Consider the following 72089-nt stretch of genomic DNA (forward strand, 5'->3'; position numbering starts at 1 on the left):
GAGAGTACCTGTTATATGGTTTATTAACATGATTTTACCTGTGAACATGAGTTGCTTGTTAAATTTATTGAGAAGTTTATATGTTGAATTATTTAAGCGTTCAGTCTTATATATATAAACATGCCAGTTGATATTATAGGTTGCAAGCATCTAGAAAGTATATGATAGCTTTAAAGATGTATATGAGATGAGTTTGTTGTTATAAGAGAAATCAAATGTTTTCAAAGTATGCTATAACGCTTTACAAGGTTGAGTGTGGTTATACTTAGGTTCGTGCTAACGTGTGTTTTCCTATTTGTCTATGTGTTGCTTGCAAAACCCCTTTCAGGTGGGCCCAGCAGTGAGAAGAGATTGAGTTAGATTAGTCTCTTAGTTTGAGATGTCTAAACTCTAGTTATGTTGGTGACGTTGTTTCCAGATTTAGACTCTTGGTTATTATTATGATGAGGATGATGATGTAGACTTTTGGGGTGAATTTTCCCCCCTTATATTTTATAGTATTTATTATGGGAGTTAGATTTTTATGTTATTTTTAGTTTTACCTCTTAGCTTGTGCAATCACCACGAAGTGGTGGTTGTGGCGGTGACATTCTGATATGAACCTAGTCCAAGATTCAAATAATATGGAATATTGTCCCAAGATTACTCTCAATGCAAAGATAGAGATGGATCAAAATATCTTAAACCTCATGAGAAACTCTTTGTCTCGAATCCTCAAAGACTTGGAAGAATCCCATTGCAGCTTCAAGTACCTCGATGATGCAATCTTCAATCAACTAGAGTCGGATCTAGTTTCCTTCGATTCAAGAACGAGTCCACGAACATAAATCTAAGGTTGAAGAAAGTAAGATTGATTCGAGTCCACGAATCAATTTGCTAGTCGAGTCCATGACTAGCCACTAATTGAGTCCACAATTAGCCATAAGGTTTCTTACACAAGTGCAAAGAAAAACTTAAGAATTTTATTGAATGAAAGCCTCCTTAAAACTGATATGGATGTGCCCTATTTATAGGTATAGGGCAGCATTGTAATCCTAAATACAATGAGAAAAAGAGTCCTAAACCTAATCTAGAAAGCAAGTAATTATAGTCCTATTTAGAAAGGGATTTAAGGAATCCTTTTCTAAATACAAAAAGAGTCCTAAACCTAATCTAGAAAGCAAGTAAATATAGTCCTATTTAGAAAGGGATTTAAGGAATCCTTTCTAAATACAAACTAGTGTTTTCTCTTTAATTCCAAAATATTTAAAATAATGATGACCACAAATAATAAAGCTGATTTGGGTCTTCGATCTTGTGATTGGCCCAATTTGTATTCTTAATGGATCTTCATTATGTTGGGCCGCATCATCCTCCCCTTCTTGAAAAATGATTCGACCTCGAATCTTCTAAACATTGTCTTCGATTTGTGACATTACTTGAAACGGGCCACTTATAATACTTTCCTCTATCGAATGGAATTTTTATTGGACTTTCTTGTTTCTTCCACCATTGATGCTTTAAGGATGTAGTTATGGGCCTTGTGATGAGCCCACTATTTACCCTTACTGGATTCCATGTGTACTGGTTCCTATTACATTCCCACTAGTTATCTTTTTAGTTATTATTTTCGCTGCTTAGTTTATGTTAATGTTTGGATTAGAGTTGTGATTAAGAGATAGAAAAGTGGGGTGTTACAAATTGGTATCAGAGCGGTACGAACCGCGGGAAACTTAGAATGTTTGACCCTTAAGATTGAGTATAGAAACTCTAAGTAAAAGTCCTAGGAAGGACAAGTTAAGGAAAGACCTCTAAGTTGAAGTCTTAAGAAAGACAAGATAAGGAGAGAACATTAAGTGGAAATCCTAAGAATGATAAGATTAGGGAAAGGGCCCTAAGTGATGAATTAAGAAGAGAAAGCTTCGAATTCAGTGATTAAGTATGAGAATCGGAGTTAAGAGAAACTCTAAGTATCAGTTAGTAACGCGGTGAGGTCGTGAGTTTCCTTGCGTTTGCTTATATGTTTTTGTGCTTTATCAATGTGTTTAAAGTGCTTTTGCTTATCTTTTGAAAGTAAAGTAGCGAAGTAAAGAGAGAAGTTGAAAGAGAAAAACCAGGAGTTTGAAAGTTAAAGTTTAGAAGAGAAGTTGTTCTTGTTAAGTTGTTGAAGTATACGAGAATAGATGCCTTTGTTGCTTTGTGTGCTTTGCTTGCTGCAAGTTTTGTCTTAAGATTAGAGAAGTTAGAATCAGCTAACGTTTAGTCGTGCTAACAAGAATGATCTGTTCTGGTCATGTTCAAAGGGTTTCGCGATGCCGCCGCGAAGAGTTAGAGAGGAATCTCCTCGCTCCTCAGGACCTGGAGCGTCGTCATCTACAGACTTGACCGAGAGCCTGCGCCAGCTCACCCAGTTGACTCAGACCATAAGAGCTGTCGTACTCAATGGGAATAACGGTGGTGGTGATGTGTCTAGGAAGATCACGGGACGTAATCCACCGTGTTACTTGGGTCAGGAGGATCCAGAAGTTCTCGAGAGTTGGATCCGCACGTTTGACAAGCTGTTTGACGTGGTAGGATGCCCAGAGGATCAACGAGTAGAGGCTGTTGTGTACTATCTACAAGGAGAGGCCGATCACTAGTGGGTCATGGAGGGACCGACTGTTCGGGCAAGAGAAGGGTTTGACTGGGAGATGTTCAAGATGGTATTGAGGGAGAGGTTCTACCCAGAGCATGTCAAAGTTGCTAAGTATGAGGAGTTCTTGCATCTCGAGCAGGGAAGCTCGACTATCCCGGAGTATCATGCCCGCTTTGTGGCACTAGCTCGATTCGCTCCTACCTTGGCACCTGATGAGGCGAGTAGGGCTAGCAGGTTTATCCGGGGGTTGCACTATGATGCTCAGAAGTTTTTTTCAGTAGCGAGATTTGCAACTTTGACTGAAGCCTACGATGCAGCTGCTGGTTACTCTAGGCTTCAACAGTTGCATCGAGATGCCATGCAGGGAATGAAGAAAAAGAATGAGGGTGTGGTTTCACAGTCGAACAAGGGGCACAGGTTCAATCCACGAGCAGGTTTGGCAATCGAGGCGGGGAAATGAGGAACATGACTATGAGACATGGAGTTGGAGCTGGAGGACCACCGAGTTAGAGAGTTTCGGTATGCCCGAGATGTGGCAAGGACCATCCTAGGACCACTTGTGGAGGATTGCCCGTAGTTTGCTTCCAGTGTGGGAAGCCGGGCTATAGAGCCGCTATTTATCGTTGCCCGAGGACGGAGGGATCCCATGGTACGATCCCGAGCCAGCCACCCAGAGGTCTGATCAATCAGGCGCAGAATCAAGCTATGAGACGTGGTTATCCACCGAGAGGAGGTCCGCACAGAAATGGGAATTATGGACGAGGTGGAGCGCATCAAGGACGTACCGAAGGAGCTGGACCAAGGAGGATCATGGTCATGGGACAGACTCAGGCTGGAGGCCGCAATCTCGAGAAAGGTTACACTCTAACTTGGAATGAGTGTGTTGATTCTTGCATGAATGCTTAATTGGATGTGTATGCTTGAGAAAATTTGTTACAAGTTGTTGCAAGTTGTGGGAAGATGTGCTAGTTTAAAATTTTGGGAACTTAGAAGTTAATTGAGAATTATCTTAGAGAAAAGCTTAGACTTGAATGTTATGAATTAACAAACAAGATATTTGAAGAATGGAAATAAGTGTAAGTAGGGATAAAATCGTTAAGGAACGATTAAAGTTTAGTTAAGAGAGTTGTTTACCGAAGTAGAAGTGAAAACGGGGAAAACGAAAGAAAGAAACGACGAGAAAAGATTTGCATAAGAATTTAATTTAATTTTGAATTGGGACAAGCAATTCCCGGGAGGAATTTGAAAGTCAAAGGATTGTTTAAGAATCGAGAATTTTTAAAGTCGAGGATTACATCCAATTTTGAACCGATTTGAAGATTTGACAAAGTCAGAGGACTGATTGCAATTTGGAGCTGACCTGGATACCCGACCCGGTGGTGGGTCTAGGCCACGGGCCGGAACGGGACCCGTTTCGTGTGACGCAACGTGGTCACAGACCACGTAATGGTCCGTGATCAGAGGCCGTGTCAGCCTCGCTGACACCGGGCTTTGGCGCGGACTACTTGGAGGGCCGCTGCCAAGCCCCTTCACCCAACCCTGATCAGTTTTTCTCCCAAACAAAGCATTGGAAATTCATCGTCTTTTTCTTCTCTTCTTCGCCGCTCACTGCCTCAACCCCAACCAAAAACCTATCTCCTTCAAATCTCCACTTTTCTTCAAGGAAATTACAAAAGTATCTTCCCTAAACCACTCTAAGTACAAGAAAAATACTAGTTGGGTACAAGAAAAATATGCAGAAGATTGCATATGAGTATGATGTATAGTGTTGCACGAGATTGCATATAAGTATGATGTATAGTGTTGCACGAGATTGCATTTGAGTAGAGTATCGCATGAGATTACATAATGAGAATGTTGATTTAAGATTGTTCATCGAGCATGATTATTTTTTTTTTATATTTGAAGCATTGTATATCATGTTTATGTGATGAGAATGTGAGAGCATGAGAGTACCTGTTATATGGTTTATTAGCATGATTTTACCTGTGAGCATGAGTTGCTTGTTAAATTAATTGAGAAGTTTATATGTTGAAGTATTTAATGAGGGAGGCTTGGGAGTCCCTGAAAAGTTTAAAGTCTTAGTCACTACTCCCGTGGGTAGTGATTAGGGATTTTAATGATCTGTTGGCTCAGTCAGAGAAGAGGGGGTTACACCCACATCCTGAAAGCTTGTTGAAGGGGTTTAATGAGTCCTTGGTGGCCTGTGGTCTGCTTACTATATCTATGGTAGGCTATCCGTTCACTTGGGAGAGAGGGCGATGGACGAGGGAATGAGCAGAGGAAAGGCTTGACAAGGCTGTAGCGGAGGAGGCTTGGTGTGAACGGTTTAATGTGGTTAGGGTGTTTAATGTCCCTACGTATGCTTCTGACCATTCGGCTCTCTTCATGTATGTGTTTGCACATGTGGAAGGGGGCAGGGGAAGAGGCTCTTTTCATTTCGAGAATGGCGGGCTGCTAGATGAGGATTGTAGGGATGTGGTTGAGGGTGCATGGGGCCAATCTGTAGCAGAGGTTACGCCGTTGTGGGATAAGGTTAAGGGGGTGGGGTGGTGATAGGTTTAATAAGTTTGGAAAGACTATTGAGGGGGGTTAAGAGAGAGTTGGAAGCTTTGAGGGGGTTGAGGGATACAAGTTCAATAGGTAGGCTGAGGCAGTTGGATGTGGAGTTGACTCGATTGATGGATCAAGAAAATGCGTTTTGGAGGCAAAGAGTGAAATAACATTGGCTTCGCAATGCTGATTCTAATACCAAGTATTTTTATAAGTATGCATCAACGAGAAGACGGATGAATTGGATTGTGAAGTTGAAAAATGGTGAAGGCGAGTGGGTGGAGAGGGGAGCGGTTAAACCTATAATTCTTGACTACTACATGAATATTTCTCAGTCCAATATTGCGGAGATGGAGGAGGAATTTGATTTTCTATAACCACGAGTGATTAGGGAGCAAAAAGAGGGTCTTATGAGGCATTTTACAGACGCGGAGATTAAAGAAGCAATTTTCTGAATGGGGTCGAATAAGTCCCTTGGACCTGATAGTATGAACCAAGGTTTTTATCAAAACTTTTGGGATATTGTGGGGGTGGATGTCAGTGGGTTTGTGTTGGACTGTTTGAATCGTAAGTCTTTTCCTGATTGTTTGAATTATACCAATGTGGTGTTGATTCCCAAGAAACAAGCTCATGAGACTGTAGCAGATCTTAGACCCATTGCACTTTGCAATGTGGTTTATAAGATCATGCATAAGGTTTTGGCCAATAGGATGAAGCCACTGTTGGGGAGTATCATCTCTGAGTTCAAAAGTGCTTTTCTCCTTAACAGTTTTATTTATGATAATATTCTTATTGTTGCAGGGGTTGGCTATTACTTGAGAAGAAAGCAAGGGGGTAATGTGGGTTGGGCAGCATTGAAGTTAGACATGGCTAAGGCCTACGATAGGATGGAGTCGGGTTTTTGGAGGCCATGATGATTCTTTTGGTTTTTGAGAGGGGTTGGGTGGATTGGATTATGTTGTGTGTCACCACAGTCAGATATACTATTTTGGTGAATGAGCAGGAGGGTGGAAGGGTTGTCCCAACTAGAGGTCTCAGACAGGGTGATCATCTTTCTCCCTATCTTTTCATTATTTGTGCTGAAGGGTTATCGATTTTATTGCAGCAAGCACTGAATAGGGGGCTTATTCATGGTTGCAGGGTGGCCAAGGGAGCACCTTATGTATCTCACTTTTTCTTTGTAGATGACAGTTTATTGTTCTTTAAGGCTATGAGCAGGAGGTTTTGGAGGTAAAGTCTTGTCTATCTAAATATGAAGCCATATCTGGGCAGGTAATCAATTATCATAAGTTCAATATTTCCTTTAGTCGTAATACTAGAGGGGATATATGACGGCTGGTGGGAGAGGAACTTAATGTGATAGAGGCCCCAAATTTTGGTAAATATTTGGGTCTACCTTCGGTGGTAGGCAGGTACATGCGTATGGTCTTTTCTTATATTGGACAGAAGATAAGGCAGAGGTTTGTTTCATGGAATAAATGATTTCTGTCACAGGCAGGTATAGAGATTATGTTGAAGAGTGTGGCCCAGGTCATGTCTACATTTACTATGAGTGTATATTTGATGCCTAAACTCTTTATCAGGATTTGGAGCGTTCCATGAATATGTATTGGTGGGGTTCAAAGAGGTGAGGGGAGTGGAATCCACTGGCTTACTTGGGACAGAATGTGTAGGCCTAAAAGGGATGGCGGTTTGGGGTTTAAATAGTTGCACCAGTTTAATTTGGCACTTCTTGGGAAGCAGGGTTGGCGGTTACTCACCGGCCCATCATCTTTGGTGGCACGGATTTATCAAGCCATGTACTATCCTAATTCTACTTTCTTGGAAACTAATATTGGCTATAGTCCTAGTTATTGTTGGAGGAGCATTTTTTATGCTCAGGACCTAATAAAGGCTGGGGTACGTAGAAGGGTTGGTAATGGTTCTATTACTAAGGTTTGGGGCCACCCATGGCTTCTAGACGTTAGTAATCCCTGTGTTTTGACTGATATAATGCCACCACTTAGAGATACAGTTATTGCTAATCTTATGACCACAAATGGTCAGAGTTGGGAATTGGATTTGTTTAGTGATAGGGATGTGGATCAGATTAGAAAAATCCCTATTAGTCCGGATTTTGTAGATGAATGGTATTGGTATCGGGCCCCAAGAGGTAACTATTCAGTTAAATTTGGTTATAGGTTACTCATGGAACAAGAGGTGACACCGTCATAGTCATCTTCTTTTTCAAAGTGGAGTTTAATTTGGGGACTCAAGGTCCCTCATAGATGGAAGGTTTTCATTTGGAGAACTATAAAAGGGATCTTGCTTGTGAAGGCTAACCTCATTTTAATGAGGGTAGACATAATGGCCGAATGCACTGTTTGTGGGAATGGAATTGAACATACATTGCATGCTTTGTGTACTTTTATAAATGCAGGTGAAGTGTGGCGGCAAGCTGGCTATCATGTGGCTCCTATGACTCATGATAATGTTGTTGGTTGGTTGGAAAGCTTATTGGAATCTTGTGGGGGTGCAGCAACGCGTAGAGGTGGCAACAATTTTATACACCATTTGGGAGACACGTAACAAGGCGGTGTGGGAGGCACAGGTATGGCGACCGTGTACCATTTTGTGCAAGGCGAGAGCCACGGTTCAGTCATGGTACAATGTTGCTGGTTCGCTGTCTAGTTCTAATGGCGTCCACGCGGCTCTCTCTTACACGGGGTATGTACCCGATGGAAGAATATGTAGGTTTGACGCAAGAATATCACCAGAGCTTATAGTTGTATCTTTTGGGGCCTGTTCTTTTCTGGAAGGTGGAGGTTTTGATGCGGCTACTAATTGACCCTTAGATTGTATTGACGACCCCTTACTAGCTGAGGCAATGGCGTGTAAGGTGACCCTTTCTTGGATTAAGGCCAAAAGATGGTTGGATGTTTGCTTCGAGTATAATTGTCTTAATTTAGTTCTTGCGCTTAATAGAAATGTCTTAGATCGTTCGTATTTTGGCTCAATTGTTTATTCTTGTAAGTTGCTTGGTAATCAGTATTATTCTTGTGTCTTTCGACACGTTTCACGAACGGCAAACCAGCCTGCTCATGTGCTTGCTAAAGCGGTTGGTTCATGCTCTTGTCATATGTATTGGGAGAGATATCCTCCTAACTCTATTCTTGATTTCTACAGTTAATTGAAGCTCTTGGTTCTAAAAAAATATCGCTATTTTGTGCCATGGTCGCTCGGTAGGAACTGAAGTTACCGTTGAGAACCTACACTTTACTACGGGAACATCTAATTTCATGATAAAGAATGATTTATATCCTGGAGATATTGTACTTTGTAGACATACTGATTTCTTCACTTTTGAAACTTTTTTCTGCTATGGCTACAACAATGCCACCTACTTTAACGGTGAGATGAAACTAGAGCCTAATCGTTATGGGGAATACATTACATCTCGCCATTATGAACAAGGTAACATTACACTACAATCCACAAACTATAGATTATACACTTAATTAACTATATATATTAATTCTTTTTTTTTTGTTGTTATATTTTAGACCAAATAATTGTCAAGGCGATGTCCGCTATCCCACCATCATTCTCGGGCATCCCAAATGTCGTCGGAGCAATGTCCACCACCCGCGTTCCGATCGTCACCCCGAAAGTGCCCTTCAACAAGCGCCACACAGAGTAAAACCAAAAGACAACTTACTCTGTTACAGTCCAAGGCGTCGTAGATTCCAACATAGTGTTCATCGACAGTTGCATAGGTTGGCCGGTATTGCTTACGGATGGCAAGATTCTTGAAAAATCGACACTTTACGAGAGAGCAATTAAGGGACTTCTGAAGGATCTCTGGGTCGTCGAAAATTCAGGTTATACATTTACATATTAGGTTCTAGTCCCCTACACTCACTAGAGTCAGACATGGGCACAACATGGCTTCTACAAGAAACTCTCCGGCGTGCAGGCGGTGGATTAATGAGGTGTTTATGCGGCTAAACTACTGAAGGCACGGTGAAGCTGCCTACAGAAAGGGACTGAGGTGAAGTAATTAAAATTGCCACTTGGCAGCCAACTGACATGGCAATATGATGAGAACATGTAAGAGCAACCACATTAGTGTTTTTTTTAGTTAATTTCTTTTTTGGTCATTCTTCCAAAAGACAGAGCATTTGACCGTGCTCACTGCGCACAAGGAACCCCCCTCACTTTGAGAGGTTGCTCCCACACTGCCGCTGGTGAGACTCGATCCCTGGTCATTCTTCCAAAGTTTCACCTCTGAATTTCTTTTTTGGTCATGCATTTATGGGTGTCAGTCCACTTTTTTTTTTTTTTTTTTTTTTTTTTTTTTTTTTTTTTCAAAACATCATCTTTTAGTCCTATTATTATTGTGGCATGACCATTTTTTGTCATCGATCAATATAACAGTTTAAATGCCGTTAAATACAATGACATTTCGATCTTCAATTATTAATTTTTTTCAAAAAATAAATGAATATAAAAATATAATGGGTCAACACACTATGTATTAAAAAGATCACAATGTCATTGTATTTAATGGCATTTCAACGATTTTGTTGATGGAAGACAAAAAATGGTCATACCACAATAATACTAGGATCAAATGGGGATGTTCTGATAGAAAAATTACTAAAATTGAACTCTCACCTATAAATCTATCGCAACAAATGAAATTAACTCTTTCTTTTGGGGTGATTTTTAGAATAAAAAACTTGGGGTAAATTTGTGTGCTAATAGGAGGGAGGGGTTTTTTTTTTTCCTCTTGCAAATACAAGTTCTTTGTAGGCCTCAGAAATGAAGGAAATACACGCAGTTTGCGCATTTCGCTCACTGCCGCGTCTAGCACGGCACACGCCAACTGGCCAGTCAATGAGTGTTCTTTTTTTCTTTGTCATAATTGTTTTTTTTCTCTCTCTCTCTTTTTTCTCTATCTCCTCTTTCCTACCTAACTTGCAAAAAATATGCATAAAAAATCACCGCAATTTGCGCATTTCGCTCACTGCCGCGTCTAGCACGGCACACGCCAACTGGCTGGTCAATGAGTGCTCTTTTTTTCTTTGTCATAATTGTTTTTCTCTCTCTCTCTCTTTTCTCTATCTCATCTTTCCTACTTGACTTGCAAAAAATATGCATAAAAAATCACTACAATTGAGGTTGCTCCAAAACTGAGAAATTGAAAAAATTGCATGGTATTCATTAGTATAGGGGCCTAATTGTAGTTTTTTTTAGTTCAATGGTTCAAGTGAAATTTTGTGTGTACTTTGATGACCTATTTAATCCTTATTCCAATAATAACAATAACATATTAACAAAACAAATAATTAAGGCCCCGAAACTCCTATAAATATCAAACTAAATGCTTGTGGAATGAGACTTTTTCCCCATTCTCTCTCTAGAGTATTGATATGTTCGGGATCCTCTGACCCTCGATCTCTTTTACCCGAGCTATTATATTTCATTTTTATACATATTGCATTCCTGAGAGTATTTACTTCATCAAATGCATCGGATGGGTTCATCATTAATAGGAATATGAAGAATATGTTGATGCATAAGACAATTTAGACCAAGATATTGATAAGTTTTTGCAACAAATTTGAAGCGATTATATTATTTGTTCGATGGCCTTTAAATATGTAGATTTGGAGAGGCAATTCTGCTAGTTAATTTTTTACATTATTAGCCTTAAATTTAATGTTTACTAAATAAATATTTAACTGGATGAATACATTTAGAACAAAATTAATAGTCAATAAACAATTTATAGTCAAATTGAAAGTCGATGTTAAAAATTGATAAATATCAATAATCAATAATTTAAAGATGATTAATTGTCCAATTGAAAATCAAAAATAGAAATTAATAAACGGTCAAAAATCATTTCGAAATTAACTATTTATGCCAAGTACCTTGTGCTCGGTTTCAAAAAAAAAAAAAAAGTACCTTGTGCTTAGTTGACACCTATATCTTTTCTTTGGGAAAGTATATTGAACAGATACTATCTAGCTTGTAATATTGAGTCCATAGTACTCAAGAAAATTAAAGATAAATGGAATAAGAGTCAAATAGGCCATCGAACTGCACCCAATAATACAATTAGGCCATCGAACTTTAAAAAGCTACAATTAGGTCCCTGAACTAACCAATTCTATTCAATTAGTCCAATTTGTAGGTTTTTCAAGTGGTTAGCAGGTCACCAATTTTCAAAATATTTTTTTAAAATTATTATTTAATATTAATAATTAAAATTTAAAAAAAAAAAAAAAACACAAACCAGATCGCCGGAGACGTCTCCATGGCCGGAGATGAAGAAACCTTCTTCGTCTCCGGCTATGGAGACAGTTATCTTCGTCTCCATAGCCGGAGGCGAAGAAGTTATCTTCGTCTCCAGCTATGGAGACGAAGATAACTTCTTCGTCTCTGGCCGGAGACGAAGGAACCTTCTTCGTCTCCGGCCAGAGACGAAGAAGTTAACTCCGTCTCCATGGCCGGAGACGATAACTTCTTTTATTTTTTTTATTTTTTTATTTTTTTATTTTTTTTTAATTTTGAATAATTATTTTAAGTAATAATTTTTTTAAAATATTTTAAATTAGAGGTGACCTGCTAACAACCTGAAAAACCTACAAATTAGACTAATTGAATAGAATTGGTTAGTTCGGGGACCTAATTGTAGCTTTTTAAAGTTCGGTGGCCTAATTGCATTATTGAGTGCAGTTCGATGGCCTATTTGACCCTTATTCCGAGATAAAATATCACTTTTAGTCCCTTGACTATTGTACATGTATCAAATTTGGTCCTTGAATATTAATATTTTCAAATTTGGTGCATGACTATGTAATTTGTATCACATTTGATCCTTGATTATTAATATTTTCAAATAATGTGCATGACTATGTAATTTGTATCACATTTGATCATTGACTATTAATATTTTCAAATTAGATGCATGACTAAGTAATTTGTATCACATTTGATCCTTGACTATTTATATTTTCAAATTAGCTGCATGACTATGTAATTTCTATCACATTTAGTCCTGCCATCCAATTTTCCAGCCAACTATCGTCGGAATTTCAACGAGAAAAATAATATGTTCTAATTAAAAGGGTATTTTCGGCCAATTATTGTCGGAAAATTTATTTTTCTCGTTGAAATTTCAGGAATAGTTCGTCGAAAACTTAGCTGAAAAATTGAATGACATGATAAAATGTGATACAAATTACATAATCATACATCTAATTTGAAAATAATAATAGTTAAGAACCAAAATTGATACATGTAAAGTAGTCAATGAATCAAAGGTGAAATTTTATCAAAATAAAATCATTATAAAGTTACCTAATTGTACCAATTTAGTGAATAGTGACCAATTATATTTTGACGATGAGTTGAATAATTTATTTGACTTTTTTTTTTCATTATTTATTGATGATGTAAATATAAAATGAAGAGTCTCCACCGTACTATGATTCTATGAATATCCTCCTTATTTTCCTTCGCCGCCCTAGACTTCTAGTAATTCCGGAATCCTTAACGTAATACACAAGAAAATCAAATTTGGGATTCCTAGATTACCAGTCGGAGTTCAAACTACAAAGCCGCCGCCATCGAAGGTTTCGGCACCAGCAAGTCAATTCGGATATGGCTTACTCCGACGTAGATGATGGAGATTTCAACATAGATTATGAGGGTTCCGACGAAGACGGCGTCGAGGATTCTTTTACCCGAAAGCTAAGTTACAGTATCTTGAAGGAGGAAGACATTCGCGTACTCCTCGAAGACGACATTAACAAAGTCTCTACTACACTTACTGTAAAACATGCTTCCACTCCAATTCACTGTGAACTCTCAATAATTTCTTAAATCATGCTTGTAGATCATAACTTGACAAATCTTCTCAACAAACACTTAGCAAGTATTTAACATGCACTTGAACTCAAATTACTCAATGTAAACTCATTCATTGTAATTTAACATCTAAGATAGACATACTCTGCACACTTCAACATTTAGGAACTTGGCAATATTCTCAATAAATCATAATAGACACTTAAAGCATGCCTTTTTAGCAAAACTCAACAAATAGTGTTCATGCTTCTCTATTTAGCCATCAAATAATAACCTGCTCATCAAATAGATAATTTAAAACTAATACTTCTCATTTCTACTCACTGTAACATGATTCAACAATTTCTGCAACAATTTCTTTTACAAAATTTAATACAAAGATTCATTTCTTCTCCAAATTCAACGAAATCAAAGTCTAAACGTGCGTCAAGACGGCCCCGAGGTTCCGAGCCACAAGGGCCCGTGACTCCTGGTCTGAAACGACACGTAGCTGAGCCACAAGGGCCCGGCCACTACACAGATTCTACTTAACAGAGCTCTTGGCGGGACTTGACGAGTCCCGCCCCTTGGCCCATCATTTGCACGGCTCAGGGCAAAAGCCATCTTCTAGGGCCGCCCCCTAGAGCCAGCTAACCACAGGGCTGGCCAACGGCCTCCCTAGAGGGCCGTTGGCTAGGCCCGTGATTTATACTGGTGCACACTGTCTGGTATACCAGTGAACTCCTTTCACCTGCAAGAATTTTCTCAGACATTCCAACACTTCCAAAACATCAACAACACATCCAAGACCAAGAATAGATCACTTAATAGCTCAAACACTTCAATAACTAGCATTTCTACCAGAAAATAGACTTCACAGAGTCTAGAAAATAGCTTGGGAGTCCATGGGTTATAACTTTGTTGCCTCTTCTTCTAGTTCTTCTTTCTTGTGTGGATCTCAGCCTCCACTCTACTCAAACACTACTTCCTTCATCTCTTAAACACCTCAACAACCAATACAAACAAAGCTTAAGATAAAAACTCAGAGGTTGAAACAAAGGAGGATGAAGACCTTAAAGGAAGATGAATGGATGAGATTGGCCTAGGAACACTTACTGTGTTTTCTTTGGGTTTCTTGCTGAGCTGCTAGGTAGGGAAGACCAGGAAGGAAAACAAGAGGCAATGGCTGAAAACATTCCATCTTATAGTGGCACTAAACCCTAGGAGAATCATCAATGATTGGTGGAGGGCAAAGTGGTAATTTGGCTGGGCTCTTTAAAATATCATGCATGAGAATGTGGAATCTAGTGGTTCACCAAGCTTCATGGACCAAAGTCTAAAATCATAATTTAAAATAGTTTTGGGGCCGAATGCATTTTTCTAAAAATACTTTCTAGACAACCACCTAGTTTAGGTTCCTCAATTTCTCCCGGTTTACCTCAGATTGACTTTTGGATCAAAAACTTGGTACGCGATGTACCCGAAAATTTAGGATTTTAGATTTAAATTAAGTTCCGGTGTTGAATTGATTTAAAAGTGACTCGAAATTATTTATTCAAACACCAATTTTCTCACAAAATTTTTTATAGAGTGAAAAATGACTATTTTGGAATTTCTTAAAACCAAATTTATAAAATTAAATTTTGAGTTGTCACAATCTACTTGTCAAATTAAGGCAATGTGTCTTTTATATCGCTATTTTGTTCCAGCGAGTCCTGGCTCCTAAGCCAGCTCGCATCAATGAGTATTCTCAACTGAACCGTTGTGGCTTGGGCAGTCTACGAACAGTTCGCGAGCTCACAGGTCTAGTGGCCAGTAAGAAGCCCAATGTGATATTTTTGATGGAGACGAAGATTAGTCGTGCTTAGGTAGAGAGGTCGAGGATACGTCTGGGGCATGAGGGTAGCTTTGGTGTGGATCCAATGGGTTGAGTGGAGGATTGGCGATGTTATGGAGGTATAGTGACATGGTTATGTTGTGGGATATTCTAGGAATCATATTGACCTTGTTATTTCCCTGCCATATCAGCTGGATTAGCGGCTAACGGGGTATGATGGTTATCCAAAGAGGGGCAGGAGGAGGGAGGCTTGGGAGTCCCTGAAAAGCTTAAAGTCTTAGTCACCACTCTCGTGGGTAGCGATTGGGGATTTTAATGATCTGTTGGCTTAGTCAGAGAAGAGGGGGTTACACCCACATCCTGAAAGCTTGTTGCAGGGGTTTAGCGAGTTTTTGGTGGCATGTGGTCTGCTTACTATATCTATGGTAGGCTATCCGTTCACTTGGGAGAGAGGGCGATGGACGAGGGAGTGGGTGGAGGAAACGCTTGACAAGGCTGTGGCAGAGGAGGCTTGGTGTGAACGGTTTAATGTGGCTAGGGTGCTTAATGTCCTTACGTATGCTTTTGAACATTTGGTTCTCTTCTTATGTGTTTGCATGGAAGGGGGCAGGGGAAGGGGCTCTTTTCATTTCGAGAATGGCTGGCTGCTAGATGAGGGTTGTAGGGGTGTGGTTAAGGGTGCATGAGGACAGTCTGCGGGTCTTGGTCTGCAGGAGAGGTTGCGTCGTTGTGGGATAAGGTTAAGGGAGTGGGGTGGTGATAGGTTTAATAAGTTTGGAAAGACTATTGAGGGGGTTAAGGTTCCGTTTGGAAAACAGGAAAATGACTTCTGGAAAATATTTTCCTTTCTGGTGTTTGGTTGCATTCTGGAAAACTGTCTTGGTGTGTTTGGTTCATTTTCTGAAAAATGAATAGAATTGTATAATTAAACATTTTAATTAGTTTATTTAGAATATAACACCATCTATAATAATATATAATGATATAATAACAATTTTAATAATAATAATAATAATAATAATAATAATAACAACAATAATAATAATAATAATAATAATAATAATAATAATAATAATAATAATAATAATAATAATTATTGTAACACCCCACTTTTCTTAATCTAAATTCCCAAATACTTATTTTAACAAGATAAGCTAAGCAAGAAATAAAGAAAGATTTCATTAACTTAAATCAATTAAAAACCAACCCACGGGTGTTACTGCCACAGTCACCACTCGAGGTGACTACACAGACTAAAAAGGGAAATAAACTAAACAAGTCAACTTCATTAAAAACTTAAAGCTTGGGGTACGACCCCGGTGTCCGGCACCAACAAAAGATCCCTCTAAGTCAACAGTCAACAAACAACTAACATCAGACATCAGTATCTAGTCAAAAACACCCAAACAGATACTATCTAAGATCTAACAACTCATCTACACACTACAACTACTCGTGCGCGCTCAACAACTGGGCCCACCTGAAAGGGGTTATAAAAATAGTAGAAAATAAACCCGTTAGCACGAAGCTAAGTATAAAACCACTCAACCCTGTAAAGTACTATAGAATATAGATTTTGAAAATCATTTGGCAAACACACATTATTTCAAGTACTTTCACACTTAAACAACAAAATCAGATCATGCTTATAAACACTTCTATATGCTTGCAACCTAATAACTCATAAAATCAACACAATAGTCATGCTTTCTCCAGTACTCCACTTAACACAAATCTCATGCTTTCACAATAAATAAAGAGATACTAAATAACATAACAACAATCTCATGTTTTCATGCTAAACAACATTCAATAATAAATCATATTTTCAAAGTGATCATGCTTCTCTACTCAACACATTAATAAACATCAGACAACAAGGCAAAGCATTCCTCATTACAGTGAACTTCAAAATACAAACTGTGTAGCAAAAACATCAATAAATCCATCATAACATGCTCATTTCTAATCCAAATTCAATGAAATCAAAGCCAAAATGTGCGTCGAGACGACTCCGAGTTACCGAGCCACAAGAGCCCGTGACGCCTGGCCCGACACGACACGTAGCTGAGCCACAAGGGCCCGACCACTGCACAGAACACTCTCAGAGACCATGGGGCAGGGCTCCTCATAGCCTGCCCCTCTCCATCCGCCACAACGCCGGGCATAGGCAACGGCCCTCTCCTAGGGCCGTGTCCTTGGCTCGGTTGGCCACAGCACTAGCTGGCGGTCCCCTTGATGGGATGCGACTAGGGCCGTCACATTCATCTAGATAGTGTGCACCAGATGATTCTTTTCATCTGCAAAACACATTCAAGCAAGTCCAAAACATCCAAAACATGATCAACACATCATAGACAAATAATAGGTCACTTCCTAGCTCAAACACAACAAAAATCCAACATTTATACTCATTTCTAATAAAAAATCAAGGCTTCACAGAGCCAAAAATGAAGAGGGAGTTCATGGGGTTATACCTTTGTTGCTTCTTCCTCTTGTATGGATCCCCTCTTCCTCTCTACTTAGCTAGCTCCTCCTTCACTTCCTAAACTCCTCAAACAAATCATACAAACAACACATAAGGGAGGAACCTCAGGGATTCAAGGCAAAGAGATTGTTGGTCCCAAAAGAGGTAAGGTGAAAGTCTAGAGGGGGGGGGGGGGTGAATAGACTTTCAAACTTTTTCGCACAGCACAACAATTGCTAAGCCAGAGATAAACCAAAACTCTTAACTAGATTGTTAGAGTATGGTGCACAGCGGAAATAAATAAACATAAAGTGTGTGTGAGATTGTGTGAGCAGTATATCTCGTGTAGAGAGAATATGTAAAGAGCTGTAAGTAAAGAAAGCAGTAAAGAACACAAGACAATTATAGTGGTTCGGCGAGGTGGTGTAATCCTCCTACTCCACTTGCTCTTTTCTCCAAGAGCCAATTCACTATATCCACCACTTCTTGGTTCTAAGATACAATGAATTCCGTGATCTAGTGCTTTGATCACAAAGCCCGCACTAATCACGCCCAGTGACACCACACTGCTGCTTCGGGTTTCACGTCACCGCGCTACTATCCCAGGATTTCACGACTCCGCGTTACTTTCCCCCCGTCTTCCACACTCCGGTAGAAACGTATCCCGTGATCTGGTGCTTTGATCACCAAGCCCACACCAATCACGCCCAGTGCCTCCGACACTGTTGCTTCGGATCTCACAGCTCCGTGTGACAATCCAGGATTTCACAGCTCTGTGCTACTTTCCTCCCTTCTCTTGTTTTGCTCCAAAACAAGTGTTGTCTTGCTTCCAACTTCTGAGACTCTGTAGTTGATCTTCAATGATGCGCAGGTCTCTTTGATGAAGATAAACACTCTGGAATGATTTCTCTTGATAGCTCTGAGTGTTTTCTCTCTTTGAATATATCAAGTAAAGCACTTGATATTTTTGCTCTGATTTGCTCTGTTTAAGAACTCTCAGAATATTTCTCTTTTAAGCTCTCTGAGTTCTTTTTCTCACACTTCTCACTTGAAGATTTTAGCTCTTAGAATTTTAGCTCTTTGCTCGTATATTTTTCTCTGCTCCGTGCTTCTTCAAGTCTTCATATCTTCATCATTTTATAGCTGGTAATGAGAATCTGTCCGTTGGAAAGGGACGCTCTCATTTTTGAAATCTTGTATCTTTTGTCAGAGATCTTATCTTATCTTCTGCAAAAATGTCAGAAAGAGATAAGCTAGCCGTTTGATGGATCTTCATCTCCATGTAAATGAACTCCCAAACTTCATCTGATATTCCTCTGGTTTAACGTTGAGTGAGAATATCTGGGTCTCTGTTTTGGTGTAGAATGGCTTCTCTGATCAGCTCTGAAGTGGTCCTTGTATCTTTGGGATTTAAAAATATTCATTAATTTAATCCCATACTAGTTAAACTAGTATTTTTCCTTGTGAGAATATTTTCACTGTAAGTTCATCTTCATCTTCTTCATTCTCACGTCTGGGTGTGCTTCCCAGTTGGCTTGTAATTGGCCATTGTAATTGGCTCCCAACACTGCTCCTGGTGCTTTCAATTGCTTCCCAATTTGAATTGCTCCTGGTGCTTTCAATTGCTTCCCAATTTGAATTGTTGACTTTGACTTTGAAATTGGCTCCCAGACTTCTCCTGGTATTTGAATTTCATCTCAATTCAATTTGATCTCCATGTCTTCTTTGAATCGGGTCTTCTTTGAATCGGTCCCCAACTTGCTTTGAATCCCATACTACAAACACTGCTCCTTTGAATCCCATACTACAAACACTGCTCCTAGTGCTTTCAATTGCTTCCCAATTTGAATTGCTCCTGGTGCTTTCAATTGCTTCCCAATTTGAATATCTCAATTCAATTTGATCTCCATGTCTTGCCCCTGGTGCTTTCAATTGCTTCCCAATTTGAATATCTCAATTCAATTTGATCTCCATGTCTTCTTTGAATCGGTCCCCAACTTGCTTTGAATCCCATACTACTCCTAGTGCTTTCAATTGCTTTGCTTTCAATTGCTTCCCAATTTGAATATCTCAATTCAATTTGATCTCCATGTCTTGCCCCTGGTGCTTTCAATTGCTTCCCAACCCAATTTGAATATCTCAATTCAATTTGATCTCCATGTCTTGCCCCTGGTGCTTTCAATTGCTTCCCAATTTGAATATCTCAATTCAATTTGATCTCCATGTCTTCTTTGAATCGGTCCCCAACTTGCTTTGAATCCCATACTACTCCTAGTGCTTTCAATTGCTTCCCAATTTGAATTGCTCCTGGTGCTTTCAATTGCTTCCTAATTTGAATATCTCAATTCAATTTGATCTCCATGTCTTGCCCCTGGTGCTTTCAATTGCTTCCCAATTTGAATATCTCAATTCAATTTGATCTCCAATGTCTTCTTTGAATCGGTCCCCAACTTGCTTTGAATCCCATACTACAAACAGCTTTCAATTGCTTCCCAATTTGAATATCTCAATTCAATTTGATCTCCATGCCGTCTTCTTTGAATCGGTCCCCAACTTGCTTTGAATCCCATACTACAAACACTGCTCCGGGTCTTCTTTGAATCGGTCCCCAACTTGCTTTGAATCCCATACTACAAACACTGCTCCTAGTGCTTTCAATTGCTTCCCAATTTGAATTGCTCCTGGTGCTTTGAAATTGGCTCCCAGGCTCCCAGACTTCTCCTGGTATTTGAATCCCTTGGGAGTTCAATTTTATCTCCATGTCCTTGCTTTGAATCCCATACTACAACCTCAATTGGCTCCCTTGGGAGTTCAATTTGATCTCCATGTCTTCTTTGAATCGGTCCCCAACTTGCTTTGAATCCCATACTCGGTCCCCAACTTGCTTTGAATCCCATACTATAACCAAGTGCAATTGCATCTCAATTGCCACCCAAGTGAAATTGCTTCCCAATTTCCACCTTTAAACTAGCGCCCAACTCCATCAGATTAATTTAATTTGACTTCTCAAATTTTACAAGTGATGGTGAGTTTTGAACTTAAGCCATTTCAGATAATATATCAAGCATCATCCACTTCGTCCGTACAGCTTTTGATTAAATCTCCAATCACATTTGATGTACTTCTTTCTTTCCATAGATGCTTGATCTCCAAGTCAATTTCATGCATTCTTCCAATATTAATTTTCTTCAAGAAAATTCTTCTGGGATATCTTCTTTGAGTAGCATTGACGTGATTTCATATCATTCATCTTCTTCTTCAATTTGTCATTTTCTCCAGACAAATTCTTGATTTTCGGCTTGATATCTTATTCTTCTATTTTCATGCATCTTCCTCTGTTTTTCTCTTTTCATAATTAAATAATTTCCCGATCACGGTCTAAGACTCTACTAGACCTATAAATAAAATTTGGGGGATCTACAAATACAAATTTGGCATATCAAAACCATTACACTTTATTCCTAACAGAGATGAAAACCCTAAGAAGGAAGATGAATGGAAGGCTAAGGAAACTTACTGTGTTTTGTTTTCTCCTTCCACAGAGAGCTCAAAGAGAGGCAAAGAAATGGGATCAGGTAAAAAAATGAGGTTATTATTCTATTTATATGGCTCAAAACCCTAGGATAATCTTCAATGATTGGTGGAGGGCAAATGAGTAATTTTCATTGGCTAAAAGATGAGGTAGGAAAGGGTTTTGGATGTCTAGTGGTCCACCATGCTCCATGGACCAAGGGCTAGAATTGCTATTTTAAATACTTTGGGGTTGAAAAGGAATTTTCTCAAAAAGTTTTCTAGATGAACACTTGTTTAAAGCTTCTTAGAATTCTCCCGGCCTCACTTAGATTGGTTTCTCAATTTAAAACTGGGTATGCGAGGTACTCGAAAATTTAGGATTTTGGATTAAAAAGAAATTTTGGTGTTGAATTAATTTAAAATGTGTCCAAAATAATTTATTCAAACACCAATCAATCGCAAAATTTTTAAATAGAGTGAAAATGACTATTTTGAAATTTCTTAAAATTAGATTTATAAAATAAAATTTTGGGTTGTTACACAGGCGGTGGCTTAATGAGGTGTTTATGCGGCTAAACTACTGAAGGCACGATGAAGTTGCCTGCAGAAGGGGACTGAGGTGAAGTAATTAAAAATGCCACATAGCAGCCAACTGGCATGGCAATATGATGAGAACATGTAAGAGCAACCATATTAGTATTTTTTTTAAAAGTTAATTTCTTTTTTGGTCATGCATTAAATAGGTGTCAGTCCACTTTTTTTGTTTTTTTTTTTTTTTTTTTTTGTTTTTTTTTTTTTTGTCAAAACATCCTCTTTTAGTCCTATTATTATTGCGGCATGACCATTTTTTGTCATCTATCAATAAAACAGTTTAAATGTCGTTAAATACAATGACGTTTTGATCTTCAATTATTAATGTTTTTCAAAAAAAATAAACATAAAAATATAATGGGTCAACACACTATGTATTAAAAATATCACAATGTCATTGTATTTAGTGGCATTTCAACGATTTTGTTGATAGAGGACAAAAAATGGTCATGCCACAATAATACTAGGACCAATTGGAGATATTCTGATAGAAAAAGGGCTAAAAGTGGACTCTCACCTATAAATCTAGGACTACAAATGAAATTAACTCTTTTTTGGGGTGATTTTTAGAACAAAAACTTGGGGTAAATTTTTGTGCTAATAGGAGGGAGCCTTTTTTTTTTTTTTTTTTTTTCTCAATTTTTCCTCTTGCAAAGACAAGTTCTTTGTAGGCCCCAGAAATGATGATAATTATGCGTAATTTGCATATTTTGCGGACTGTCGCGTCTAGCACTGCACATGCCAACTGGCGTCAATGAGTGCGTTTTTTTTCTTTGTCATAACCGTTTTTTTTCTTTTTTTCTTTTTCTCTCTTTTTTTTCTGTCTCCTCTTTCCTACTTGACCTGCAAAAAAAAAATGCATAAAAAATTACCACAATTAAAGTTGCTCTAAAACTGAGAAATTGAAAAAATTGCATGGTATTCGTTAGTATATGGACCTAATTGTAATTTTTTTTAGTTTAGTGGTCCAAATGAAATTTTGTGTGTACTTCGATGACCTATTTAATCCTTATTCCAAATAATAACAATAACATATTAACAAAAAAAATAATTAAGGCCCCCAAACTCCTATAAATATCACACTAAATGTTTGTGGAAGGGTATTTTCAGCCAACTATTGTCGAAAAATTTATTTTTCTTGTTGAAATTTCAGGAATAGTTGGCCGAAAACTTGGCTGGAAAATTGGATGACATGATCAAATGTGATACAAATTATATAGTTATGCACCTAATTTGAAAATAATAATAGTTAAGGACCAAAATTGATATATGTATAAAGTCAATGGATCAAAATGAAATTTTATTAAAATAAAATCTTTATAAAGTTATCTAATTGTACCAATTTTTTCCCGTTTAGTGAATAGTGACTAATTAGATTTTGACGATGAGTTGGATACTTTATTTAACTTTTTTCATTATTTATTGATGATGATGTAAATATAAATTGAAGAGTCTCCACCGTACTATGATTCTATGAATATCCTCCTTATTTCCCTTCGCCCTAGAATTCTACTAATTCCGGAATCCTTAACGTAATACACAAGAAAATCAAATTTGGGATTCCTATATTACCAGTCGGAGTTCAAACTACAAAGCCGCCGACATCGGAAGTTTCGGCATCAGCAAGTTAATTGGGATATGGCTTACTCCGACGTAGATGATGGAGATTTCAACCTAGATTATGAGGATTCCGACGTAGATGATGGAGATTTCAACATAGAGTATGAAGGTTCCGACGAAGACGGCGGCGAGGATTCTTCTACCCGAAAGCTAAGTTACAGTATCTTGAAGGAGGAAGACATTCGCGTACTCCTCGAAGACGACATTAACGAAGTCTCTACTACACTTTCGTTGCGTAGAGGGGAAGCTTGCGTTTTGCTACTCGCGAACAGTTGGAGCGTGAGCAAGGTGCCGGAGGAATGGTTCGCGGATGAGGAAAAGGTCCGGAAAGCGGCGGGGTTGTTGCCGGAGAGCCAAACTTCCCCGATCCGATTCGGAGAGCGCGAGAAATTCCGGTGCGAAATTTGCGGCGACGAATATCCTCTCTCCGAAAGCACCGCCGCCTCTTGCGGCTGCGGCCACGTTTTCTGCGTCGCGTGTTTCAAATCGTGGATTCAATCGCTGATCAAGGACGGGCCGGGTTGCCTCTTCAAGCTCCGCTGCCCCTGGGCAGGCTGCAACGCCGCCGTAGTGGCGGAGACGCTCGAATCAGTCGCCGATGAGGAAGACATAGCCAAGTACCGGCGGTATCTCCTCAGGTCTTACGTGGAGCAAAACCGGATGATCAAATGGTGCCCGGGCCCCGGGTGCGATTTCGCGGTGAAGTTCGATACGTGGAACGCCGATTACTACGACGTCGTATGTGAATGCTCGCACACTTTTTGCTGGAACTGCTTGGAGGACAATCACCGGCCGGTGGACTGCGACACCGTGGCCAAGTGGATGATCAAAAACGTCTCCGACGCCGAAAACGCAAATTGGATTCTTTCGCATTCCAAACTCTGTCCCAAGTGTAAACGCCCAATCGAGAAAAACCTTGGATGCATGCACATGACTTGCGCCGCACCTTGCTTGTAAGTATTTGATAAATTAATTGTTAATTGGTAATTGTTTATATGCTGCTAATTGATAGCTGATTATATGCATAGACTTTTTTAAAAAATTTATCAAAAAATTATTTTGAGTAGTTTTTTTTTTTTTTTTTTTTTTTTTTTTTTTTTTTTGTATTTTAAAGCAATAGTCTGAAAACATAATAAGTGTGAATGAAAGTTATACCCTATGTCTGTTTCTTCCGTTAAGTTTTTTTTTTTTTTAATTATGCTATAAAGGTTGTACATTAAAATATTTTGGACAAACATACTCCTACCGTTATAAACTTTCGTTATCTTTTCCACTATAACCCATGCACATGCATCCACCATATATTTTCTTATCTTCTTCATTAATAATATCTAAAAACATAATAAGCTTCAATCCAGGTTATACCCCTGGTTTATGTCCATGTTTCTCGTTAGTTTTTTTGTACCTTTGTGCTATAAAAGTTGTAATACATAATTTTTTGGACAAAAATATCCCTGCCGTTATAACTTCTGTTATCTTTCCACATTATTATTACCATGTACATGCATACACAATATTTTTTCTTACATCTTTCAATGGTAAGTTTGAATTCATTTAGGTTTTAATTAAAATATTACCATAGGTATATTTAGTAAATTATCATTTCTATAATTCTTACCTCAATAATATTAATATAAATTATACAATTATATATTATATATATATATATATACACACACACAAACACACAATTATTTTTAAAAAATTAATATAACTAAGATTTTAATATTTAATTTTAATATTGGGCATATATTTTTTGCGCATCGCGCATATAAAATACTAGTATAATATATACACATTAAATATTTGATTTATATGTTAATTATTACATAAATATAAATATTAAACTTATAAAAATGATTTACATTATTATTATTTAGAATAATTTAAATATCTAAAATCTAAATAAATTTAAAATTGTAATATAATGTATTAATATTGGGCACCTATTTTTTGCGCATCGCACATAAAAAAAATACTAGTACATAAATAAGAGTTATACTACATATACTCACAAATTTTACTTCCTAAATTTCACTCTTCCTGACATGTAGGGACTTTGATAAGTTATTTTTTTATTAATGAAGTGTCTACATCAAAGTTTTGTGTATGTTATTTTTTTGGATTCTAATTTAAGTGTCTACATCAAAATTATTTTGTGTGTGAAAGTACAAACTGAGAGTAAATATTAAGAGTATACATAGTATTTTCTCATAAATAATGAATAATAGTTTATCTATAAATTTTTCTAATTAATATTTATTTATGTAGTTACGAGTTTTGTTGGCTGTGCCTGGGCCAGTGGGGGCGACACGACTGCAACCGGTACAAGAGGGAGAATGAGGATAAGGATGAGGAGACGAGGCGGGAGAAGGCGAAGAAGACGTGGGAGAAGTACATGCATTACTACGAGCGTTGGGATGGGAACGAGAGGTCGAGGAAGAAGGCGGTGGAGGATTTGCGGCGGTCGCGAGGGGAGGTGATTAAAAAGCTAAGCGAGATTCAGAGCGAACCGCTTTCGCAGGTGAAGTGTCTGGTGGAGGCGTGGGAGCAGATAGTGGAGTGCCGGCGCGTGTTGAAGTGGACCTACGCGTACGGCTACTACCTGCCGGAGGAGGCGGCGGGGAAGCAGCTTTTCGAGTACTCGCAAGGCGAGGCGGAGGGCGTGCTGGAGAAGCTCCACCACTGTGCGGAGAAAGAGGTGGAAGATTACCTGTCGGAGGCGAAGCCTTCCGAGGAATTCCATGATTTTCGCCGGAAGCTCTGCAATCTCACTTCGGTTACCAGAGGATTCTTTGAGAAATTGGTTGCGGAGCTGGAGTGTGGAGAACAATCCTCTGGAAAGGGAATGCGCAAACAATGTTGAGCCTTCGACTTCTCCTTCAAATATAGGGTTTGGTTTTAGCGATCGGAAATCTTGAAATACAAAAATGGCTTTGTTCATCTTGTGACATTAGATAATCTCAAGTGCATAGATCTTGTGTTTTCTGTCGTGTTTTGTTATTTAGCAACTTTATTTCGGTGTTATGTAAAAGGGATATTTTAGCTAGATTTGTAGGTGCTTTATGCAACCTGTATCCTGAAAACAACAGACATTATTTATTCATAACCCTGGTATATATTGGTTTTGCATATAAGGATCAGAATATGGTGACTACTGCATAATGATGATGAGTGAGCGAATTGGTGGACAGGTATGCCGTATGTATGGTTGTTTTGCTAACTTCTTTCAAACTTACGGTTTACTTCACTTTCACAGTTTCAATTTCACATAATAATGAATGTTTAGCTTATTGGTTCAGTAAGCAGTATTTAGGAGGAGAGACTAAGGTTTTAATTTCGACAGTGATAATGTGAAAATTATGTTCAAAGTGGACAGATCCTTGTGCGCACCAACCTTTGACTCTGTCTGCTGAGCCATTGAGTCACCGTGCTTTACATCTTCTCAAATGATCTGTCCGGCTTGTAATACCCCCATTTTCACACTTACGAGCCTAACTTAAATCATTTATTTAAGAATATAGATAAAGGGAAAACACTAGATTAAGATAGAGGAACCCATATATCAATCATTATGGGAAGTGCTATCGCCATAGTCACCCACACTAGGATGACTACAAGACTAAACACACTGAAGTCATAACTCATCATTCATCAAAATAAGGGTTTACAAACCCAGATGTCCGAGCACCACAAAAAGATAGGCACTCTAATCTAGCGCTACATCGTAGCAAAACAACCTATCCCAAAATACTTGACATAGGAGGATAGGGTAACATGTCTACATTCTAGGAACTAGAAACAAAAGACATCAAACTATCTAGCTCTTCAAGGCGCGCTCTCAATACCAAACTCCATACTTGAAAGGGGTTATAAGGAAAACATGAAAAATAACATGTTAGCGTATAATGCTAAGTATAAATCACTCAACCATGTAACATAGATATAGATATAGATTTGAAAAATATATAGTTTGTTTGATACTCACATATAACACATAGGATCATAGAGAGGTAAATCAATCAATCAATAGAATATAAGTATAGATAAGCTCAAATGTATTTATATCTACAAATCTAATCAGAGCCAATAATGTTAGGCCCTTAACTGGAACAAAAAAATGTTGGTATAATTGTTTCTTAAACTTAATGGTTCATATTATTTTGATTTTAGTAATTTTGGGTTGTTACACTCTATCCCCCTTAAAAGAAGTTTCGTCCCGAAACTTAGAAGGAACGGACGGATTTTCTCAAAACGGAAGCTTTCGAAAAGATGGTAAGAATTTCAAGGATTGGCTTAGGAGTTCTCTTGGAATACAAAGAAGAAATGGAATCTCTGAGTTCCAAACAAGCACCGAAACAACTAAGGCGTTAAGCTTAATCTAACTACTTGAATTCACTAACTCGAAGCTTCTTTGTTACTTCTCTTATTCTCATCGTTCTTACCACTTCTTCAATCTCAACACTAAGTTCTTCTTTGAGTTCTCACACATCTTATCATCCATACATCTACATTCTTTTACTTGTCCCTTCTTATCTTATTCACTTCTTAGATTCCTCATATTTCATAAAACACACTACTTATTTACAACTTTTCTCCTCACCTTCATACACCTCACAAGTCCAAAGTCATTGTCAATCATCTTAAACTTCATTTCTTTCGGAATTCACAACCCCTAGTTCATCTTTTCCTTAACTTCTTAAAGATAGAAGGAACCATCTTACTTATTAATAACCCATAAGTTTCAATTTTCTATGTTTCTAATTCAACTTTTAGCCTTTGAGTCTAACCCTTAAAGGTCTCTCCACTATCAATCCAACAGCATAACATCCACAGAAGGTTGAAATTCCCAAAATCAACTACGTTACTTAAACAGATATGGCGTTCATTAGGAGTGTACCTGACCTCCACGCCAACAATCTTCACTTGAGCCCTCTTCATCGGCTGATTACTGCGACCACCATTTTGGTCTTGCTTTTCCTTCCTACTTCTCTTGTTCTTGACACTATTGTGGTGCCCCTTTGTTCACCCTTGTCATTCTTGCTTCCAGACTAGTCACTATAAGATCTTTTCTTCAGTTGACGTCTACTCTTGTCGGGTCTTTGACTTAAGGTGTTCCCTTTTTGATTTGTGAAGCACTCATAGGCTCGATGTCCAACTCTTCCACATTTGAAGCACCTTATTGGGTTCCCACTACAGTTGGTTCTTGGGTGATCCTTCCCGCACTTCTTGCAAAGATAATGTCTTCCTCCAGTCTTGTTCCTCCTTGCTACACTTGGGTTTTGGCTTGGGCTATACTTGTTATCCACCGTGTCATGGTTCCTTTGAAAGCTCTTGACTTGATCATAAAGGCTAAGTCTTGACTTCTTCTCTTCTCGCTTCACGTCTTCGTTAGCTTTCCTCTTGCTTTGGCTTTGTGTACTCCCTTGGATCTGATGTGCCTCAATGTCGGGAAGATCCACTCCATGAATGCTCCGGATCCAAACGTTGCTTCTTGGCGCCATTACGGTGCTGAGAAACTACACTTAATCACTAACGATTGCCTCCTTCTAACACTTTACGTACGCACCACAAAAGCACACCAACAAGGATACAAACATAACTCACATACTTATCATATTAACAACTATCACATAACTTTCCAACTTTTAACTATCAAACGTATTAGCAAGGCTAAACAAAGTAACCACTCACTAGAAAACTGGAACTCAACAAATAGGTACACACTTGATTTGAAAGATCGAATTCGTCTTCACAAAAGAAGAAAGTAAGAGGTTTATAAACTTGAAACTCGAAAGTACTATTGCTTACAACCAAAGTCATGACTATCAAAGTTATGATTTTCCAAGGTTCAACAAAGTCTTGTGAAACAAAAGCAGTGGATCGAATTCCAAGAGATGGACACAACAAAGAATAATCTCAATGAAATAACTCAATACTAACGGATTCCAAATAAAGATGCAATAAGGATTTAATCTCAAGCAATAAATCAACACTAGTGAGTTCTAAAAGAAGATATAAAAGGAAGTTGATCTCGAATCAATAGCTCAAAAGCTCAATAGCAAGGAAAGGATACCACAATGGACGATCTCAAGACTATAGCAACAAGATCCGAGAGTATAAAAGAACACATTGTCAATAAAATAGCTCTTCAAGAACAAAACACTTTCAAACATATTCAATAGATATAAGCTCATAGGAATTACTCAACAAATTCGTATTCCAATGGTATAACAACAACGAATAGATCTTGACTCAACAACTCAATGGATTCCAACAATATGAACTTCAAGGAATATAAGCTCAATTCAAATACAATGAGATTCCAAGAATAAGACTTTCAGCAAGATCATACTAGCTTCAAGATTCAATTATACTAGCATTGCAAGTCAACGATAGCTCATAAGAATACTTAGAAAGAATTTATAAGCATTCTAGATACAGATTCAACAATAAATCGTAGAATGTCAAAAATAGACATTAGCAATAATTCAAGGCTCAACTCAAACAAAACAACTTCTCATACTCAACTCTAGACATTAGATAGCTTTGATAGACATTGTAAACAAACTGGAAGTAGTCAGAATGACTCAGGAATCAATAACGAGCTACGAGAAAATTTCAAAAAAGCATAAACTCAAACTCAATGATAAAATTTCAAGGATTATCATGCCATCAACAACAAAGAATTTAGAATGGAGGATTAACACAATGAACACAACGAGATACTCAAGAATTAACTGCTTTTAACTTTCCTTTTCTTAAAGCAAGGCTTACAACAAATAAGGCACATATGCAAGAAACAAGTATAAGCTCTTATACTTTTCATATTAGCAACTTTTACAAAACTTCCACTTTCAAACTTTTCAAAGTCTCAACTTCTAACTTTCACTTCAACTTCTCACTGATAACTTCTCTGCTTTACTTTCAAAAGATAGATAAAAGCACTTTAAACACATTGATAAAGCACATAAACAGGTAAGCAAACGCAAGGGAACTCACAAACTCACCGCGTTCCTAATTGATACTTAGAGTTTCTCTTAACTCTGATTCTCATACTTAGTCACGGAACTTAGAGTCTTTCTTATCTCAATTTTCATAACTTAGGGCTCTTTCCCTAATCTTATCCTTCCTAGCATTTCCTTTAAGCTCATCTTCTTAATCCCACTTAGGGTTTCAACTTAGATGTCATTTCCTAATCGGTCCTTCCTAGGATTTCCACATAGAGTTTCTATACTCAATCCTAAGAGTCAAACTGCCTAAGTCTCCCGCGGTTCGTACCGCTCTGATACCAATTTGTAACACCCTACTTTTTCTAAAACTTAATTACAAATCTAATCCATAATTAATATAAACTAAGCAGCGGATAAACAACTTAATAAGAAAATTAGTGGGAATGTCACCGTCACAACCACCACTCCGTGGTGATTGCACAGGCTAAGGGTGGAACTAGAACAAAAGATAAAATACTAACATCCATAAACTTAACAGAAAGTCAAAAGGGGAAAAGGGACACCCCGATGTCTACATCATCAATCAACATCAAAACAGCATAAGTCTAAAATCCGATAAGTAACATCATAATCAAAACATTAAGAGTTTAGACTTCTATAACTACTAGACTAGTCTAACTCGATCACTTCTCAACGCTGGGCCCACCTGAAAGGAGTTTTACAAGCAACACATAGACAAATAGGAAAACACCCGTTAGCATGAAGCTAAGTATATAACCACACTCAACCTTGTAAAGTACTATAGAATATACTTTGGAAAAACATTTGACCACATACATAATCTACGATCTCATCACACGAGCAATTTAGATACATTACAAATTTTCTATATGCTTACAACCTATAATATCGACAGACATGCTTCAATACAAATGACTTAACATCATGAAGATTTCAACACATAAATATCGCAACGAGCTCATCATAACGAACTCATGCTTACAAGCAATTTCATACTATTAATCAATACGAAAACTATCTTCATGCTTTCAAGTTCTCATCATGCAAACTGGATATATATAAGGCTTCAAAATGCACTAAGCAATCATACTCATAAACAAACCTGGCTAACCATTCTCATTATGCAAACTCATGCAATACTGTACTCATATGCAAACTCGTGCAAGTACTATACTCAAATGCAATATCGTGCAATAACGTATTCGAATGCAATCTCGTGCAATACTGAACTCAAATACAATCACGTGCAATACTACACATATACTCATACACTCGTTTATAAAAGAGAATACATTTCTGTTGAGGTTTCTTAGAGTTGCAATGACTCGCTTTCTTTCTCTTGAGTCTCTTGACTCGATTTCTTTCTTGCTCAAACTTTCTCATACTTCTCATTTCTCTTCTTGTACGAGGCAGGTACTCCGCCGCAGCGAAGCCCTAGCGTATGGTGCAATCTCGTGCATCCGCCACATCCGTAACTACAGAACCTCTAACTCGTGGGGAGGTACGTCTTCATGAATCATGAATGGACCTAACCGGCACTGCAATCTAGCCGGCCACATACTCAACTCGCCCCCAGAACCACTCTCTTGGTTCTATCTTTCTTTCTTGCTTTCTCTGTGGAATCAGGTATCGTACCTTTAGTGTGCACACCCCCTAACCAGGATTCCAAGCCTAGCGGGCGGTCTCCAACCTCGTAACGTGGGAATACGCCGCGTTACATATACTTGGACCGCAATGTCCATTTATTTCTTCCCGAGAGGACGTAGTCCAAACGGATCCTCCAAAACCTCACATATATAGATATGTAATATATCTCTCTCATGCACCAAACCTAAGCATGTGACTTCTCAACAAATTCTCAATGCATCAAATAATGATATACCACATGCTTATGAATTTTGAAAGTAATACTTAGGCTCATGTTGGCCACTTATGCACTTTTTAAAACATGATATACTTGAGATGCAAAATACTCTACAACATGCTTCAAATCCATGTGTATAATTCATAAAATTCTCAAGAATAAAATCTCATGCTCGGCTTGTAACATAAAAAATTCTATATAATTCTATCATCAAAATATACTCCAAATCCCATTGATCAAACAACACATTCTAGTCATGCTTTTCTAATAAATCATATTTTCAAAGTGATCATGTTTCTCTACTCAACACATTAATAAACATCAAACAACAAGGCAAAGCATTCCTCATTACAGTGAACTTCCAAATACAAATTGTGTAGCAAAAACATCAATAAATCCATCATAACATGCTCATTTCTAATCCAAATTCAACGAAATCAAAGTCAAAATGTGTTTCGAGACGACCCCGAGGTGCCGAGCCGCAAGGGCTCGTGACACCTGGCCCGAAACGACACGTAGCTGAGCCACAAGGGCCCAGCCACTATACAGAACACTCTCAGAGACCATGGGACGGGGCTCCTCATAGCCCGCCCCTCTCCATCTGCCACAACGCCAGGCCTAGGCAACGACCCTCTCCTAGGGCCGTGCGCTTGGCCCGGTTGGCCACGGCACTAGCCGGCGGCCCCCTTGATGGGCCACGGCTAGGGCCGTCACACTCATTTGGTGCACACTGTGTGGGCACCAGATGATTCTTTTCATCTACAAAACACATTCAAGCAAGTCCAAAACATCCAAAACATGGTCAACACATCATAGACAAATAATAAGTCCCTTCCTAGCTCAAACACAACAAAAATCCAACATTTCTACTCATTTCTAATAAAAAATCAAGGCTTTCACAGAGCCAAAAATGAAGAGGGAGTCCATGGGGTTATACCTTTGTTGCTTCTTCCTCTTGTATGGATCTCCTCTTCCTCTCTACTTAGCTAGCTCTTCCTTCACTTCCTAAACTCCACAAACAAACCATACAAACAACACATAAGGGAGGAACCTCAGGGATTCAAGGCAAAGAGATGAAAACCATAAGAAGGAAGATGAATGGAAGGCTAAGGAAACTTACTGTGTTTTGTTTTCTCCTTCCACAGAGAGCTCAAAGAGAGGCAAAGAAATGGGATCAGGTAAGAAAATGAGGTTATTATTCTATTTATATGGATCAAAACCCTAGGATAATCTTCAATGATTGGTGGAGGTCAAAGGAGTAATTTTCATTTGCTAAAAGATGAGGCAGGAAAGGGTTTTGGATGTCTAGTGGTCCACCATGCTCCATGGACCAGGGGCTAGAATTGCTATTTTAAATACTTTGGGGTTGAAAAGAAATTTTATCAAAAAGTTTTCTAGATGAACACTTGTTTAAAGCTTCTTAGAATTCTCACGGCCTCACTCAAATTGGTTTCTCAATTTAAAACTGGGTATGCGAGGTACCCGAAAATTTAGGATTTTAGATTAAAAGAAATTTTGGTGTTGAATTAATTTAAAATGTGTCCAAAATAATTTATTCAAACACCAAAATCGCAAAAATTTTTAAATAGAGTGAAAATGGCTATTTTGGAATTTCTTAAAATTGGATTTATAAAAGAGTTAATTAGCAAAATGGTTCCTCGACTATTGTGAAATTACCAATTTGGTCCTCAACTATTTTTTTTACCCAATAAAGTCCTTGACTTTGTAAATGTTAACCATTATGGTCCTCCGTTAGGTTTGGGGTCTAAAGTCTGTTAAAGTCAAGGGTAATAAAGGAATTTCACCAGATCATTACCCAAGAACATTATCGTTCAACACCACGCCAAATGGCATCAGCAGCTCACCAAACTGCCTAGCATCTATCCCTTTCTCGATGTTTTTCTGGAAATCGATACCGATGTGGCGCAAGAGCTCTATGGAATTGTTGGCGAAGACATCCTCGTTGGGGTTTAACTCCCGGAAGTTGAACTGCCCAATGCTGTGGGTGTGGGTCCCCCCGACGCTGGGCAGGTTCTCTTCCTCGTCGGAGAAGGTGAGCCCTAGCTAGATGAGCTTCAGCATGTCTACGTTGTCCTTGAACGTCTGGTAATGGTAGTTGCAGCTGTTATTGAAGTTGCCCACCGGGCGAATAACCACGCCGAGGAACTTCGTGTCCATGGCGATGTACAAATACTCATCAACCACTTCCCAGATCAGGGCAAACTCCTGCTCCAGATTATATTCCCACACTTCCCAAATCTCAACTGAATCCGAATCCTTCTCAGCTACGATCGCCATCTATCAATCCACTCTAAAACTCCTAAAAACCAAAAACCACTTTTGCTGCACCACCATACGAAATCCCAAATCCCAGATCTATTCTATATGCTTCAATTCAAACCAAATCTCATATCTGCATCGTACAACAATAAACAGAGAATCAGCCATCGAACGGGTGTTGAACGATAATGTGCATCCGGTGCGGTGTTGAACGATAAGAAGGCATAATCGACCGGAAAATGGGGATCACCGGAAGGCCGGTGGTGGTTGTGGACGCGGCAGAGAAGGAGGGGAATGGTGGAGGCACGGTGGAGCTTGTGGCGGTGGATCACCGGTGGTGATTGTAGAGGAGAATATGAACAGACTGTGAATGAGGCGGTTGAGGAGGAAGGTTTTAGGCCATGAGCGGATGAAATTCCTTTATTACCCTTGACTTTAACAGACTTTAGACCCCAAACCTAACGGAGGACCATATTGGTTAACATTTACAAAGTTGAGGACTTTATTGGGTAAAAAAAATAGTCGAGGACCAAATTGGTAATTTCGCAATAGTCAAAGGACCATTTTGGTAATTAACTCTTTATAAAATAAAATTTTGGGTTGTTACACAGGCGGTGGCTTAATGAGGTGTTTATGCGGCTAAACTACTGAAGGCACGATGAAGTTGCCTGCAGAAGGGGACTGAGGTGAAGTAATTAAAAATGCCACATAGCAGCCAACTGGCATGGCAATATGATGAGAACATGTAAGAACAACCACATTAGTATTTTTTTTAAAAGTTAATTTTTTTTTTGGTCATGCATTAAATAGGTGTCAGTCCACTTTTTTTTTTTTTTTTTTTTTGTCAAAACATCCTCTTTTAGTCCTATTATTATTGCGGCATGACCATTTTTGATCATCTATCAATAAAACAGTTTAAATGTCATTAAATACAATGACGTTTTGATCTTCAATTATTAATGTTTTTCAAAAAAAATAAACATAAAAATATAATGGGTCAACACACTATGTATTAAAAATATCACAATGCCATTGTATTTAGTGGCATTTCAATGATTTTGTTGATGGAGGACCAAAAATGGTCATGCCACAATAATATTAGGACCAATTGGGAATATTCTGATAGAAAAAAAGACTAAAAGTGGACTCTCACCTATAAATGTAGGACTACAAATGAAATTAACTCTTTTTGGGGGTGATTTTAGAACAAAAACTTGGGGTAAATTTTTGTGCTAATAGGAGGGAGCGTTTTTTTTTTTTTTTTTTTTTTTTTTCCTCAATTTTTCCTCTTGCAAAGACAGGTTCTTTGTAGGCCCCAGAAATGATGGAAATCACGCGCAATTTGCATATTTTGCGCACTGTCTCGTCTAGCACTGCACATGCCAACTGGCGTCAATGAGTGCGTTTTTTTTTCTTTGTCATAACTGTTTTTTTTTTTTCTTTTTTTCTTTTTCTCTCTTTTTTCTCTGTCTCCTCTTTCTTACTTGACCTACAAAAAAAAAAAATGCATAAAAAATTACCACAATTGTAGTTGCTCTAAAACTGAGAAATTTAAAAAATTGTATGGTATTCGTTAGTATATGGACCTAATTATAATTTTTTTTTTTTTAGTTTAGTGGTCCAAGTGAAATTTTGTGTGTATTTTGATGACCTATTTAATCCTTATTCCGAATAATAACAATAACATATTAACAAAAAAATAATTAAGGCCCCCAAACTCCTATAAATATCACACTAAATATTTGTGGAAGGAGACTTTTTTCCCATTCTCTCTCTAGAGTACTGATATGCTCAAGATCCTCCGACCATCGGTCTCTTTTACTCGAGCTATTATATTTCATTTTTATACATCTTGCATTCCCGAGGGTATTTACTTCATCAAATGCATCGGATGGGTTCATCATTAGTAGGAATATGCAGAACATGTTGATGCATAAGATAATTTAGACCAAGATATTGATAAGTTTTTGTAACAAATTTGAAGCGATTATATTATTTGTTCGATGGCCTTTGAATATGTAGATTTGGAGAGGCAATTCTACTAGCTAATTTTTTGCATTATTAGCCTTAAATTTAATGTTTACTAAATAAATATTTAACTGGATGAACAAATTCGGAACAAAATTAATAGTCAATGAACAATTTATAGTCAAATTGAAAATCGATGTTGAAAATTGATAAATATCAGTATTCAATAATTAAAAGATGATTAATTGTCCAATTGAAAATCAAAAATAGAAATTAATAAAAATCAACTATCAAAAATCATTTTGAAATTAACTATTTATGTCAAGCACTTGTGCTCATTTGACATCTATGTCCCTCTTTTTGGAAAGTATATTGAATAGGTCTATCGTGTAATATTGAGTCCATAGTACTCAAGAAAATAAAAGTTAAAATATCACTTTTAGTCCCTTGACTATTGTACATGTATCAAATTTAGTCCTTGACTATTAATATTTCCAGAGAGAAAATTACACTTTTGGTCCTATGACTATAGTGGAGGTGGTAATTTCAGTTCGTGACTTTTAAAAGTAACAGATTTAGTCCTTTTAGTAAGCTTTTTTTTACACATTGAGTCCTTCCGGCTAAATTACCGGTAGAAATCCGCCGGAATGTCAATTGGATTTGTTTATTAATTTTTTGGGAGGGGTAAAATCATCCGTTCAAGTCATAGAAAAGGGGGGAAAACGGATTCCCATTTCCCACCTTAATCAACCTCCACGCAACCCTAATTTTGTGTGCAAGTAGCGGGAAGACAGCAGAGAAGCGCGAAGACAGTGTGGAAGAAGGAAGAAAGCGGGAACAAAGAGAACTCTTCACTTCGCCTACTGCAATGCGTAAATCATTGGCGACTGGAACGGGTTCTGCCCCAAATACGCTCCAACGAAGTAAGTTTGAATAATTTGTAACTGTTTAAATTGTATGAATTTTATAGTGAATGAGTTTGTGTTGTTTGTGTGGAGTGTTTTTTGTGGAGTTGAATGGAAGTTAAGCATTTCTAGGGTTTGCCGTGTGGGTTATATATGCATAAAGCATAAAGGAGTTTGTACTTGTGTCTTGTGTCTTGTAATGTGGGGACCATTTTCTGTAGTGGTATGTTGTTTATTATTGTTAGTATGAATTCTGATGAGTATGGGAAATTGTTGTAGTGGTCTGTGGGGACCAATACTACTGCTGTAGTTACTGATTCTTGTCATGTGCATATATAAGGTTTAGGAAACATTGTTGTTATTCTGTGGGGACCATTATGTTTAAAATTTTTGTGGTCAGGAATCATTTTCATATGACTATTGTTTTTCTGTCTTGTGGGTACCACTCTGTTGACTGTTGGCTTTACAGGAGATGGTGTTGGCCCATTTGAAGTTGTCCTTTTCCATAATGGGATAGTAAATAGGGTTGGTGAAGTTAAATACTTGGGTGGTAATGTAGAACTGTATGTAAGAATGGAAGCTAGTGAAGTGTGTCTAGATGTGTTGAAGGATAAGATAAAACAGTTAGGGTATAGTGAGGTTGGTGCCCTGATTTATTGTTATTGGAATGATAGTTTGAAGTTGCTACAATCAGACAATGATCTTATACCTATATTGAATGAGGTCAACCCAAGTAAAATGTTGGAGTTTTGGGTTGAAACAATGGATGACCAGGACTTGATTGAAGCTGATATGGAAGTACTGGAGCCAGAAAGTGATTGGGAAGATGAGATTGAGGTACAGAGATTGGGGGTAGATGAGCAGGTTGATGTAGGGACTGGGGATGATGGCCAAGTTGTTGATTTCAGTGTAGAGGATGATAAAGTAGATGAGCAGGTTGATGTAGCTCAAACAAAGAAAAAGGTTAAGAATTTGGATGACATCTTCTTTTCTGATGAGGAGTCAGTAGTGGATTCTGATAGTGATGGTGATGGGGAAAGCAAATGGCCCATATTTAGAGCTGCAACAGACATGAAAGACCCCCATTTCACTTTAGGCATGACATTTGCTTCAAAACAACAGTTTAGGGAAGCAGTTCAAAATTATGCTTTCAATAATGGCAAAGAAATTAGAACTCTAAAAAATGACAAGGAAAGGGTCATTGTTAAGTGTACACAGGAGGGTTGCCCTTGGAGAATAGGGTTGAGGAAAGTAATAGGGTCATTTGCATGGAGGATTTTGAACATGGTAGATGAACATGAAGGTTGTTCTTGGGTTTGGGAGAACTCAATGGTGAAATCAAGTGTTGTTGCTAAGAGGTGGGCAACTCAATTAAAAGATCACCGAGATTGGATGATGAGAAAGTTCAAAGATAAGGTTTGCACAGAGGAGGGATTTTATGTGAGTGATTCACAAGCATATAGGGCTATTTGGAAGGCAAAGAAGATAAGAGTAGGTGATGAGGAAGCCAACTTCAAAAAGATTTGGAGTTATAGAGAAGAAGTCTTGACAACAAATCCCGGGTCATCATGTCTTGTTAAGTTGAGTGACTTAAAAGATGGAAGTGGGCAGGAAAGATTTCTGAGAATGTATGTTTGTTGGAAAAGCAGCAAGGAAGGCTTCAGGATGTGTAGAAGACTGATTGGGGTAGATGGTTGTCACCTTAAATCTGAAACTGGAGGGATGCTTCTGACTGCTGTGAGTATAGATGCAAACGACTGTATATTTCCATTAGCTTATGCTATTGTGGAAGGAGAGAAAAAGGAATCTTGGATATGGTTTCTAGGGCAGCAGCAGGATCATGATCAACATGGCCAAGGGGAACATAGTGGATTAGGGCAGCATGAGGTTGATGCCCAGCTTGGACAAGGGGAACAAAGTGGATCAGGAGAACCTCAGATGAACCAATAGCCAGCCAAATCCAAGAAGGGAACCAAAGTGAAGCAATCAAACAGGAAAAAGCCATACTATACAAGGAGCAAGACTATGTTGAAGTCCAAGTTCTTTGGCAACCATGATGACCCAATTGACATTGAGTGAATGCATGTGAAGTTAGTTTGTATGTATGTTTTGATGAAGTTAGTTTGTATGTATGTTTTGGTAACTGATTTGGCTGCTAAATGATTACAAACTGTTGAAAGCAGCTTGTTTTGGTCATAATGTATGATAACTATGAGATTATGGTATGCAGTGTTTTGGTCATAATGTTATGCTCTAACTGTTAAATCATGGGCTTTTACAGTGTTGCTAAAAGAGTCACACATTGCTGAATTGTAAACCAAAACAAACCATCATCCTTACATTAACAAAATAAACCATCATCCTTACATTAAGTAACCAAACCATAAATCTTACATTAACACAACATACCATACATCTTACATTACCATGATCCTTACATCACCAACCATTACACAATTCAAAAATTACCAAAACACATTACAAATACTGAACACTTCTTTGGATCAGTTCACTAGCAAAACTTACAACCAATAATTAGTGCAACTATTACAACAAGAACTTCTACAAACTTGTTCATCCACTTAGAACTACCACCCACTTTGCCATCATCTTTATTACCTTTAAGCTTCATATTTAATTTCTGTATCTCTTCATCTTGTCGGTTGATGCGTCTTAGCAATCCCGGAATTATTCTCTTTGAACGATAGCACATTGGAGGATCATACCAATCAATAAATCCACATCCCACATTACCCTGGATTAATTCAAAGAACATTTATTCAATTTCATTCATACATCCGGTACAAAAATTACAAAAACTTGTAAAAACAAAAACTTACAATAGCACCGGAGCATTGTCAAAATCTACGACTGGGATTTTCATTTGTCCATGAAGTTCGAATTTTTAATTGTTCACCACATCTACAATGGATAATTGGAAACCTTTCCCCAAATTCATAGTACTCAGTAGCAGAATTAGAAGAACAAGAAGAATATGAATTAGCCATACCCAGGACGACCTGATGGAGAATGGAGCGTGCGAGTGGTGCGACTGATTGCTTCTCTTCCACTTCGTCTCTTGCTTCCTTCGCTTCTCCCAGAACTCAAAACCCTTCTGCGTGTAGTTTAATTAAGGTGGGAAGTGGGAAGTCGTTTTTCCCCCTTTTCTATGGCCTGAACGGACGATTTTACCCCTCCCAAAAAATTAATAACCAAATCCAATTGACATTCCGGCGGATTTCTACCGGCAATTTAGCCGGAAGGACTCAATGTGTAAAAAAAAGCTTACTAAAAGGACTAAATCTGTTACTTTTAAAAGTCACGAACTGAAATTACCACCTCCACTATAGTCATAGGACCAAAAGTGTAATTTTCTCTATTTCCAGATTAAGTTTATGAATATGTAATTTGTATCCCATTTAATCCTTGACTATTAATATTTTCAAATTAGGTGCATGACTATGTAATTTGTATCACATTCAATTTTTGACTATTAATATTTTCAAATAAGGTGCATGACTATGTAATTTGTATCACATTTGATCCTTGACTATTAATATTTTCAAATTAGGTGCATGACTATGTAATTTGTATCACATTTAGTCTTGCTATCTAGTTTTTCAACCAACTATTACCGGAATTTCAACGAGAAAAATAATATGTTCTAATTAAAAGGGTATTTTCAGTCAACTATTGTCGAAAAATTTATTTTTCTTGTTGAAATAGACTTTGGTCAAATAATTAGCCCGACTAAATACATAGCATTCAAAGTTGAGCATCAAAGATTATAAATCATGAACTTTAAAACTCATTTGATTTTTTGCATTTAAAAAAAATAAATTTAGGTTAAGTTTTTTTTTTTTTTTTCCGTTTAATTAAATCTTCTTTTGATTATTTAGAAAAAACCTTAATATTTTAGTTATACTTTTGCATTATTGGAATGATTTAGGTCATTATGATAATTAATATTTTTTTTGTATGTATTTTTATAATGGTACAATTGTACATTCTTTTACAAATATTATACTATTATTTTTTTATCGGACAAAATTGTTCTTACAATAATGTGAGACATGCGCGACCTAACTACAAAGTTATTATAGATCATAAATGCCATTACACATGGACTCTAAAACGGTACGACCATGTTCCAAAGAATTGACAATGTTGACATCCCACTGGCTGTGGCCAATTGAACAAGTTTACATATTAGAAATTCAGAATATTATCAATGCATGAAAACTTGTAAAGAAATTTGTAAGTTAATTTAATTTTTACTATATCATTATAACAATATCTATTGTAACCATATATTTTGAATTATTTATTATCATCCTCTATTGACAACAATTGTAGCAATTGTCATTGAGATACTCTCAAAACAATTTGTCTCAACAACGAATGGAAATTAAAAAAATCAATGATCACTGCTGGAAATCTCGCGTTTTCTGTCCAACATTCGTTGGACGGAAAATGCGATATATTGGTCGGAAAATGCGATATATTGGTCGGAAACGAGGTTTTCGTCCAACATACCGACCAAATTGAACGTTCGGAAAAATGCTTGTCGGAAATTTCGATCAACTCTACTTTTTGATCGGAAATTTCTTCCAACATATAAAAACGGACGAAAATTCCAGACAATAACCCACCATTCTTAAAACGAGAGGATTTCCGTCCAACTACATATGTTGGTAAGAAATTCCGTCTAACTACGTGCGTTGGTCGGAAATTCCAACCAACGTTGGATGGAAAACTCACATATTATATTTTGTTATTTCCTTCCCGCTGTTGGTAGGAAAATTCTAAATCATATGGAATGTTTATATTATTTTTATATTACCATAATTTTATTTATACGTATTGTTAATAAATTATATTTCATCAATGTAACAAATTAATTAACACGTGCACTAAATTTCAAATTGAAAATATATTAAACATAAAAAATATTTACAACAAAAATAGTCATGTTCATAGTACTTCCAAGAGTTTTATCCCAAAATGGTCCCTTGACTATCGCTCATTCTCAATTTTGTATTTCGACTTTCAATTGTACCCAATATGGTCCCTTAACTTTTAAAAACTACCCCAAATTGGTCCTCTGTTACTTTTTCTGTCAATTGGGTGTTAATATTAGGGGTATTTTCGTCCATTTGCCTCCTTTGCCTATTACAACTGCTTTTTGGAGCAAAAATCAAAGTAAATGCCTAACTTGCCTAAATGTAGAAATAAACAAAACATTTAAAAGAAAAGCAAATATTATTCTGTAATATATATAAACATTTCTCCGCTGAAGCCACAATCTTCTGGTATAGAGATGAGACCATAATCCATGAGGCAAAAATCTGCAAAAGCACATGCCATGGCCTCGAGTCTATATTTGGCAGCCACAATCTGAGCAAATACACGTCCTTTAAACTTGCGAATCCTCTCGGCTTCCGCTCTCAGATAAAAGAACAACAAAATAAAACGAGTTCAAGAAAACAATATTTGAAAGACGAAGCAATTTGGAAATGCTTGTGGGGAAGTAATCAGAGGATATCCATGATCAGAGAGGGTTGAAAACCCATCCATTTTTACTCTCTTATTTGTCTATCAATCAAACTTTATTTCTTGAATTTCTCTTTACAGAATCATTATAATCCTGGGGCACCACACAAAATTAATACGAATTCCAAATATACTCTTAAAGCTAACAAACATTTATATATACGCATAAAAGTACGAATATCTACACGTAATGGTAAGCAGGTCGCTGGAGATGCGCAGCCATGTCTGGGGAGTTGCAGCTCCGTAAACGCTCACAATATAGGCGAGCTTTTTCTGTAGCTGGCAGGAAAGCTCGAACGACACGCAGAGAGCTTCGATATCCGCGACGGTAATCTTGTCCAAACCTTTGTATTTCCAGTGATCAGCCATTGTTTCCAGGAAGGGTCGTCTGAGATGAAGACGCCGTGGGACTCTGAACTTACGGTTTGTACTTCGCCATTTTTATATACTTTATTTGCCTGTATTGAACTCATCTTCTTGAACTCCGATCAAAGTAGAGTTAGTGTCCGACTTAAACTCATCATCTTCCTCGATCAACTACTCCGCCGCCTCCAGGACCACCAGTGGAGACGAAGAGTTGGACGGTAAAGATGGAGGTTCCGTGAAGAAACAGCTGGAGCATCAGGACAGCGGCAGCAGCAGCTACCTCATGCCAGCGGAAGCAGTGTTCGACCTCCGAAGCATCGCGGAGCGGATGATTTCCGCCGGATATTTGCGGGAGTGTATTCAGGTGTACAGAAGTCCTCCGTCGACGCGAGCTTCCGGAAGCTGGGGATAGAGAAGCAGTTGTAATAGGCAAAGGAGCTGAATGGACGGAAATACTCCCAATATTAACACCCAATTGACGGAAAAAGTAACAGAGAACCAATTTGGAATAGTTTTTAAAAGTCAAGGGACCACATATTGGGTGCAATTAAAAGTCGAAATGCAAAATTGAGAATAAGCGATAGTCGAGGGACTATTTTGGGAAAAAACTCTACTTCCAACAATAGACTATTAATATCATACACCAAAAAAAAGTCATGAAAATATATACTACTTAAGTATGCTTGATGCACCTAAATAAGCCTTCAAATCCGACACTTCTTCTATGGCTTTTGTAACACCCCGTGTTACGGCCCCTAAAACCAATTAGTTAATTAATCAATAGCCCAAGAGAAAGAATAAATTATAATGATTAATTAGGGAAAAAGGCCCACCATAGTCCATGGGCCCTCATATATAAACCCAACCCCTAAGCCCAATCCTTAGTTCCAAAAGGAATAGAATTAGCAAACCTATAATATTAGTTCCTAATTAGGACTCCTAAATACATAAATAGGAGACTTAAGAGGCACCTAGAACTCCCCACAAGATTAACGCCCCACCACCCCAAAAGAGCTCCAAGAATCCCCTTAGGAGAAATCAAGAAAGCAAGGAAGCTTAAAGAAAGATCCTTCATAGCCAAGGAATTAATTAAGGCTAAGAGGTAACCCATGTCTCAACAAAACCTATTTTCATAGTTATAATTCCCCCTTAGGGTTTCCCCATATTATTGTATATTGGCGAGTTATGATGATTATTATTGGTAATTGATGCGATGATCCCATGGGGGATCTTGATAATCTTGATATTGGGAGATTCTTGATGATTATATGGAGTTCTTGATGATTATGTGTTGTTCTTGATAATTGTGTGATGCTCTTGATGTTTATGTGTTATTCTTATCGAATCTTGCAATTAGAAGACGAACCGTATTCTTGTTGATATAAAAGTGATTAGAACCCTAGGTTGTATCGTATGATCTTATTCTTGGATTATCGGGTGGGGAAATCGCATGTTTGGGTGTTGATTATATTTAGAAAAGCATGATAGGTTATGTGCCGTTCGTTTCTTGTATTTGATTCGTTAATTGTCTACGTGTTGTCGTTAATTGCGTTGTAAAGTGTCTAAGCATGGTTTCGGGTTCCACAACGGTTCCCGGGGCGTAAAGTGCGTGAAAAGAGTCAGTGGGGGGTAGGGGACCCGCCACCTACCCACGGCCGTGAAACACCGCCCGGCAGCGGGTGGCCGGCGGGCGGGCAGTTGCCCGCCGGTGACCCGCTGCCCGGAACAGTAAAGTCCGGGCCACCCGCCGGCTACCCGCTGGAAATTATCCCACCTTGGGATCCTGGCTTCCCCGTTTGATGCTCCCCCGTTCCCCGTGGTGTCCCAACAGACTCCGTTCATCGTGCCTATGTCTAGTTTGATATTTCGGGTGCCGTTCGTAGGTTTACGAGTCTATTACATTGCATGCTAGTTGAATTGGTATCCCATTGACCTAGGCGGTAGAAGTATGAACCCCTTAGGACTATTCTTAGTATGTGATGGATCACGCATAGGTTTTGGTATACGTTTTCTCCCCCTTCCTAATGTGTAATGTGGGTTGCATGTGCTTGCTATGTGTTATGTGTGTGTGTTACCCCAATTCGGTTGCGATCGGATTGGTTATCCTGAGCTGCGGTTCAAAAGCTGGCTGCGGTCTGATTGATACTCTTGGGCTGCGGTCCACCGTTTGGTTGCGATCAAACGTTTCTATACGAGCTGCGGTTCGTCCTTTTTCCTGGCTGCGGTCAGATGACATTCTCTTGGGCTGCGGTCCACTGTTTGGTTGCGATCAAACACTATGATGAGCTGCGGTTCATCGGTCGGTTGCGATCGACCCCTCCGTGTTGCGATACGGGGCAGGGTGCTGCGGGGCCGTGTCAGAGCTATATGTGCTGACCCTCATGTATGAGCATGTGATTGGTCCTGTGGCGCCAACAAAGTGTGTTATGTGTTGTGACAGGGACGAGTTGTGATTACGAGTATCTTGGGGGATGTGACTATGGGATTTATGTTGGGGATTGTTCATGATGGGTTATGATCATTGTTTATGCTTTGCCTTATCTGCCTTATCTGTTGTGAACTGCATATGCACGTGTCTGGCCTTATCTGTCGAGTCATTCCCGGTTTTAAAGCTAGAGTTCGTAGGACATATCTTCATGCTCAAAATGGTTTTCGTATATCTATATATATCTCTATATATATTGTATTTCAACGCGTTGGAGTGGGTTACCAGCATCTCTCGCTGAACAGATATATTTGGCTTTCAGGCACAGAGGACTAGAGCACTGGAGAGCGCTAGAACTGGAACGTAGAAGTAGATTAGTTTCCCTTTTCGGCCTGCGCGCCATATTATGCATTGTGTTTCAATGGATACTAGTTAGACAGCCTGTGCACCTGGGTTCTCTAGCCCAGGTGTGGCATAGCACCCCGTACGCTTGTATTAATACCTTGGGATTTAATAAGATTCTACCTTTATTATAAGTTTTAAATGTCTTAAAAATCTGGGGTGTTACAGCTTTGATCAATGCAACATTCCACAGCCTTCTACTTCAATGACTTTGATCAAGTGTAGATGATGGGTATACCTTCAAATGCAACTAATTTAAGATGATGCCTTTGATCAAATAAACATTTTACTCATGCATTTCTAAAGTGATTTCTAGCAAAACTGACCTTACTTTCTTGATGGTATAGATGAATGTAAGTTTTGCAAAACTTTCTACACTTCTCCACCACTGTTTCTAGTTAATCACATGTGTTGAGTGTATTAAGACAAATGGAATATCACAAAGTTAAATGCACATATATTGAGTGTATTAAGCCAAATAATAAACATCAGAACTAAGTTTTTAAGTTTAAAATATAGTGATGAGCAATTATTAGATGTACAATAAATCATTTGCCAAGTGTGTACATCAGTAAATCTTCATCCTAATTTCAAAAATAGAACTCAAATTCATACCGTGTTCTCGCCAAGAGGAGCTCTAAGAGTTGCTAATGATCAAAAGTCAAGCAGTCATCCATAGCTTTCTCAATCCTAGCTCTTGTTGTCTCAATGAATCTCAGTGCCTGAGCAAGAAACAGAATCAAGCAGTCATCCCTAACTTTCTCAAAACAGAATCAAGCTTCACAACTCCATCTCCTATTCTTGTTGAGATAACATCTTCAACTGCAGAGACTAAGAATTTACCTTCAAAAGCATCTACTACCCAACCATACCTAATTTCTTGTGTTATAAATTAAAGAATAAAGATTGAAGATAAAATAAAATACCTACTATTGGACGGAAATTAAAATACCTATTATTTTCAATTTTTACCTATCAGTCAATTCAGGTTTACCAACCAACACCACAGGTTGGACAGAAATTTCGTCCAACACTCCTCCGTTAGACGGAAATTCTGTCCAACACTCGCACGTTGGACGGAAAGTCTGACCAACTTTCCGTCCATCCATTTTTAGCGACAAGAAGTTGAAATTTTTATTAAAATACCGACCAACTCACGGTTGGACGGAAATGTTAGACGGAAACAGCGAGATTTCCAGCAGTCGGATTTCATTGTTGTTGATGAAAATTATGTACGCCACTTTATTACATACTCTTATTAAATTATAAATAAATTAGTAGCTACAACAAAAAAAAAAATAATAAATATGCATTTAATTAATTTAGAATTAGATGCTTATAAAGCCTTTATTTACAAAAAATATTCATTATAAAAAAAATTAAAAGAGATATAATTTCATTAGTTATATTATCTTTATTTTCTACAATTCAAAGACTGCTTACCTTCAAATTTATTAATTTATTATAGTCCCTACATTGTCCATTGTTTTCTTTTTAAATTATCTTGTACTTAAATATCAAAGTTATAACACAAAATATGTTATATATATTTATTTACCAAGTATTTTATACAAATATAATAAATGGCATAAGTAAAGGGAATAAGTATATTGCAAACCGATATCATCATGATGAGTAACTCGAAAGATAAAACAGTCACCGTATTTCATTTGTATTCATAAGAAAATGTAAGCATCACAATAATAGGTTTCTCAAATAGATATGTAAATCATTTGTATAGATACCCGGCCCTCATCCTCAAGAAAATAGAATACCATAGTATGTAATAGTACTGGAGGATCTCGATCATATCAATCTCATCTGTCTCATTTGTATCATCATGATTCTCAATCTTTCACATCTGTCTCATCATATCATACGATGGGGAGGTAGTAACTTCACGAATCGTGAGATGAACGACCAAGCGAGAACTGACCCCATGTTGGGCCGGGTAATATTCTCCATGCATGCAGACGTGAATTGGATAAAACAAGCAAGTACAAAATAATCCATATTGCCCGGGAGCAAAATAGGGCCGCTGATCTTCTCGTAGTAAAGGCATGTGCCCTCCCAAGGGGTACAATTGTACTGGTACGTGCTCCGGCGGAGTTGAATAACGTTCCCGAGGATGATTTGGCTGGTGTGCCTGTTTTGAGTCAATGTAGCTAACGTACTAGATGAACATTGGGTGTATTGATCCAAAGATGTACATAGAAGCATAATCAACAAATTTTTATGTAAGTACTTAGTAGAAGATCGACAACACATACTTACATTCTCATTTAGCAAAATAGTTAAAAAGGAAAGGACTATTTGTCTATACATTTATCACTCACAAACTTGACACACAAGTTTTAATATGTTTTTTTTTTTTTATTTTATTTATTTTTTAATAATTTCAAATCAACCTATTAAAATATGTTACATCAGAGATCGTGTAGCAATTAAGTTTGTGAGTACTACATGTATGGGCACTTAACATTATCCAAAAAATATTAGACTTATCACAATTCATATTAACAAATGTATATTGTGAATGTAAATAGCATTTAATTAATTTTTTTATTAGTGTAAATAACAAAATTATAATCAATAACTATTTATTTGTACTTTTCGATAATTAGAAATTAAATTTGACCAAATTAATAATGGATAAAATATTAGTTTTGCATCTATGTTATCAATGCAATGAGGTAATACAGTAAAAATAAATAAGAGTCCATGACCTAGAGGCTGTCCAAATTTGGACACGTCCCGATCACAAAGATTGGAAGACCAGTCACCAAGATCAAACAAAGATGACAAAATAGACACTTTTTATGTTGCTATTACAAACATTATCATATCAAAATACGACATGTCGTGCCACCACGTTCGGCTTGTCAATTAGAAATCAGACATGTACTCCTTACCCTAAAATACGTATATACTAAGTTATTAATTTTTAATAAAGTTTAATAATTTTGTTATTTTTGAGTTGAAATTGCAATATTTTCAAAGAGTTAGGGTGTATTGCAATGGGAAAAAATTAAGGACTAAAACAGCTAATAAAAAACCATTAATTCACTACTAAGAATGCATTTTTTACCTTTGATTAATGCAATCAAAATGAAGTGAAAAAAATAGGAAAAAAGAGTAGACAGTTATTGTCTATGCATTTAATATGCAATATATATATATATATATATATATATATATATATATATATATATATATATATATATATATATACTAGTTTTTTCTATGCGCAATGCGCAAAAACATATGTCCAATATTTATATTTTTAAAAATAGCTAACAAATTTTTACTAATTATAATCTAAGTGAAATAAAATTTATTTATTATATTAATCTAATATATAATGAATATATAATGTTTTACAAATATTGTTATAATTAAAGAATATAGGAAAAGATATGGTAGATGCATGTGCATGGTAAAAGTAATGGAAAAGATAACGGAAGTTATAACGGAGTAAGGGTATTTTTGTCCAAAAAATTGTATAGTACAACTCTAAAAGCACAATGTACAAAATGTTTAGCATTAAAAACATGGACATAAATGAGGGATATAACTTGGATTGAGACTTATTATGTTTTTAGATATATTCAAATGAGGACAAGTATATTATAGAGGACTGTGCAGACAGATGTAGTCGTGTGCCATAATTTGTATGTCGTGTGGATAGAGTTGACAGGTGTAGTCGTGTGCATGACCTAATGTAGTCGTGTGCATGACCTAATGTAGTCGTGTGCATGACCTAATGTAGTCGTGTGTCATAGTTTGTATGTCGTGTGCATATATTTATTAATTAATAGAGCATGGGTTCGAAACTGATGTTTACATGTATGCTAGTGTGTCATTGTGTATTAAGTTGTGTGCATGACACTAATTTATCGTGTTTCCGATTTTTATACGCACAGTCCTATATATATATATATATATATATATATATATATATATATATATATATATATATATATATATATATATATATAGATTTTGAATCCGGTGCACACCCCCTAGTCAGCCGAGCCCGTGAGCACAGTCCCTGATCGTTGATTTTAATTTTTGGACGATTCAGATGTTTGGTTATTTAAACTCACGTGCGCTTGGTGTGTAGTTAGGCAGGGGTGTTTTTGTATTTTCTCTTTGTATTTAATATGACATCTCGTTTGTTTCGCCGGTTAATTTGCGCGTGGATGTAGTCATAATAGGTAGTTCTTTTTGTTTCTCTCTCCTTGTTATCGATTTATAATCAAAAAACGCAGCCTCCTCGTCTCTCCCGCCTGCTCTTCTTCCTATCATCTCTTCCCTCCGGTACACAGGTGTTCCGAGCGTTCTCCATGGCCGGTTCCAGTAGGAGGCCGTCTAAGCGGCTTAGGGGCACCTCTTCCGCTTCCAGTTCAGGTATTTTTTTTCTCTGTTTCCTTCTATCCTTTTTCTCCTCTTTTGTTGTTTGTTTTGGGGTTTTATTTTCCAGAGGTTTGTGGGTTGGCTAGTGTTCAATAGTGGTTTGGGGTTTTTGTATTTTTCTCGCGGTGTTGTGCTGATTTTTTTTTTTTTTTGGGGGGTTTTACCGGTGTGTTTGTTGGTCGGTCGTCAATCGTTAGGGTTTTGGGAGGGGGGGTGCGGCGGGTGTGATGGTGGAAGGGGTACGATTTCTGGGTTAGGGTTTCCTTTTTTTTTTTTTTTTTATATATATATATATTCTCTAAACGTAGGGGGTCTTGGTCTGGGTGGTACATGGGGTGTTGGGTTTTTCTTACAGTGGGTATTGTTTTTCGTGGGGGGTGTTGGCGGTGTAGGAATACTTGCATGTGTGATTTATTCTGTTTTTTTTTTTCTCTGGCCGCCATTGATGAGCAGCTTGTATAGTTTCATCTTTTGCAATTTTTAATTATTGTTGTATTTTTTGTGTTGAAAATTGTTTGAATTTCAGTGCTGTTTATTATTTTTATTTTATTTTATTGTTTTGAGCTTTTGCCGTGGTATAGTGGGTGCTTGGGTTGGTTTGTGCGTAGAACGTGTTCGTCCTTCTCTCGCCAGTTTCATCTCACCTAACTATCTCCGGACATCACCGTCTCTCTATCTCTCTGTAATACCGTTTCTTTGACACTTTACTTAACATCATCATTTCGCACAATTCATCTAAACTCACCATTTCCGGACATCACCGACGCTCTAAATCTCTCTGTATTACCGTATCATCGTCTGTTCAGTACCCACTCTCAAAACATCAATAATCAACTGATCTTCTCAACACAAGCAAATTTTGAAGTTCATACGAAGGAGTGTATGTGTTCTCTTACTTCCATTTATTGATGTTGCTTATTATTTATGTATAATAACAGTGTTCATTAGATCCATATTTTAGATCGTTATAATCTTCATACTTATTTCTAATATTTAGTATTCTAAGTTTGATTAATACTGCATGCAATGAAATCCTTTGCTTTTGCTTCTATTTTCGTAGATCTAAGAACTAAATCATTATATTGAAAAAAAAGTCACTCTTTTATTAGAAATCTACAATTTGAAATTAGAGAGTGTTTATATTCGTATTTGCAAAATAGACTATATTTAAATAGGGAAAAAGTAAGAATTTGAATTGTAGTTTGATTAATATGCTTGTGCTTTTTCAGATTGTCAGTGGAACTGATGAGTTTTTTCAGATTATTAATGATAGCTGCTATCATTAAACATTGCATCACAGTCTTCATTATGTATGTTCTATGAGTTTTAACTTGTACAGATCATATTGAAGCATATGAGTTTTTTTTTTTTTTTTTTTTTTTTTAATTTTTCTGGTGGTTTTTTTTTTTTTTTTCCGGTGTGGTTCATCATTCCATTTTTATTTTGAGGAGTTTGCATATTCTAATCTTTTGTATTTTATAAATTGTTGGTGTGTTTGTTTGCAAAAGTGTTATTTGCATTATTGTTTTAGTATGTGCACAATATTTTGTTAGGGGTGAAAGGTATGAGGCTTCAAATGTGTGGGTATATGACCTGTGATAGGTTTTGTTCTTTATGTTGGTGACGTTGTTACTTTTCATATTATTTATGTTTACGTTTAGGTTTTTTATTTTTTTTTAATTGTTTATGATTTTTTCAGACAATCTCAGCCAAATTTTGTCTTACTGTATCTTTTTTTTTTTTTTTTTTAATGAAAGTCATTTCCACAGTAGGTGAATGGCGTCTGGGGTTTGATTTTTTTGCTTGGGTAAATGCATACGGGTCCAATAATTTGTGTGTTTGGGTTTGGAGTTTGTAATCTGCATTGTGGTTTTGTTTTTCCTGTTTTTTTTTCGTTTTAGGTTGGTGCGCTACTGGTTTTGGGTGGGGTGGTTGTTGCGTTCTAGTTTGTTACCCTGTGCAAGTTAGGGTAAAGTGTTGTTGGTATTTGCTACTGCTGGTTTTGTTGTCGGTTTTGCATTTATGTTGGTGCGCCACTAGTATTGGGTTGGTGCGTGTTTATTGTTTTTGTTTTTTTTTTTTAGGATTTTTTGGGCTTGTGCAGTTAGGTTGGTGTGCTACTGGTATTGGGTCGGTGCGTGTTTATTAATTTATTTATTATTTGTTAGGAGTTCGGGGGTACCGCGGCTATGGATGGTGGTTTGTGCGTATTAGTTTGTTACCGTGTGCAAGTTAGGGGTAAAGTGTTGTTGGAAATTGCCACTGCTTGTTTTGTTGTTGTTTTTGCTTTTAGGTTGGTGCGCCACTAGTATTATGTTGGTGCGTGCTTATTATTTTTTTTAGTGGTTTTTCGGGGGTTCCATAGTTAGGTGTGGTGGTTTGTGCGTAGTAGTATATTACCGTGTGCAAGTTAGGGTTTAGTTTAGTTGTTAATTGACACTACTGTTTTTTTTTTCTTTTTACATTTAGGTTGGTGCAGTACTTTTGTTGGGTCGGTGCTTGTTTATTTATTTATTTATTTATTCTTTCTTAGGAGTTTGGGGGGTACCGTGGCTACGGGTGTTGTTTTGTGCGTATTAGTTTGTTACCGTGTGCGAGTTAGCGGTAAAATTTTGGTGCTAATTGGCACTACCGATTTTTGGATTGCTTTCTTTATCTTGGTTCCTTAGTTTTATAATGCCTTTTTTTTTTTAAAGACAGACATATCGACAGTAGGGGGATGCAGTTTTGGGTTTGAGTATGCATTTTTTTTTTCATTTTTTTTTATCGTTACTCTGATTAATTCTTGCCATTCTCAGGTGATGTTCCGGTTGAGCCGGTAGTTGCTGTTGCGTGTGTGCCGGTAGTTGCTATAGCGGTTGTGCCGGTAGGTGTTGGCAATGTGGTCGCACCTTTGCTACAGGCTGATGATGCCGAAGTTCCAGTGTGGCGGCTCGTGGAAGACTGTAATTAAATACTCAATTTTTGACATTGTTTCCTCACATTAAAAAATGTTTTTTTGTGACTTTGTTTTGTGTTCTTAGATGTTTGTTTGGTTTATGTTTTTTCACATCAACATTGCGTGTTACAGATATTTCTCGTATTTCAATTGTAGTGTGTGATTTTTTTTTTCCCCTTCGTTTTTTTTAAAGTTCGTGCAAACATGGTTGCCATGGGGTAAAAAATCCAAATCAGAGGAATAACACCTACACTGTAACAGTTGTATTCACTAACTTTGATCCTCTTATGCTAACATCGGTACATGCATGCATTAGCATCCGCGCTATGCATAGACTGATGTCCTATTGCGCTACACAGACTGATGTCGAATAAACGGTGCGTGTTACAGATGTATCCAGTACTCAATTACATTTTTGGTAATCTTTTTTTTTTTTAACTTCTTGCTCATGTTTCACTTGGAACACGCTACCGCTGGTATTCTTTTACGCACACGCTTTAGCCCCTCCCGCGCACTGGGGCATGTCACTTGTATTTTAGCTTGCAAACAATTAAACCATATCCACTTAGTAGTTAACCATCATTTAGTCACTCCAAGTATACATATCACCAAACAGGGGGGGGGGGGGAATGCATCTTAAATTTGAGAACCTTTACGCACATGCTGTAGAAGTTTCACGCACATGCTTATGGTATTTTTTTTTAAAACCACTTAAACTATGAAACATCAGCCTCATGTTAGTTTTCACACACAGCCATATTTTATTCCACAATTTTTTACATTATGTCCTCACTGTGAGTCATGTCTTGAGGTACATCATTTTTTTTTATCTGGGTGTGGGTTTGATTTTTGCTTTTTCAAATAAACGGTGCGTGTTACGTGGGTGGGAAAAATGCATGGTAGAACTGAAAATCTATACGCACATGCTATAGAAGCTTTCACACACAAGCTCATGTTATTTTTTTTAAAAATCACTCAAACAATGAAATAACATCCTCGAAGATTAAATACTACCAACATATCAGTCCCGCATGCACAGACTTACCCCTACATTTAGCTCATCTAACCAAACAAACAACAAATTTAATACAGGAAAACGATTCCCTCCCCATACGCAGCTATAATGCACAGACTATTCTAAGTCGACGCACCCGGCCCCTAAACTTTCGTTTTATATACACGATGTAATAAACTCGGGAGGGTTACACAAGCTAATATGCAACCACGCTACCACCTATATGCTGCTTACTGAGACACACAAACAACCCTAACTTATAGTTCGTTCGACACAACAACAAAAATCTAAGCAAGGAAAAACCCGACAATGCACTGGCCTATACACGCTTATGCACCTACTTGTGCTAGTACCAGCCATTATTGAAGTGTGATCTTTGGTTGCCTCTGTACTGCTTATACACGCGTTTTTTTTAATACGTCTATGCAGAACATTTAACAATCGATGTCCTCAATTACCATTCATAATATCCCTAATTTAATGCTTAAGATTCCATTACTATTATATCCATAAATAAATAAATAACTACAATTACAATTTAATCCTTTTGATTATTATATATCCTTAATTACTTTAACAATCTCTAATAATCTTAACCATTGATGAAAAATTAATCAAGGGATATCATGAGTTCTCATGAACTCATTTATCATAGGGGGTGCACCGGATTCGAAGCCTATATATATATATATATATATATATATATATATATATATATATATATATATATATATATATATATATATATATATATATATATATGGAAGGGTTCAGGTGCGGTTCTGCGGTTGAACGCACTTTAAGCATTAAAATGGCGCACCTTAAGCACACAAACAAAGCACCTTAAGAACACAAATCACTCACCTTAAGTACACAAATCACGCACCTTAAGCACAAAACTCACTCACCTTAAGAACAAAAGTCACGCACCTTAAGTTTTAACACTTACTCACATTAAGCACAAAACTCACGTACCTTAAGCACAAACTCATGCACCTTAAGCACAAAACTCACGCACCTGAAGCACAAAACTCACGCACCTTAAGTTTCAACAACTACTCACATTAAGTACACAACCCACGCACCTAAACACAAAACTTATGCACCTTAATCACAAAAACCATGCACCTTAAATTTGACCTAGATGCAAAAATTATTAAATTGCCACTATATTTTTTTAAAAATTTTGGTAATCCTAGATGTTGATTTAAGCAAAATCAATGGCTCTCATCTCACCGCACAACTGCACCTGGGCGCACCAACCGCACGGAAACCTAATTTTATATATATATATATATATATATATATAATGGTCAGGTTCATGTGAGAACAAGGCTTCCTGTGCGGTCGGTGCGGTTGACACCATTAGGTATGCATAAATGCACCACACAGTGTTCGAAAATACACCATTATGTGTGGTGCATTTTGTGGCATTTAATTATGGTGCATTTTCAAACATTATGTGGTGCATTTAATTCACTGTTGCAAAAATCGCGTCTAATCGGCGCCTAGGCGCTAAGCGCCCGGCTTCCTAGGCAGCCTAGGCGCCTAGCAATTTTTTCAACATTGGCATTTATGCATACCTAATGGTGTAAACCGCACCAACCGCACGGAAAGACCTGTTTTCATTTGAACCAATATATATATATATATATATATATGTTAGCCTTAAATTTAATTGGATGAACAAATTTGAAACAAAATCAATAGACAATGAACCATTTATAATCAAATTGAAAGTTGATGATGAAAATTGATAAATGTCAATATCTAATAATTAAAAGACCATTTATTATTCAATTGAAAATCAAAAATAAATATCAACAGTCTAAAATTATTGTTGAAATTAACTCTTTATGCCAAACACCTTGTGTTCAGACAGCTCAGTTAGCGTTGCTCTCCTTGGGTGAAGCTCATAAGATTAAATCTCTAATATATTTCTAAGAAATTAACTCTTTATAAAATTACCTAATTGTACCTCCTTTTTTTTTTTTTTTCGTATAGTGACCAATTATATTTTGACGATGAGTTGGATAATTTATTTGACTTTTTTTTCATTATTTATTGATGATGTAAATATAAATTGAAGAGTGTCCACCGTACTTTGATTTTATGAATATCCTCCTCATTTACTTTCGGGACAAAGACTTGTAATAAGACATATTTCTAATACATGAACAAAAATATGATACTTTTAAAATGTGACAAGAATGAGAAAAACTAGACACGTGTTTAGTGTCAGAAATGCATGTTCTAAATGCGTGAATGATTTTTTTTTTTTCTGAAATGTTGACCACATACACAAGTCTTACTTGCGTTTCATGTACATAATACATGAAACGCAAGTTAGACTTGCATATGGGCCAGATGGACGCAGACATGGGCGGATCTATAGTTGGGGCAGTTGCTCCCACTCACCCCATTTATAACCATTGTATGTATATATGTATGTATATATAGTACAAGATTTAGTATAAGTAAAAGAAAACAGCTAATATTAATAAAATATAAATTAGCGTTGATGGTAGAGCATGTGTTTTACCTAAGGAAGGTTAGGGGTTTGAGTTCTTTCTTATGGCTTGAACACATATTTTATTGCTATTTGATTAGTAATGGGCTTGTGGCGTCAACACAATTTTCCTTTCAAAATATATGTATATACTTTTATATTAATAATGAAATGTGTAATTTATAATATGTTTTTTATTATAAGATGTGTAATTTATAATGTGTTTTCTATTATAATTATTTTATCAAATTAATTATGTTTTATATTTTGTTATAAATATTTTTTTTAGCTCATATCTAACAATATTTAAGGCTAACTTCAGATGTGTAATTTATAATGTGTTTTCTATTAATAATAAAATGTGTAATTTATAATGTGCTTTCTATTAAAATTATTTTATAAAATTAATTATGTTTCATATTTTTTTTTAAAAAAAAAAATTAATTTTTCGCTCATATCTAACAATATTTATGGCCAACTTCTTAACTGTTTCATCTTTTTTAAGTTATCCCTTTTGTTTTAATGTTTCGCCCCCCACTGAACAAAATTTCTGGATCCGCAATTGGACGCAGACGGCCTTGGCGGTAAAAGAAAGCTTGCTTTCTGGCTAGCCCCACCAGGGTGTCGGCCCTCGCCTCTAGTGGAGTTTCGTTTGATTGGGAAGAGGAACCTAGAATTCCAAAGCCCAAAGACGATGATGATGATGACCATGATGACGAGTTGGTTTTTATTTTTGGTGAGCAGTTGGAGAAATCCCCTTTCTCTACGGCGAATGAGCTGTTCGACAGCGGCAAGATTAAGCCGTTGAAGTTGCCGTCGAGGTTGCAGTACGAGGGGAAAGCGTTGGACTCCCCGCGATCGCCGAATCAAAGGATTAAGAGACATTCTCGTCGCGCCACTGGAGGAAGGATTTTGACCCCTTCTCCGCCGCACTTGAACAGGTTCCAATGAAATGCGCGGTTCAGTGTTTCGATGAAAGAGAAAGAAACCAGTCCAGCAAGGAAGAGAAAGAAACCAGACGTGGACTTGAACAGGTTCCAATGAAAGGCACTTGAACAGGTTTCGACGAACGGGTGGCCATCGGATCAGTGTTTCTTTCTCTTTCTCGAGATGGATTTTGACCCCTTCTCCATCGGATCAGTGTTTCTCTTCCTCGCCATTACTGAATCGCGACGAAACCAGTCAAGAAATCTGAAATTGCTCCGTGACACTTGAAAACCAAAAGCAATGTATTTTTACTTGTTAATTAAGTTATGCACTAGTTACATTCATTAATTAAACTTGTTTAAGCAAATGTAAATAATGAAAGTAGAAAGCATAAAAGAATGTAAAAACACAAAGGAATTGTTACGCAGTTCGGAGTTCCTTCTCCTACGTCTGCGGGGCAACCCACGTCTGCCCAATCCACTATAGATGTTCACCAAAAGGAGTATTACAAGAGGTAAATACAGATGGCATCCAGCCTTTACCACTACCACTCTTTCTAACACCTATCCAGGATTGACACACAAATACCCGAACAATCTTCACCAGATGCTTCAGCAGTACCACGTACTGATCATGTAGTACAGATTAAATATTCTTAAGAATTAAATAATAAAACACATTAAAATGGGAAGCTTTGTAAATCAGCTGTGACCTCTTGAATTGTTAATCTCAAAGTTGGCAATCTTCTTCCTTCGAACAGCTTCCTTAAATACTAAATGATAAGCCTCGTTAATGATCCTTAATCATAGCCTTCATTTGTTCGAATGATTCACAGCCACATCTTTTGTTTCCTTTGAAGACTTCATGCGTTGCTGACTTCTTCATTTATCAATGCATCCCATCCACATACTTAAATAACACATGGTCCAAAATAGAACAAATTCTAATATCTCTAATTAATTGCTTAATTAAAAACTAATAAAACTATTACTAAATAAAATAGCCAATAAATCTAATGTGTAAATAATTTTACACTTACAATCTCCCCCTTTGGCATTTTATTTGGTAAAACTTAAGTATCAAATACTTTGGGCAAAACTTGAGAATCAATTTAATTTTATTAATGGTCCTTAGTATAGGTACTGAACATGACAAGATAAAAACAAAAAATAGACTAAATTTCTTTTTGGACCATTTGTGAATAGTGTACCTGATTAAACAGAACTTCAAGCCGTGGATTGCACACAGTGGGATCGAATTCACCTTGTTCATGTGAGTAGCAGTAACATCCCATACATAATGTCATTAAGAGCACAAAAAGGACTACTACTCCCCCTAACATAATAATCCTATGTATTCCATAAACGATAGAACAAAGCTTCCAATATGGGATAAAACCTTCCAATAATATATCACTTCATAATGATCCAAAATATATCACTCCATAATAATCCCAATTATTTCCAAAAAATAATCCCAAAGATAACACGAAACTTCCAAAGGAACCATTGACAAAAAATTCGAATATACTCCCCCTTACTCCAAAAACTTCAAACTCCCCCTTTTTTTTCAAATAAATGACAAAGCAAGAAATGGTGAACATCAGCATAGTGGATTAGTTTCAGTGTGCAGACTGGGTGCCCGAAACTGAGTCGTCGTTAGTATCATCAGTTTCATTGGTAGTAGCGCCAGTATCAGCCCTCGTATTTACTTGCCGGTTTACACCCATGTATAATTTTTTTTTTCATATCCAATCTTGCATCATATTGATCAGAATCAAATATCAAACACTAAGAAAATAAAGCCTTATAAGCAATCCCATCCAAAATAATCTCATCAAGTAGATAATCCAAGAATAATCCAAATAAGGTGATGATTATAACATGAGACCCCAGAGTTTATGATGAGCCAAATAAAACTATAACCAAACGAGATAATCCAAAATCTGAGAAATTCCAGTAAGAGAATCCAATGCATCATATAGCTAAATAAAGGCTTTATATTTCGCGAGAGATTAATAACCTTAAACTTCATAATCGGAGACTGATATAATAGCAAGAGATTTACCAAAAGAAGATTCCCATAAGAGTAGTAGTACTAAAAAGAATACTATATGCAACAGTCATAGTCAAGCCAATACCTAAACCATATTAACTACTACTCCCCCTTTCTTACTTACCCCTTTTATTCCAACAAAAGTAACCAAAACATACCAAACAAAAATTCGAACAATTATATCAAAGCAATTTTAACAAATAACATATACGCACAAGTCAAGTTGGAGCAGATTAAGTAGATAAAACATACCAAGTAACAAACGTATTCAAACACAAATTCGTAGCAAATAACACAAAAATCACACAATTGGGTCACTCAAAAGGACAGATTGGTAAATAAGACAGTAAGCACATTCAGGTAAAGCACATTTACGCACAGATTCATATAAAGCAAAGTCAAGCACAGATTCATACCAGATAGCACGGTAAAACACACAAACAAAACAAACACGATTATGAAAAACATATTCAGCCAGAGATTCAAATAGATCAAAATCAGGCACAGATTCATATAAATCAACTTCAGGTAAGAATTCATAACAGTTTAGCACAATTAAGTACACAAGAAAATACAGATACGGTCATGACCAGACCAACAAAACACATTCACATATTGTGCAAATATTAAATAAAATGCATCAAATTTTCATTCAAATAACCATAGAGAATTCAAAAGATGCAACACGAGAAACACCAATAAAGTAACCTCAGTAAAAATAGGTTTAAAAGCACTAACAACAACACAAGTAGAACATTTAGTAACACATAGAAAATAGTCAAGAACAAAACGCAAAGAATCAATCTGCAATTTTGAGTAGTAGGTAATGAAAAGAACTAATTGCAAGAAAATTAAAAAAAATGGAATAGAGGACAAATCAATCATAGAGAGACACACCCACAAAAAAAAACGACATAAATGCAATGTAAGAGCATGTAGGAACAGACCCATTAATTCAAAAGATAAATTCCCTTATCCTGAAACAGATTCTATCACAGATACAGAATATTACACTGGCAAAGATGAAGAATTTCAAGATTTTGATGAATGCAAGGATATTGAAGTAGAGGGCATCAAATTAGATAAGAGAACATATAAAAACTCAGCTTTAGATATAGGAAAATTTGCAGGTAATTCACAAGACGCATTAGACAAAGACACCATAAACACATTCAAGGAATTAACAAAAGGAATTAGAGAGTGATGAACCTGTAAACTTTATCACCAACGATGATGGCAAAATTAATTTTGAATATGGGTGATCTATTGTGGATGCGTGTTGGAATGTCAATGTCATCTCGATCGTTGTCTGATTCTGACTCTTGTTCAGGTTCTGGTTGATTAGATATGGGCGATGAGGTAGATGACTCAGGATCTTGTTCCGGAGTACCAGCGTCAGGGGATTTAGGGCGGTTAGCTTCAGGATCTGTCACTAAGTCAGGTTGAGTAACTTCGATAATCTCATGTGGTTGATCATCGATTACGACATTTGTGGACACCATGATGGTTTTGATCACCTTATTGTATACTCTGTAGGCTCTGCTATTTGTTGAATAGCCGAGAAAGATTCCTTCGTCGCTTTTTGGTTCAATTTTTGAGACTGGATTCCTATCTTTCAATATAAAACATCGTGAGCCGAAAATGTGAAAATATGTAATGTTCGGCTTCTTACCTTTCCAAAATTCGTATGGTGTTTGTGTTGTGCCTGGACGAAGGTAGACTCGGTTGATGATGTGACATGCTGTGTTTACAGCCTCTGTCTAGAACTTCTGTGGTAATCCTTTGGCGTTTAATAAAACCCTTCCCATTTGCTGAGGAGTCTTTGGAGCTGAATACTCATGAGTGATTCCTAATTGGTTATAGAAGTCATCGAGCAGCTTGTTTTCGAAATCTCTGCCGTGATCACTTCGGATTCGAACAATGGATTCATTTCTTTCCTTTTGGAGTTTTTAATCCCAGTGTTTTGAATGCTTTAGGTGCTTCGGATTTTTCCCTGAGAAAAATTACTCACTAAAAACGTAAAAAGTCATCGACACATACCAGTATGTATTTCTTACCTCCGAAGCTTTCTGTTTGAGTTGGACCAACGAGATCCATGTGGATCAATTCTAGGCACCGACTTGTGTTTATGGTATGTTGAGCTGAATGAGATTTATTTGGTTTGCTTCCCAGCTTGACAGGCACCGCAGATAGATGACTCGACTTTCATCTTGGGTAAACCCACGAACACCTTCTACTTTTACAAGTTTATCAAGGAGTCTATAACTTAGATGACCCTTTTTTTTTGTGATGCCATAGCTCGGCTTCATTCATGCTGGTCCTGCAACAGAAGATATGTTAGTTAGAATATAGCAATTGTCAGTTGACCTTTTACCTTCCATAATGCATTGATTTGTTTTGTCCAGGACATTGCAGTTATTTTTGGTGAAGCACACATTCCATAGTTGACTTATACTAATGAGATTAGCGTGAAGTCCACTGACTAGCAATACTTTGTCCAGCTTTGGCAAGCCAGCTACATTTAGTGTGCCTATGCCAGTAACCTGACCTTTAATACCATCGCCAAAGGTAACTTCACCTTTACTGGCATTTACGTTACTTAGGAATTTGTCATTTCATGTCATGTGACGGGAACACTCGCTGTCAAAGTACCATTTCTCTTCTCTTCCTGCACTTTTAGAATGAAAAGAAACAAATGAAATATGGTTAGTCTTTTTAACCCAAATTTGTTTTGTGAATGGTTGTATGTTCTTGTGCCTGAACTTCTCGATTCTTTGATCCTTGTAGAAGTAGTAGCATTCAGGTCTGGTATGACCGCGTAACCTGCAATAGTGGCAAACGGGATTATATAGTTTATAATATATCTTATTTGCGCTTACTTTACCATAGGAGCGTTTCCTTGTGCTGGATTCAGGGATGTCTTCTGGATCAGGTCCAGATGCTTTGACAAATACTGTCTTATCTTTGGTGTTACTTCCAGTGAAGCCCAAACCAAATTTTGCAGAAGATTTCCTGCCAGAATCAAGAATCTTATCAAGTGTTGAAGTGGTATCCATCATTTGGATTTGTCGTTTGTAGGTGCTGAGCTCCTGTTTCAAAGTCTGTACTTCTTGCTGGAGTTTTTCTTCTCGGTCAGCTGCCTCCTTCAGTAGTACATTGTCAGTTTGTACTTTGTTTTGTAGTTTTTCTTCTCGATCAGCTGCTTCTTTAAGTAAGACGTTCCTATCAGCTACTTGAGTTTGATATACTTTATTGGCATTGGTTACAATCTCTATCTCACTAGCTAGTTTGCAGTTCATTTTTCGTAAGGCTTCCCATTTGGGATACAACTTCTTAAACTCAGCTTGAAAAGATAAAGTATTTAGTTCCACATCTTCTGCAGAGACATATTCACCACCTTCTGAGTCTTCAATGGCTCCTGAACAGCCAGTGATTCTTGCCGTAAATGCAACAAAGTTACCCGAGATTTCTTCGACATCCGATCCAGTTGTTTCAACGTCAGGCTCGTCATCACTCCAGGTAATGGCTGACATAGATTTTTTTCGTCGAAGATAGGTAGCACACTCAGCTTGTACATGTCCAAAGCCCTCGCACTCATAACACTTGATTCCTTTATTGTTGGGTCTTTCTTTGGACTGTCCTGGACGTGAGACAGACTGTTTGAAGTTTGACGCCCCTGTCCTAGGCGCAGTTTTGGACGACGTTGCTCCCCTTTGTGAATTTCTGTTGCGTGTGTTTTTGGATACCTGTTTCAACATTTTGGAAAACTGTTTAGTCAGGAATACAACTGTATCATCACTAGTTTCATCTGAATCGGATACAACATTATTTTCTTCAGCGGCAAATGCAACATTTTTTTGTTTTTTCGTATGATCAGTTAAGATTTCCATTTCATATGTTTTAAGATTTCCCATTAATTGAGTGACCGATTTATTCTCCCAGCCATCATGCTCTTGGATAGCTGTGACTTTCATTCGAAACCTGGGAGGTAGAGATCTCAGTATTTTCTTAACAAGCTTTGCTTGCGAGAATGGTTCACCAAGAACCATTGCGCGATTCGCCAGATCCTGTACGCGTGTGTGAAAGTCGATGATTGTCTCATCCTCATTCATGTGAAGCTCTTCAAATTCTGACTGGACCAGTTGCAGTTTTGACTGTTTTACCGATGTCGTTCCTTCGTAAGTAGACTCAAGAGCCTCCCAAACACCTTTAGCTGAAGGAATACCTGCAACAATTAAGAACTGGCTTTCATGCATAAGAGAATAAATTGTGTCTAAAGCCTTATCATTATTTCCAGCGTTGGTTATCTCTGTTTGAGTCCACTCAGTCTCAGGCTTAGCTATTTTTGTTCCGTCAGTGCTAAAACTGGGTTTGGTGGGATGTGTCCAACCTGCCACCACAGACCGCCACACGGCTTCACCTTGAGCTTTTAGATGCGTACGGGTGCGAGCCTTCCAATATGCGTAGTTGTCGCCTGTCAACTGGGAAATGACTTTAATACGATCCATTCTGTAACACTTAACACCCCATGAGATCAAACAAAAAAGCAATAAACAGATAAATAAAGATAGCCGCTGAAGAAATGAGTTCAAGAGGCACGGATTCGCCAGATCGGTAGACTAATAAATTAAGTCTACAAGCTCTGATACCAATTGAAATTGCTCTGTGACACTTGAAAACCAAAAACAATGTATTTTTACTTGTTAATTAAGTTATGCACTAATTACGTTCATTAATTAAACTTGTTTAAGCAAATGTAAATAATGAAAGCAGAAAGCATAAAAGAATGTAAAAACACAAAGGAATTGTTACGCAGTTCGGAGCTCCTTCTCCTACGTCTGCGGGGCAACCCACGTCTGTCCAATCCACTATAGATGTTCACCAAAAGGAGTATTACAAGAGGTAAATACAGATGGCATCCAGCCTTTACCACTACCACTCTTTCTAACACCTATCCAGGATTAACACACAAATACCTGAACAATCTTCACCAGATGCTTCAGTAGTACCACGTACTGATCATGTAGTACAGATTAAATATTCTTAAGAATTAAATAATAAAACACATTAAAATGGGAAGCTTTGTAAATCAGTTGTGAGCTCCTAAATTGTTAATCTCAAAGTTGGCAATCTTCTTCCTTCGAACAGCTTCCTTAAATACTAAATGATAAGCCTCGTTAGTGATCCTTAATCATAGTCTTCATTTGTTCGAATGATTCACAGCCACATCTTTTGTTTCCTTTGAAGACTCCATGCGTTGCTGACTTCTTCATTTATCAATGCATCCCATCCACATACTTAAATAACACATAGTCAAAAATAGAACAAATTCTAACATCTCTAATTAATTGCTTAATTAAAAACTAATAAAACTATTACTAAATAAAATAGCCAATAAATCTAATGTGTAAATAATTTTACACTTACAAAATCACTTGCTCTTCTTCTTCTTTATCGTCGTCGTCTGAAAGCAAGCTTGCCGTTTGTGTACATCGGGCCAAACTATAACATATCAGACCACCATGTTTATATGCATGAGTATCTACGGAAAAGATATATGCATATCAACCAAATGGAATTCATAATACACAGATTATAATTCCAACCAAACTATAACATAAAAGGAGGATTTTTGCTTAGAAGCATAATCCAAAACCGAAAGAAGGAAAGATTGGCTCGTGTTTGAGTAAGGGTTTTTAGCGTGAGTAAAGAGACCACTCTTTCCTTAAAACCTTTTTTGCCACCTCCCACAAGTGCTAGGAGCGTCGTGGCCTAGGTTTCCCAGGATAAAACGCGCTACGGTTCAACGTTTGAGCACCCAAACGAGCGAACCCGGCGAACTAGAGCAAAGGCTTGAACACAGCTAGGCAAAGAAAGGAGCAAAAGCAGAGTTTTTGAAGCTGAAAAAAAAATGATTTCGTGTTGTGTGTTCTGCCACTTCGTGCTTGCTAAATCTGCTCCGTCTACCCCTTCTTATATAGGGATGTAGTACTAAATAGCATTAAACAAGGCCATTAAACCTTGGCTTTGTAACATCTGAAACAGCCAGCCATAAACCAGGATTTAAATTCAAAATTACATCTGAATTAAATGGAAATTAATTCGGAGGCCGAAACAATGTTGTGGCTGAGTTTCGGCCTATTGCTGCACATTCGGCCTCTCAGGCCGAAACAATTTCCGGACGACATTCGCGCCCGTAGGTGCCGGCGCACACAAGCTCGGGCTTGAATCAAGCCTTTCCGAAGTCATCTCTAGTTAGAATTTGATTTGCACCACCCCCCCCCCCCGCTCGAGAGAGCCTCTATGCTATACAATTCTACAAACTCTAAAAAAGCTCTTGTATAAAAGGGGGGTCAAATCCTCTTTCCAAACCAATGTGGGACAAAAGCTCACTTTTTCCCTTCATTTTTCCAACTCAATGGGTCTACTTAGAGAATCAATATCTCATTCACCCATTATCCGTTTTGAGCGTACAATATATCAATCTCTTCGTCTCACTACGAAGAATCCGAATCCTCTTTGACCCGACCCAAATCGGAAGTGGACCCCACCAATAATTGTACCACAAAATAGCCACTTAAAATACCATTTTATGCCATTTTAAGCTATTTTTTCCAACAAAAACCTACTCAAGGCAAGGAGTAAAATACCATGGGCACAAGCCAGTAAACCTTCCACTATATAGATAATGGGTACAACAGAGGAGGCTTCTCTAATTCAACGATTAGAGACAACACAAAATACAAGAGAAAATAATATACCCTGAGGCACAAGAATTTCTACGAAATCCACCAACTTGTTCTCGGCTAATTTTCTCACACTTGTATATCTCACACAAATTTTATCTCCTCTCTTTTTCTTCTTCTTGAACTCTCTCTTATATCCAAGGTAGCCAAATCCATAGCATTTATATAGGCTTTACAAAGTCAACTCTTTTGTCTTTTCATTTGTCTTTTCATTAGGGAAATTCTATTTGCACCACCCTAATTGCTATTTACACCACCTATTTAATAGGTGTGATAACTTTTAGGTGGTGTAAATAGAAAATTGCTATTTGCACCACCTTCATTAATTTTAGTCAAAACATTATTTTTTTAACAAATATTTATTATAAATGACACCTTTTCCCCTTAGATATATGCTTTTAACACTTTTTCCCTCTTAATTATTCATGTATCCACATTTGCCTCATAGTTATATTAAAAGTGACATGTTTTCTCCCTTTTATGTTTGATAGACATTTTTACCCTTAAAACTAAATATTTCATTTGTTTTTTCTTCTCCAACAAATTATTGTTTATATGTATGGATGGTCACGGTTTAATTCTAACAATTTTTTTTTATTTTATTGTCAGTTCAAAATGTATTTATTTATTATAAATTTTATTTCTTATTTTAAAAAAAAATAAATTTAATAATTAGTTTATTATATTTTATTTTTTCGGTTCTGAATCGTAAGCAAAGCCAAAGGGAGTTTGTTTTAATTTGCAATCACATGTGTTATATATTACTCTTCCGAACTTCATTCCAGTTAAAAGGGGGAAAAAGTATTGCTTTCTTAGATTTTCGCAGTCATATTGAAGTTGACAATCCATTAAGTTCCAATAGCATTTTGGAGTGTGATTTTATATCTAAGATTATATTTGATTTCTCTTTTTGAGGAATGCACACCTTCATTAGAGGACATATATACTAGTAATCTACATTTACTTTGATTTAACAGCAATTGGTTTTTATATGATTATTATATATAATATGATTAAGCCAACTATAATGTAATATGATGACATTTCAATTACCATTTCAAATAAATGGTCATAGGTTCAAACCTTGGGAGTGGAGCTTAGATTCTTAGGGTTAAAAATGTTTAAGAAAATGTATAACAAATATAACTAATTGTGAAGGCACAACACAACTTTATTTTCTTATACTTACGATTCAAAACCGAAAAAATGAAATAAAATAAAATAAAATAATTATTGAATTTATATTATTTTAAAAATAAGAAATAGAATTTATAATAAATAAATAAATTTTGAATTGGCAATAAAATAAAAAATTATTCGAAGCGAACCATAATCATCCGTACATATAAACAATAATTTGTTGGAGAAGACAAAATAAATGAAATATTTAGTTTTAAGGGTAAAAATGTTCACCTAACATAAAATGGAGAAAACCTGCCACTTTTAATATAATTGAGGGAGCAAATGTGGATAAACAAATAACTGAGAGGAAAAAAATGTTATAATCATATAACTCAGAGTGAAAAAGTGTACAATTTTTCCTTAACCGGAAACTTTTAATTCGATTGCTATAGTGACCGGTTCAGTTAGAATCGAACCGTGGTCATCCCTACGTATACGCAATAATTTGTTAGAGAAGAAAAATAAATAAAATGTTTACTTTAAGGGTAGAAATGTCAATTTAATATATCGGGGGGGGGGGGGGAATCGTCACATTTAGAATAATTGAGGGGGCTAATACGCTAACATGAATTATTCAGGGGTAAAAAGTACTATAAGTATATAACTTAAGGGAAAAAAGTACCATTTTCTCTTAATTAAATTTTGAATTAAAAAATTATTAATTACACCTCATAAATGAGGTTTGACTAAGGTGGTGCAAATAGCAAAATGAATCCGCATTTGACTATTTACACCACCTATGTAATTATTGAAAGTTTTTACCTTTTTACAATTTCAAGATACTTTATACCTACTTTTGACCAAAGGGTGATAGCAAATAGCAACACCCTTTCATTATTTATTGATGATGTAAATATAAAAAGAAGAGTCTCCACCGTACTATGATTCTATGAATATCCGGCCTCTTTATTTTCCTTCGCCCTAGACTTCTAGTAATTCCGGAATCATTAACGTGATACACAAGAAAATCAAATTTGGGATTCCTAGATTACCAGTCGGAGTTCAAATTAAAAAGCCGCCGCCATCAGCAAGTCAATTCGGATATGGCTTACTCCGACCACGATGACGACCTAAATGATGGAGATTTCAACATAGATTATGAGGGTTCCAACGAAGACGGCGGCGATGATTCTTTTACCCGAAAGCCGAGTTACAGTATCTTGAAGGAGGAAGACATTCGCGTACTTGTCGAAGACGACATGCATGCATGCACATGACTTGCATCGCACCTTGCTTGCACATGACATGCACATGAGATGTGGGAGAAGTACATGCATCCGCATTACTACGAGCGTTGGGAGGGGAACGAGAAGGCGGTGGAGGATTTGCGGTGGTCACGAAGGGAGGACATTCAAAAGCTAAGCAGGATTCAAAGCGACTGGAGAAGGCGTGGGAGCAGATAGTGGAGTGCCGGCGCGTGTTGAAGTGGACCTACGCCTACGGCTATTACCAGCCAGAGGAGGCGAGGAAGCAGCTTTTCGAGTACTCCCAAGGCCAGGCGGAGGGCGTACTGGAGGATCTCATATCAATCTCATATCTCTCATTTGTATCATCATGATTCTCAATCATTCACATCTATCTCATCATATCATACATGGGGAGGTAGGAACTTCACGGGATAGTTATGCTGTGGGCTCGTGCCCAGCGTGCTTCATGGGCACGGATAACGGTGCCGTCAGGCACTGTTATCTTCCCTCTTTTTTTTTTTAAATTTAATTTCAGACCACTTCGTTATAGGAGCATATATTCACAGTTTTGTGTTCATAATTTCATAACTATACATTCATAATTCTATAACTGTACATTCATAATTCCGTAACTGTAAATTCATAATTTTCGAAGCTCTATGTTCATAATTGTAAGTTCATAATGTCAGAGTTCTATGTTCATAATTTCATAACTGTACATTCATAATTCCATAACTGTACATTCATAATTCCATACTGTATATTCATAATTCCATACCGAACATTCATAATTTTCGAAGCTCTATGTTCATAATTGTAAGTTCATAATTCCATAACTATACATTCATAATTCTATAACTGTACATTCATAATGTCATAACTGTATATTCATAATTTCATAACGAATATGCCGTTAACACCGTTAACGGCGTTTCGAACAAATTTTTTTTTTTAGTTAAAACAGCGTCGTTTTCCGTGCGCATAGCATAATTTGCCAACTTCACAAATCGTGAGATGAATCTAATCCGGGCTCGGTAAATATGGGCCGGCCTAATCTCATCAGCTCGCCCACAAATCTCTTATCATTTGGAAGCAGGCCGGTATCATACCTTATGGTGGCTTTGGAAATGGAGAAACGACCGAGTCTTCTCAGGCAAGAGATGACGCTGGTGCATATGAGCGTGTAATGCCACTATTGCGGGAGCTTGGGCCCTTCTAAAAGGGGTTCAACTTGCGCATATGCTGAATAGCACACAAACAACTTGTGGAGGCTATGAACGACCAAGCGAGAACTGACGCCGTGTTGGGTAATATTCTCCATGCATGCAGACGTGAATTGGACAAAACAAGCAAGTACAAAATAATCCATATCGCCCGGGAGCAAAATAGGGCCGCTGATCTTCTCGTAGTAAAGAGGGGTACAATTGTACTGGTTCGTGTTCCGGCGGAGTTGAATAACGTTCTCGAGGATGATTTGGCTGGTGTGCCTGGTTTGCGTCAATGTAGCTAACGTACTAGATGAACATTGGGTATACCCCTTCTGAATTGATCCAAAAAAACGAAAGTAGAAGCATAATCAACAAATTAGATTATGTAAGTACATACTTAGTAGAAGATCGAAAACACATACTTACATTCTCATTTAGCAAAATAGTTAAAGAAAAGGACATTTGTCTATACATTTATCACTCACAAACTTGACACTTTCTCTGACAAGTTTTAATATGTTTTTTTTTTTTTAAATTTCAAATCTCAACCTATTAAAACATGTTACATCAGAGATCGTGTAGCAATTAAGTTTGTGAGTACTAGATGTATGGCACTTAACATTGTTCAAAAAATATTAGACTTATCACAATTCATATTAACAAATGTATATTGTGAATGGAAATAGCATTCACGTTTAATTAGAGAAATAATTAGTTTTTATTAGTGTAAATAACAAAATTATAATCAATAACTATTTATTTGTACTTTTTGATAATTTGAAATTAAATTTGACCAAATTAATAATGGATAAAATATTAGTTTTGCATCTATGTTATCAATGCAATGAGGTAATACAATAAAAATAAATAAGAGTCCATGACCTAGAGGCCGTCCAAATTTGGACACGTCCTGATCACAAAGATTGGAAGACCCGTCACCGAGATCAAACAAAGATGACAAAATAGACACTTTTTATGTTGCTATTACAAACATTATCATATCAAAATTCGACATGTCGTGCCACCACGTTAGGCTCGTCAATGAGAAATCAGACATGTGCTCCTTACCCTAAAATACATATATACTAAAGTTAATTTTTAATAAAGTTTAATAATTTTGTTATTTTTTAGTTGAAATTGTAATATTTTCAAAGAGTTAGGGTGTATTGCAGTGGTAAAAAATTAAGGACTAAAACGTACAGCTAATAAAAAATTATTAATTTGTTGTAATTCGGCTTATCAACTCGTTTGTTCTCGCGTGATATTTGTACGGTAATGTTTGGAGATTGTATGTATACGAGTATATAAAATAGATAAGTAAAAGGGGGAGGAAGAACACAATGCATAGAACATAATCACATGAGACCATATTTTCATTAAGCCTGCACCCTCAATTTATAGGGATCATTACAACATTTAACATCCTTTAACATAAGTAATGAAATAAGTAAAGGCTAACAAAAGGTCACAAGTTTAATGGCCATAATAACAAAATATTTATAACACTCCCGCTTGGCCATTAAATAACTATACTCATGCCTCGTTAAAAACCTCGCTAGAAAAATCCAGTGGGAAAAACCTAGACGAGGAAAAGAGTACACGAAGTATGTTGAACCATGTGTTGCACGGGTTGCCTTATTAAAAACCTTAGCCTAAGAAAACCCAGTAGGAAAAAAACTTAGCCAAGGAAAAGAGTACAACCATAAGCCTTCTGGGCATAATCTTCAAGATTTCAAGGGTCTTCAGGACTATCCACTCAAGTGCACCAACATCGGTTGCCTCATTAAAACCTTAGCCTAAGAAAACCCCGTGGGGAAAAAACTTAGCTAAGGGAAAAAGAGTACAACCATATACTTTCGTAGCATAATATTCAGGATTTCAAAAGACCTTCTAGATTGTCCATTCCAGTGCAGCTAGGGGTTGTCGCTCCCCCTGAAGATATCTGCAAGATTGTTTAGTGGGGTAAACTTTCTCAACAAGAATTTTATCACTCTTCTAGAGTTCATGTGTGTAGAAGGACTTAGGTGCTATATGTTTTGTAAGGTTCCAGTCTTAACAAACCTATTACTTGCTTGTGCAACACAATCTTATTTGTCCTCATACGGGACATTGGGGGTAAAAATATAACATAACCA

General features: G+C 37.1%; 1 protein-coding gene and 1 pseudogene across 1 annotated transcript; one reads left to right on the top strand and one right to left on the bottom strand.

Annotated features, from left to right (window-relative positions):
• The first annotated feature begins 12687 nt into the window (after positions 1 to 12687).
• LOC109148542 (probable E3 ubiquitin-protein ligase ARI8) lies at positions 12688 to 26310 on the top strand. Its single transcript, XM_019296278.1, has 3 exons — positions 12688 to 12860; positions 23093 to 23987; positions 25306 to 26310. The coding sequence occupies exons 1-3, from the start codon at positions 12821 to 12823 to the stop codon at positions 25898 to 25900; spliced, it is 1530 nt and encodes a 509-aa protein (XP_019151823.1). The 5' UTR covers positions 12688 to 12820; the 3' UTR covers positions 25901 to 26310.
• Positions 26311 to 33684: 7374 nt separating this feature from the next.
• Positions 33685 to 34299, bottom strand: LOC109148586 (annotated as a pseudogene).
• Positions 34300 to 72089: the final 37790 nt, after the last annotated feature.

The sequence above is a fragment of the Ipomoea nil genome, unplaced genomic scaffold, assembly GCF_001879475.1.
Source record: "Ipomoea nil cultivar Tokyo-kokei standard unplaced genomic scaffold, Asagao_1.1 scaffold2144, whole genome shotgun sequence".
Lineage (NCBI taxonomy): Eukaryota > Viridiplantae > Streptophyta > Magnoliopsida > Solanales > Convolvulaceae > Ipomoea > Ipomoea nil.

Coding starts and splice junctions, on each gene's coding strand:
- LOC109148542 (XM_019296278.1), top strand. CDS start 12,821: ATGGCTTACTCCGACGTAGATGATGGAGATTTCAACATAG. Junction 12,861..23,092: donor TGATGGAGATTTCAACATAG/ATTATGAGGGTT, acceptor ATTTCAACCTAG/ATTATGAGGATTCCGACGTA. Junction 23,988..25,305: donor ACTTGCGCCGCACCTTGCTT/GTAAGTATTTGA, acceptor TTATTTATGTAG/TTACGAGTTTTGTTGGCTGT.